The sequence below is a fragment of the Lepus europaeus genome, chromosome 5 (genome assembly GCF_033115175.1).
Source record: "Lepus europaeus isolate LE1 chromosome 5, mLepTim1.pri, whole genome shotgun sequence".
NCBI classification, from domain to species: Eukaryota; Metazoa; Chordata; class Mammalia; order Lagomorpha; family Leporidae; genus Lepus; species Lepus europaeus.
In genome coordinates this window covers 118,606,313-118,678,401 of record NC_084831.1, presented here as the reverse complement: position 1 = coordinate 118,678,401, position 72,089 = coordinate 118,606,313, and the positions used below count along the sequence as shown (strand labels likewise).

General features: G+C 45.6%; 2 protein-coding genes and 2 pseudogenes across 2 annotated transcripts; 3 read left to right on the top strand and 1 right to left on the bottom strand.

Annotated features, from left to right (window-relative positions):
* Nucleotides 1-24,116: 24,116 nt before the first annotated feature.
* Nucleotides 24,117-25,235, top strand: LOC133760970 (eukaryotic translation initiation factor 3 subunit H-like; annotated as a pseudogene).
* Nucleotides 25,236-35,775: 10,540 nt separating this feature from the next.
* LOC133760969 (late cornified envelope protein 3B-like) lies at nt 35,776-36,060 on the top strand. Its single transcript, XM_062193600.1, has one exon. The coding sequence runs from the start codon at nt 35,776-35,778 to the stop codon at nt 36,058-36,060; it is 285 nt and encodes a 94-aa protein (XP_062049584.1).
* Nucleotides 36,061-38,084: 2,024 nt separating this feature from the next.
* Nucleotides 38,085-68,455, top strand: LOC133759200 (large ribosomal subunit protein eL15-like; annotated as a pseudogene).
* A 626-nt stretch (nt 68,456-69,081) lies between these two features.
* On the bottom strand, nt 69,082-69,429 carry CRCT1 (cysteine rich C-terminal 1). The gene has a single exon (XM_062190145.1). The coding sequence runs from the start codon at nt 69,427-69,429 to the stop codon at nt 69,082-69,084; it is 348 nt and encodes a 115-aa protein (XP_062046129.1).
* Nucleotides 69,430-72,089: the final 2,660 nt, after the last annotated feature.

Genomic DNA, 72,089 nt, shown 5'->3' with positions numbered 1-72,089 from the left:
TCCATTAATACAATGTCCCAATCTCATAGCATTCAAAATTCAAGTGACAATCTCATGGACTTGGGAATGAAGTCATGAGCTACAGGGAGCAGCCACCATGACAAACAACCTCAACTCCATCTTGCCCCTTGGTCTGTGACCAGCACTGGCCCTCATCCTGAAAAATACTGATACACACTGGCTCCTGCCCTTGAGTTCCCAGGCAAATTAGAGGGAAAAGCAGAGACACCTGAGAACCTAGGGAGTCATGCTGACCTCAACACAAGATAAACATGGATGGGCCATGACCGAAGGCAAATTCAAGGTCCACACTGGTAGTTCTCAATAGACAGTCTTGAAACGATGCCAAGAAGAGGTAGTTGCCCTAGCAATTAAGATGCCAGGGAAGAAGGCTGTGTTCCAAATCAGAGTGGCAGGCTTGAGGCCCAGCTCCACTCCGGATTCCAGCTTCCTGCTAACGCACGCCCTGGGAGGCAGCAGGGGCCACGCCCCGGAGGCATTTGAGGAGTGAAACAGCAGAGAGCAGCACACTCTCACTGTCTCTGTGCGCATTCTTGTGTCTGCATGTCTCTCTGTCTCTTTCTGCATCTCAAATACAATCTTTTAAAAATTAAAAAATAAAGAAATGATTGCAAGACCCTACAATAGAGCAATTGATTCAGAAGTTCCATGAACTTTCTGAGGCCCCTTGTATCTCCTAAGGTACAGTTTCATTGCCTGCAAAAAAAAATGATTATAGTTCTGCTCATTGATAAGCATAAAAAGAGATATTGGCAGGCCTAGCATCGTGGCACAGCAGGTTAAGCCACCGCCTGCAACACCAGCATCCTATATGGTTACCAGTTCAAGACCCAGATTAACCTCCAATCCAGCTCCCTGCTAATGTGCCTGGAAAAGCAGCAGAAGATGACCCAAGTGTATGTGCCCCAACCATCCATATGGGAGGCCCAGATGGAGGTCTAGGATCCTGGCTTTGGCCTGACCTAGACCTAGCTATTGTGGCTATTAGGGTATGGAAGATACACACACACACACACAACACACACACACACGCCATTTCCTTTGTAACTAAATAAATATTTAAAAAATATAATGTGTCAGGGGCCGGCGCCGTGGCTCACTTGGCTAATCCTCTGCCTGCGGCACCGGCATCCCATATGGGCACCGGGTACTAGTCCTGGTTGCTCCTCTTCCAGTCCAGCTCTCCGCTGTGGCCCGGGAGGGCAGTGGAGGATGGCCCAAGTGCTTGGGCCCCTGCACCCGCATGGGAGACCAGGAAGAAGCACCTGGCTCCTGGCTTCAGATCGGCGTAGTTCCGGCCATAGCAGCCATTTGGAGAGTGAACCAATGGAAGGAAGACCTTTCTCTCTGTCTCTCTCTCTCACTGTCTGTAACTCTACCTGTCAAATAAATTAAAAAAATAATAATGTGTCCTAAGAACACAGTCATGACTGTGAGTGGATTATTGTTGATCAAAGCTCATAACCACTCTACGGTAACTGGGGACAATGTCTATGTGCCAGCCGGATGAAAAAGCAGTCACTGAGCTGGGGGTCCCTGTGCATGAAAACCTGCAGCAGAAGCTGAAGGAAGTTGAACTCCGGTCCCTGGAGCTTCCCGGCTGCGTGCGCTGCAGCTTTATCTCCCCTTTCGCTTCTGTCCTTCCTTCTGCTCGGCTCACCTCCCTCAGCACAATTCCCTGAGAAGTGCTTCTATCTCTCGGAGGCTGATCTGGGACCACCCCCCACCCCTGTGGAGTGTAGGGTGGCGACAGTAGGAACCCTGAGCATTGCACCGCTGTGGTTTCCCCCAAGTCAGCCTCTGCCACCAGGGAGGGCCGTGAAGCAGCCAGGGCCAGGGTGAGCCACCATTGGTGACTGTGTTCTGAGGAGCTCGGCCTGGACACCAGTGCTGCCCTCCCTCAGCCATGCCGCAGAGCACCTGTGCATAGCTGATTTAGGGTGCATGGAGGTGGCCTCGTGGATGTAAACACACACATTCTTATGTTATGAAACACCTCTATGACGCCACTGATGTACCCTAGCACAGCTGGCGAAGCCTTAGTTCTGCCTCCAGACACCCACAATCCAGTAACTTATTTTTCTGGAAGAGAAAGAAGCAGCAGACAATAGTACTTAGGAGGCCCGACCTTGGAGCCAGACTTCTTTTTTTTTTTTTTTTTTAATTTATTTGACAGGTAGAATTATAGACAGTGAGAGAGAGAGACAGAGAGGTTTTCCTTCTGTTGGTTCACCCCCAAATGGCCAGTACAGCCGGCACTGCACCAATCTGAAGCCAGGAGCCAAGTGCCTCCTCCTGGTCTCCCATGTGGGGGCAAGTGCCCAAGCACTTGGGCCATCCTCCACTACATTCCCAGGCCACAGCAGAGAGCTGGACTGGAAGAGGAGCAACCGGGACTAGAACCCGGCGCCTCTATGGGATGCCAGTGCCATAGGCAGAGGATTAGCCAAGTGAGCCACAGCACTGGCGCCCGGGGCCAAACTTCTTAAGTTGGATTTCCTACTATTTAGAGCTGTGTGATCTTGAGCTGACTCCTCAACTTCTCTGATCCTCAGTCTCTCCCTCCCTGAAGGGAGATATAACAGTACTGTATCAAATGACTGCTAGGAAGACAAAGTGGATATTTACAAGTACTTAGAACATTGCCAGGTCCATAGTACCTTCACGGCAATCAGGCTGTACATACACAAATGGCGTTGTTAGAGTCCAGCTTGAATTTTTCTCTAACATACAGAGCCCCTGTATTTCTAGCTCAAGACTGCACATCAGAGATCCTTTTGCCTACAGGGTAACCAGGGAGGGAAATAGAATTCATCCAATAAGGCTTTGGGAAGGCTCCTTCATAAGCACTAGAGCTTTTTTATTTCCAGTTTGGATGTCTTTTATTTTTTTCTCTTGTCTAATTGCTCTAGATAGGACTTCCAGTACTATGGTGAGTAGAAGTGGTGAGGGTGGGTGTCCTTGTCTTGTTCCAGATTTGAGTGGAAAAGCTCCCAGCTCTTCACTGAGTACGATGTTGACCGTGGGCTGTCACATGTGACCTTCATTGTGTTGATAAGACATTCCTTCTCCAGCTAATTCATGGAGTCTTTTCATCACAGAAGGATGTTGGGGCTGGCATGGTGGCACAGCAGGCTACGCTGCTGTCTGAGATGCTGGCATCCCATATGAGCACCAGTTCATGTCCCGGCTACCCTGTATCCCATTTAGCTCCCTGCTAATGTGCCTGGGAAAGGAGCAGAGGATGGCACAAGTACTTGGTCACTGGCAATTCATGTGGGGGATGTGGATGGAGCTCCTGGCTCCTGGCTTCAGCCTGGCCCTGCCCGGGCTGCTGTGGCCTTTTGGGGAGGGAACCAACAGATGGAAGATCTCTTTCCGTCTCTCCCTCTCTCTCTATGTAACTCTACCTTTCAAGCAACTAAATAGATCTTTTTTAAAAAAAATTAAAACAATGAAAGGATATTAAATTTATATGAGTGCTTTTCTGCATCTATGGCATGAGTTTTTCCTTCTTTGTGTTAATGCAGTGTGTCCGATTGACTGACTTGTGTACACTGGATTTTTGTTTGTCAAGTGTACCTCAGCACAGCTTGGGGCAGGGTGGGGGAGACCTAACCTGTTTGCTTTCCCACGTCTTCCTCCAGAGAAGAGAGATGGATGCCTGAATCAGGCTATCACCTGGTGTCATGAGGCAGCCAGCACTGAGGATGGAGCGAAGGCAGAAAGTCAAAAGGAGCCACACACACACACACACACACTTATTATAAAACTAAATAAACCTGTCAGAACGTGTCGGCTGTGAAAGGTGGCCATAGGAACTACACCCATCACAGCGGAGTCTAAGCACCGACATTTTGGAGGACGGAGGTTCAGAAAATGAGGTGCTACCTTAGGGAAGAAACCAGGAATGTGCACCTGGAGTACCCTTTTCCGACATCCACACTAACTTCGATCTCCCATGTGCTCTTCCACAACAGGAGCTACCGTAACTTAATAGCAGCATAATAGTCTTTTTCCCAGTATACTATCGTAGTAGCCTTATTTTTAATGTCTATAATTTATGGTTGATTAATGTTTTTATTTATTTGAAAGGCAGAACGAGAGAGAGAGAGAGATCTCCCACCTACTGGTTCACTTCTCAAATGTGCAGGGGCCCAAGCACTTGAGTCATCTCCTGCTGCTTTCAGGCACATCAGCAAGAAGCTGGATCAGAAGTGGAGCAGCCAGGACTCAAACTGGCGACGATACAGGATGCTGGTATCACAGGCAGTGGCTTTATCCACTGTGCCACAACACTGGCCCTTTAGGGGCTTGCTATCTGGGCAGAGAATTCCCTCACAAAGTTAGCTAATTCCTGGAGGTAGTAAACAGCTTGATCAGTAAGCCCGCCTCTCACATACAAGCCAACCAATCCTAAGCCCATGCCCTCACCACCTCCTTCATCCAACTGTCACACACCAAGTCAATACTTGCCCTGTGCTATGTCCACCCAGGGCTCGATCCAAGAAAGCCGGGGATAGCCCCAATGCCTCAAACTCACCGTAATTATTCAAAGTAGCCAATTCCAAATTGGTTTTCTGGAATTTCTTAAGGTGCCCTTTGTGAGTTTATAATGATCATTTATGTGAAAATTGTATGGACATTTGAAAATGAATTTGGTGCATATATTAGAACTGTCCTATTGATTAAAATATTTAGTTCCTCTATATACTATTTTCATGTGCTTCTCTGTATTGTTCCTATGTATCCTTTAATTTCTGCTTTATAAAAGTTTGTCGGGCCGGCGCCGTGGCTTAACAGGCTAATCCTCCGCCTCGCGGTGCCGGCGCATCAGGTTCTAGTCCCGGTTGGGGCGCCGGATTCTGTCCCGGTTGCCCCTCTTCCAAGCCAGCTCTCTGCTATGGCCTGGGAAGGCAGTGGAGGATGGCCCAAGTCCTTGGGCCCTGCACCCGCATGGGAGACCAGGAGAAGCATCTGGCTCCTGGTTTTGGATCAGCAAGATGCGCCAGCCACAGCAGCCATTGGAGGGTGAACCAACGGCAAAAAGGAAGACCTTTCTCTCTGTCTCTCTCTCTCTCTCACTATCCACTCTGCCTGTCAAAAAAAAAAAAAAAGTTTGTCATACTACTTTGTGCATATAATTATCTTTTTTATATCATTTCCCTTAACAAAATCACTTGTCTTTGTCATTTAAAATCTTTTAAATTTGATTCATACCTGGTCCAATAGTGAGACAGCAATCCTTGTTTTCTGATCAGCATTTACCTGGTTTTTGCTCCTTTGTTTACTTGCTGAACTCCTTGGTTTTGAGTGTGTCCCTTGAACACTAAATAGAACTGAATTTTCTTTATGAACCAATCTGAATTTTAAAGTTATTTTTCAGGTGAATTTGTCTGCACTTCCTCTTCAGGCATGGTGCCATGTTGGTCCTCGGTCAACAAATTATCTGTGCAAATGCTTTTTGCCTCCGTCAGCCCCCTATCATTCATACCTCACCTCCCCCCTTTGCTGAACTTCCCAGACATCTGCAGAGGGCCGGGCTCCCTCTGGTAACTCCCTCAGGGAGAGCTCAGGAAGACGAAGTTTGAAAGTGTTTGTCAGTGGCCTCTCTAGGTGTTGGACAGCAGGCCTGCGCCGGATTCCTCAGTTCACGCCTCTGTTGCTAAGGGTCTGGCAGGCCACGCTGCACTGTCTTCTACGCTGTGTGCTGCTACGGAGAAGCCTGTTTGCCTTCCTCTCAGCGGCTTGATCTTCTCTCTGGATAATATTTTATTTTGAAAGTGCAGTAGTTTGGCTGGGATGTGTCTCACTACATTCACATGGTGTGCTCCTTCAGCGTGCGGATTCACACGCTTATACTTCGGAAGAAAGTGCTCTGGGACTGGAGCTGTGGCACAGGGAGTAACGCCGCCTGCAGTGCTGGCTTCCCACGTGGACTTGGTGCAACTCCCGGCTGCTCCACTTTCCATCCAGCTCCCTGCTAATGCACCTGAGAAAGCAGCGGAAGATGGCCCAAGTGCTTGGACCCCTGCACCTCTCTTCTGTGAGAGACCAGAAGAAGCTCCTGGCTTCGTATCAACCCAGCCTTGGCCATTGCGGACATTTGGGGAGTGAACCAGCAGATGGAAGACCTCTCTCTCTGTTTCTGCCTCTCTGTAACTCTGCCTTTCAAATAAAATAAATAAATCTTTCAAAAAAAATGTTCTGAACTGAGTTTAAAATATTTACTTTTCTTCATGTTTTTGTTTTCTTCTTTGGGAACTCCACATATAGAATTACACATTTTTTTTACTTCTCTATCAATCACTTCTTCATAAACATGCTTATGATTTTTAGATTTTTTAATTTTTTCATTTTAATTCTCAATGTTTTCTGTTACTTTTTTGTTTTCAAGATTTATTTGTTTGAAAGGCAGAATGATAAAGAGGGAGAAAGAGAAGGAGATCTTCTAGTCTCTGATTCACTCTCCAAGTGGCTAAAATAGCCAGGTCTGGGCCAGGCAGAAGCACGAGCCAGGAACTTCATCTGGGTCTCCAGTGAGTGTGACAGGGGCCCACGGACTTGGGTCGTCATCTGCTACCTCCTCGGGCATTAGCAGACAGCTGGATCTGAATCATGATGTGGCTGGGACTTGAGCCAGGCAATCTGATATGGGATGTAGTGTCCCAGGAGGCCTGCCCCAACATTTCTTCTTTTAATCTCAAGTGCTAGCAATTTCTCTTTCACTCCTATTTGCTGGCCATATAGTTCCCAATTATCATTATTATTACTATTAGTGGTCTCACTTTGTTGTTCCAGGAAAATCTGAACATTTCACATTTAAGCAGTTGGTTATTCTTTTCATCTGTTCTATGGCAACATTTGCCTCCTGGGCGTTTTTGTAAGCAGGGGACTTTCAATGCACCTTTTCACAGCACTGAAAATACCATCTGATTTCTGCGCTTATTCCTTTTTTGTTACACTTATCTGAAACGCGTACTTTTCTGGTTCGCTTCTTAAGCAGGTTTCCGTGGGGGGATTGAGGCAAGAAGCAGCTACTCAGGGACTTCTCCAGGTGTCCTTGCTCAAGGGCGCCCCCTTCTGTTGCAATAGTGAAGAATTTCTTAGCCTTGTATCTCCCCAGACCCCTGGATTTCAAGTCCAGCAGAGGCCTGAAGCCAGGCTTGAGTTCCCACCCACCCACCCCCTCCCTGAGCTCCGCATCTTCACAGGTCACTGTGCTCGTGGCCCCTACCTCTTTATCCCAGAGGGCTGCCCTCCCTGGCCTAAGATGCTGCATCCTGAGAGAGCTGCCGCTGGAGGCTGCTCTGAGCGGGCACGCCCCGTCCAGTCTAAGTCCTGTCGTAGTTTGCCAGCCTGGTATGGAGCCCCACCGTGGGAGTGGGCACTCACAGGTGATCTCTGAGTGCTACCATTGCCCCTACTGTTCGCGATGGCCCCATCTCAGCTTCCTGGCTAGTGTGCAGCATGAAGCGCCTTCGGCCACTCGTGCACAGAACTCAGGCTGTGCAGGCTTTCCCTGTAGCCTGGTTCACCAGCGGAGTAGTTTGTGTGTGTCTCCTGCTCACTTTTGCTTTGTAGGGCTTACTGGGGGAGGATTGGTTGAAATTTGATACCAAGTGTCTTTTGTATTTTGATAGGAATGAAAGCTGTTGCTTATATAAAATAAGTGAATGATGCAAGACAAAATCGGCTTTATGTATAAGACAGCACTATGTAAGAATACAAACAGAAAGTGAACAGCACCCCTAGAGTTGACAGCGGCCATGAATTGCTGGTGACTTGTATTTTCTATCCACACAGCTATGCCACCAACAGTTCCCACAAAAAGCACATGTCTTTTTTTACAACAAAGTAAAATGAAAGTTGGTATTTACACACACACACACACACTCACACACATACACACACATATACTCACACACATACACATACACACATACACATACATACATACACTTACATACACACACTCACACACATACACACACACAAGGCTATTTTGATGGAGAAGAGGGTACATTAGAGGGAAGAGGGCGAACTGACGTTTTGGGGAGTGGGAGCTGTGGGATGGGACTCCCCTCACTCAGGGGAGGGAGGAGGAAGGAGGGAAGAGGGAGGAGGGAGGAGAGAAGAAGAAGGAGGGAGGAGAGCGGGCTCCCAGGCTGCCAGGAGCTTGATGCCTCCTTCTGCTCCATCTCACTCCAAAATCCAGTCCTCCACTCGAAGCTCTGTTTTGCCCAGGGCCAGGCTTCCCTTCTGGTTGTTCCTCCCTTTTCCTGCAAGGCCCTGGCCTCCGCCTGCACAGATCCCCTTGGCTCTGTCCCCTGGCCCCTCTCTCGGTGTAAACAGTAAGAAAGATACTTCCTACAGAAGTAGGCAGCTCCGCCATACTTTGTTTCAACCTCAACAGAAGCGATCTGGCTGAGGCCTCTCTCTGAGCCCATGTCTTCAATGACATCACAGAACTCCCAGACAGCCCTGGGCTGCACCCCTCCAGGTGTTCAATATGTGAAGGGGAAACAATCCTCGTATTTAAGCACTACAGTCTCACCTGTCTCTTACTAGCAGCTAAACTGATTTCTAATGCATACACTTAAAACAGCCCTGGTACAGACACAGACATGCCAGAGCTTATACCACACGTGGAAGGGGCAGATAAATAAAGGAATTTCTCATCATGAAAGATGGCCACGAGGCCGGTGCCGTGCCTCAATAGGCTAATCCTCCGCCTGCGGCGCTGGCACCCCGGGTTCTAGTCCCGGTTGGGGCACCAGATTCTGTCCTGGTTGCTTCTCTTCTAGTCCAGCTCTCTGCTGTGGCCTGGGAAGGCAGTGGAGGATGGCCCCGGTCCTTGGGCCCTGCACCCGCATGGGAGACCAGGAGGAAGCACCTGGCTCCTGGCTTCGGATCGGCACAGCACAGTGCGCTGGCTGCAACGCACTGGCCATAGAGGCCACTTAGGGGGTGAACCAACGGAAAAAGGAAGACCTTTCTCTCTCTCTCCCTGTCTCACTGTCTAACTGCCTGTCCAAAAAAAAAAGGTGGCCAAGAAGCCTTATGCAGCACTCCAGAAAGGCAGGCTACTCTTGCCTTGTAAGTGTTCAAACCACACACACACAAAAGTAAGTAAGTATCAAGGTAATGCATATGTTAATTAGCTCAGGTTAGTCATTCCACAATGCATAGATATATCAAAACAGCATGGTGTGGCCGGCGCCGTGGCTCAACAGGCTAATCCTCTGCCTAGCGGCACCGACATACCAGGTTCTAGTCCTGGTCGGGGCGCCAGATTCTGTACCGATTGCCCCTCTTCCAGGCCAACTCTCTGCTGTGGCCAGGGAGTGCAGTGGAGGATGGTCCAAGTGCTTGGGCCCTGCACCCCATGGGAGACCAGGATAGGCGCCTGGCTCCTGCCTTCGGATCAGCGCGGTGCGCCGGCCACAGCGTGCAGGCCGCAGTGGCCATTGGAGGGTGAACCAACGGCAAAGGAAGACCTTTCTCTCTGTCTCTCTCTCTCTCACTGTCCACTCTGCCTGTCAAAAAAAAAAAAAAAAAAACAGCATGGTGTGCCCCATAAATGTGCTTAATTATTACATGTCAAATAAAAGTAAGCCATCATTTTTTGGCAGATGTCCTAAACAACACTCTGGCCTCAGAATCAGCCCTCAAGGCATTCAGATCTGGCTGAAGAGCCCATGAGAGTATAGCAGGCATGGAAAGCCAAGATATCATGGAAAAAAAAAAAGACCTAAATGAATGATCTCTGTGAGTGAGATCCCAGTGGAAAGAACGGGGCCATCAAAGAAGGAGGTACCCTTCTCCGAAGGGAGGAGAGAACTTCCACTTTGACTATGACCCTATCGGAATAAGATCGAAGTCAGCGAACTCTAAAGGCTTCCATAGCCCTGGCAACTCATGACTAGAGCCTAGGGAGATTACTGACGCCATGAACAGGAGTGTCAAATTGTTAAATCAGCAACAGGAGTCACTGTGTACTTACACCCCATGTGGGATCTGTCCCTAATGTGTCGTCTAAAGCCAAGTGATGCTATAACTAGTACTGAAACAGTATTTTTATACTTTGCGTTTCTGTGTGGGCACAAACTGATGAGGTCTTTACTAATTATATACTGAATTGATCTTCTGTATATAAAGAGAATTGGAAATGAAAAAAAAAAACAACCTGGTGTTAAAATGGAAATGGCATAGAAAATTAATTAATTTGAAAAAAAAATTATGTAGGATCTCTGTCTTTAATGTGCTGTACATTGCTATTTAATGCTATAATTAGTAATCCAATGGTAGTTTTTTCACTTTGTGTTGCTATATGGGCAAAATGTTGAAATCTTTACCTAATATATACTAAACTGATCTTCTGTATACAAAGAGAATTGAAAATGAATCTTTACATGAATGGAAGGGGAAAGGGAGCGGGAAGGGGGAGGATTGCGGGCGGGAGGGAAGTTATGGGAGGGGGGAAGCCATTGTAACCCATGGGCTATACTTTGGAAATTTATATTCATTAAATAAAAGTTAAAAAAAAAAATAAAAAAAAATAAAATAAAAAAATTAAAAAAAAATAAAAATAAAAGTAAGCCATCATTTTTAAAAGGAGAAGTGGGGGAATGTGTGGTGGCACAGCAGGCTAAGCTACCGCTTGGGGTGCCTGGGTCCCAAATCAGAGTGCCTAGGATTGAGTCCCATCTCGGCTTCTCATCCAGTTTCCTGCAAATGTGCACTCTGGGAGGAGCAGATGATGGGCCAGTACTTGGGTCTCCACCACCTACAAGGGAGATCCACATGAGGTTCCTGGCTCCTAGCTTTTCATAGCCCAGCCCTAGATGTTGTAGGTATTTGGGGAGTGAACCAACACTGAACTAACAGAGGATTCTCTGTCTCTGCTCTATCAAGCTCTCTCAAATAAATAAATAAACAGATAAATATTTAAAAAAGAAAAAGGAGGAGTAAACTGAATACCGTTTTTTAAAAGGTCAAAGAAATTGGCCAGCATTGTAGCATAGTGGGTAAAACCACTGACTGGTTTGCCAGCATCCCATGTGGGTGCTGGTTCATGTCCAAGCTGCTCTACTTCCTATCCAATTCCTTCCATGTCAATGGCCTGGGAAAGTAGCAGAAGACAGCATTTGGGCCCCTGCCACCCAGGTGGGAGACCTAGAAAAAGCTTCTGGCTCCTGGCTTCATCCTGGTCCAACCCTGGCCATTGAGAACATCTGCGGAGTGAACCAGCAGATGGAAGATCTCCCTCTCTCTCTCCCTCCCCTCCTCCTCTGTTAATCTTTTTTAAAAATATTTTATTTATTTATTTGAGAGGTAGAGTTACAGACAGTGAGAGGGAGAGACAGAGAGAAAGGTCTTCCTTCCGTTGGTTCACTCCCCAGATGGCTGCAACGACCGGAGTTACGCCAATCCAAAGCCAGGATCCAGATGCTTCTTCCCAGTCTCCCATGCAAGTGCAGGGGCCCGAGTACTTGGGCCATCTAATACTGCTTTCCCAGGCCATAGCAGAGAGCTGGATCAGAAGAGGAGCAGCCAGGACTAGAACCGGCACCCATATGGGATGCCGGCACTTCAGGCCAGGGCTTTAACCTGCTGCACCACCAGCGCTGCCCCCCCCCCTTATTTTAGAGGGTGGAATCTTAATCCAATTATCATGTTTGGAGATGGGGGCCTGTAGGAGTTGACTGGATTTGATTGGTTCTGTAGGGTGGAACCCTTATAAGTAAATCCTGGTGGCTTTATAGGAAACCACACGGACATAAACAAGTGCTGGTTCTTATCATATAATGCTCTGTGCCACCTGGAACTCTGCTAGCAAGGGCACCCTCACCAGCTGCCTGAGCAATGGGGCGGTCCAACCTCAGACGGTGGGCCAGAACAGACCTTTCCTCTTTATAAAGGTAGCTTTCTTGGGTATTTTATTAGAGTAACTGAAGCAGTGAGAGACTGAAATTGACACTGACTTAGTATGAGTCCCATCATCAGGAGGGTCACTCCTCACATCTGTGTTTCTTCATGGATAGCAATGTGTTTTACATACATTTACCACGACGTAGTGAATAGGTGTAAAAGGGCCAAACTATTCCTACGCCAGGTTTACCTCATGAGACATCTTCAGCTCACTCTCGGGCTCAGACAACTTGCCAAAAAGCTCCAGCAGTGCCAGTGATTTTGAAGTGCCCACTGCAGGGCCCAGTCCCCTATGCATCTCTGTGTGACCCCAACGCTGGGAGCAGCTACTGCCTGAGCCACTGCAGGCTCCTAGAGCTCCTGCCACAGCACGGGCTATGGCTGCTATTGCCTATACACCTATACACCTGTTGTCTATACACCAAAATACAAAGACCGAGGGCTTCTCTGGCCTCATGCTCCTTCTCCCTCTCTCTTGTCCTCCCGGCATCACCATCGTGTTGGGACTCAGGATAACCAGGCAGCAATTTCTAGTTCTCCGTGTGTTCTCCAAAGACCTGTCCAGAAATTTTCCTTTACCCCAAGAAAGGTTATAACCATCATTTCATGTTCCCAGTGTATCCTCTTATTCTGTTGGATCACATATTTTTAAAGATTTAGTTAGTTAGTTAGTCAGTTATTTGAAAGAGTTAGAGAGAGAGAGAGATCTTGATCTGCTGGTTCACTCCAAAATGGATGCAACATGGATGGGCCAAGCTGAAGCCAGGAGCCAGGAACTCCATCTGGGTCTCCCATAAGGGTATCAGGGGCACTGTCGCCATCTTCCACTGCCTTCTCAAGTGCATTAGCAGGAAGCTGGATTGGAAGTGGAGCAGCCAGGACTGGAGCCAGCATGTGATATTGCTGGAGTTGCTAGCCCTGGCTTAATCGATTGCCCTACAATGCTGGCCCCAGCACAATGATATTGAGAGATGGTGGAGCCTTTAAGAGATAGGACCCAGTGGGAGGTAATTAGGTTTTGGAAAACATGACCTCAAGGGGAATTAATGTGGTTCTTTCTGGACCTGCTTAATTCCCAGAATGAGTTGTTATAAATAGAACAGGTCTGGCCTCTTAATCACGCTGGCTTCCTGTCTCACCTTGTGATCTCTTCCTGCCAACGCTCTCCACTGTGCCACCATCTGCCATGAGGCCCTTGCCAGAAAAAACAGATAGGACCCTCATCTTGAATTCCTGCCTCTACTACTGTGAACTGAACAAACCCTTACCCTTATGAAGTACCTGGGATCAGATGTCTTGTTACAGAAAAGACGTTAATACGGGTACTTAGCTGCCAGAAGCCCAGACATGAGGCGAGAGCTCAGGAATGTGCCATGGGAGCTCCCACCATTGGCCAAAACCCCTGGCTTCTGTGGCTTTCTTTCTTCCAGTCTCAATTTCTTACTGATTTTCTTTCCCCAGACATGATCTCTGTTCCTTGAGAGCTTTGAGTTTAATGCAGCAAAAATTAGTTAAACCTCCCATGGGGTCAATGTGCTGTCCATTGTTGCTTAGGGATTCAAAGGCAGTAACACAAGCTTCCTGCCCCCAAGTAGTTCATTGTTCAGTAGACTTTTTGAAAACCATCTTGGAATTTCAAAAAAGTAGGAGAGACAGAGACAGCAACAGGGAGAAAAGGAGGGAGGGAAGAAGGAGGGAGGATGGAAGGAAGACGCATACATGGATTTGAGGGTCAGGTCACTGTTTCCCAGTGAGATTCTCAGGACACTGGGTCATCCAGAAATTGTTTTGATGACGTCACCTGTGGTTTCTTCATTCTACTCTGAAGAAGCTGTTGTAACAGAGCATCAGGGGACAGCATGTGTGCAGATATGGTGAGTATGTGGAGATGGTTGCACTCAGAGCAAGAAGATGAACAGTGTCTAGTACATGGCCGTATCACACAACGTCTAGGGACACCCTTAGTCATACAATAGACCTGGAACGCTGTGCTGTTGATTAAGTAGCCTCTACCTCCACAGATTTACCCATCAGTGGTTTAAATCTTAGATAGTTTTACACTCACCTAACACTCCCAGTTGATCGGAGTCCCTATGACAACAGAAGAATATGATCTTTTATTCATTAGCTTTGTTTGATCTTATGGGGAAAATTGGTTTCTGATGAGGGAGGGAAGGAGGAAAGGAAAGGAGGAAGTAAGGAAGAGAGGCGAGGAGGGAAGGAAAGGAGGAGGAAGAAGGAAGAGAGGCGAGGAGGGGAGGATAGAGAGGATAATCTAAGTGCATTTTAGAAGCTCCTTTCCAAGTCTGTCTTGACCAAAATGTTAGCAGGCCCCATTTCTCCAGAATATTGAAGGTAAAACCACCTCAGAATTGTGTTGTGACCTCAAGCTCAACATTCTCTGAGAAAAGCTTCCCCCTAATATCCTGACGTCAGCTTGGCAATCCCATCCCTTTAATGAGCAGGCTTGCCCAGTCAGTGGCATCATCTTGACTAATCCGTGTTCTTTCTCCATCTTGCACAGGCAATGAGTCACTAATCTTGCATACACTACATATGAAGTCTCTCTCTATCCAGTCCTGCTCCCAGCAACTGAACTCCATTCCTCCTGCCCTCTTTCAAATGACTTAAAGGAGAGGGTGTAACCGGATTTTTCCCAAGAAAGGACAGAGAACCTGAGACATACAGTCTCAACATGTTTAGCCCAATAATAAATCCTTTGGAAATTCCCAGCCCTCCATGTTGTTTAGTTCTTTGAAGTGTGTGTGTGTGTGTGTGTGTGGTGAGGGAGATAGAGAGAGAGAGAGAGAGAGAAAGGGAGAGATTTTGAAATTTTTCTTGAGCCAGGCTTCCATACTTAGTGCACAGCCATGCTGTATTTGAAAGAAGTAAGATGTGGGAAGAAGCAGCCCTGCATATGGTGAGTGGGAACGCAAAGGACAGCACAGAGGGAAGGGATATCCAGAAAAAAGGTTTATATTTTCACATAGTCATATCCAGGCTCTGGGCAGGCACAAGGCAGCAGGGATTGAACTTTTCCAAGGGGAAAGGAGCCATTTTGGAAAATCATAGCAGGTGAGCTTTCTGGGTAGAACCAAGATCCTTCTCCATATATGTTAGAATCAGCTCAACCTCAAAATGCTGAGGATAAAGAGTTGTACAAGGAGCCTCTGGTTAATGAAAGTACTTGCTTCTTGGACTATTGATTTATACAGTGTAGACTATAGATGGTAGAGATAGAGATGACAAAGAGCAAGAGAGATGATAGAGAAAGAGATAGCAAGATAGATATTATTGAGTCCAGTCCTATCAAATCCAACTAACCTTAAGCCTTACTCTCAAGTCCTCCCGAGTGCTAATCAAACCTTGCTGGGAGTGACTTCCTAACCCTCCACCTTTGTGGTTGACCTTTCTCCTCCAATGAAAGGACAGACAAGAAGGACCCTCTCATCTGGTTTGCTGAGGAGCTCCCCTGATACTGTTCATCTCTCAGCCCTCTCAAAGGAGACATGTCACCACAGGGTTCTCCCAACATGATGATGGTGTAGACTCTGTTTTGACTTTATCATTGTCAGCCACTTGTGGGAATCCCTTTGTCTATAGACAATGCCCCTGGGCAGAGGCCTGGCATGACAGCTCAAGCCTGGCTTTCCTTTCCCAGTGTCCAGTTGTCGCATCAGACAGCAGGCACATAGGCCAGCCTCACACTGCCCCCTGTCTCTGCCCTGCCCATTCCTTCCCTTCATCATGATAGGTTCAGAGAACAGATATGAGGCCATGCCTGGTCAGGGGTTAGAATGCTCATTCCCTGTTTTGCAGATGCCTAACGTTGATGAGCGTACCCTGCTTCCCTCCTGATGGGGAGGAGGAAGAAACGGGCCACAGACATTTCCCCCAAGATGATGACTGATGACTTGATAATTCTCCCCATATTCTAGTCTCCTGAGTACATAGACTGGAGTGCACCTGGTTGACAAGGCTCACCCAGTGCTGTGTCAGTTGCTGTCCCGTCAGGAGAGAGAGCAGAGAGAGGACAGCTTATGAGTCGATTTGACTCTACATCAGCCTCCATTTTCCTCTCCAGATCTTGGCTGGAGGGGTCAGTGCAAGGGGAAAGGATCTACAGTCAAACAAAGGCTGAGACGCCGGCCTGAGGCCTCTGTATTAACCGTATTTCGTTTCTGTTTTATTTTGACCAGACCCACCGACCTCCCACTGGGATATCCTGCCAGCAGAACCAGCAGCAGGACCAGCCCCCTCCCAAGTGCCCCTAACCCAGGTGCCCCTCAAGGAACCCAGCGCAGCACCTGCCTCCAGGCTCCTCCGGCTGTGCTCAAAGCCTCGGAGGCTGCAGTGGCCCCAGCTCTGAAAGCAGCTGCCGCCCGAGCCATCCCAGGCACCACAGGTCTCCCCAAATCTGGCTGCAGAGTGCTGACCCCTGCCACAGAGGCAGTGGTCAGCAGTCCGGGGACTCTGGCTGCAGCCATGGTTCTAGGGGCTGCTGTTGACCCGAGCCATGAGATAAGTAAAAATATTTGAAGAGAGCCGTGATGTAACTGGAACCAGCCCCGACCCGGTGCATCCTGTTCTGGTCCCTCTCTTCCCTGCTGAGATGTTCTCTAGAGTTCCAAGGATGCCCCAAGAAGTTTACCCTCCTCGTGTCCAGGATCTCACTGCTTCTCCCTTCTTGGTCTCTGTGAAAAGTAAAGTTGCCCTTCCTTGTTTTCCTTTTTAAAGATTAATTTATTTATTTGAAAGGCAGAGTTACAGAGATGCAGAGGCAGAGACAGAGAGATAGAGAGAGTATTCCATCCATTGGTTCACTCCCCAGATAGCCACAATGGCTGGAGCTGGGTTGAACTGAAGCTAGGTCCCGGAGCCAGTTGCAAGAGGGCCAAGGACTTGGCCCATCTTCTACTGCTTTCCCAGGCCATAGCAGAGAACAGGATTGGAAGTGGAGCAGCTGGGATTCGAACCGGCACCCATATGGGATGTCGGCACTGCAGACAGTGGCTGTACACACTATGCCACAGCGCCAGCCCCAGCAGCACCATGTCTTATTTATTGATGATTAGTATATCCGTCACCTAATGGATCACATGTCTCTCACAATGCCCGGAGTGTAATATCAGTTGTGGCTTTAGAGAATAAAAGAAAGGAAAGAAGGAATTAAAAAAAAATTACTGAAGGTAAGGAGAGAAGAAAGCAAGCAAGTCTGCAACAAACTCAAGCAACAGGTATTTGGACAGTCTTAGGCAACCCCAATCCTTACTCTTTCTTGGGGCTGTCTCTATGGCATAGCAGGTAAGGCCGCTGCCTGTGGTGCCAGCATCCCATGTGGGTGCCGGTTCAAGTCCCAGCAGCTCCACTTCTGATCCAGGTCCCTGCTAGGGCCTGAGAAAGCAGTAGATGGCCCAAGTCCTTGGACCCCTGCACACACATGGGAGACCCGGAAGAAGCTCCTGGCTCCTGGCTCCTGGCTTTGGATCAATACAGCTCCGGCCATTGCAGCCGGTTGGGGAGTGACCAGTGGATGGAAGACGTCTCTCTCCCTCTCCCTCTCCCTCTCCCTCTCCCTCTCCCTCTCCCTCTCCCTCTCCCTCTCCCTCTCCCTCTCCCTCTCCTTCTCTCTCTATGTAACTCTGACTTTCTTTCTTTCTTTTTTTTATTTTTTATTTGACAGGCAGAGTGGATAGTGAGAGAGAGAGACAGAGAGAAAGGTCTTCCTTTTTGCCGTTGGTTCACCCTCCAATGGCCGCTGCGGCCAGTGCATCGCGCTGATCCGAAGCCAAGAGCCAGGTGCTCCTCCTGGTCTCCCATGCGGGTGCAGGGCCCAAGGACTTGGGCCATCCTCCACTGCCTTCCCGGGCCACAGCAGAGAGCTGGCCTGGAAGAGGGGCAACCGGGATAGAATCCAGTGCCCCAACCGGGACCAGAACCCGGTGTGCCGGCACTGCAAGGCGGAGGATTAGCCTGCCGAGCCACGGCGCCGGCCCCTGACTTTCAAATAAATAAATAAACCTTTAAAAAAAAGAAAAATTTACTCTTTTTTTCCTTTTTTTTTTTTCTTCACCATAGGCCCCTGCAGCCTACACTGGAGCAATGCAGGAGCTGATGACAAGGTCTGATGTGAACTCTGTAGGGACCAGAACTCCCTGTGACAACAACACCCTTCCCAGTGTCCCAACAGATGTTCCCTGAGCACCCAGAATTAGTCACCAAGGTGCCCACCTTCCCCAGCCCTAACAAAGGTTCTTGCACACCAGATGTGCCAGAGACTGTTCAGGAACTGGAAGTGTGATTTTTAGCAGCAAATGGCAGGAGCTGAAACTGGAGAAGTCAGCCAGCTACTGACTGGAGACTGATGCTACCTGACAAAGAATCTTCTGTTTGTTCTCTCGGCAACAGGTATGTAAACCCACAGGGCAAGCCATTCTCTGACCTCCAAGTTTTTATATATAAGATTTATTTTATCTATTTGAGGGCAGAGTTACAGCCAGAGAGAGGAAGAGACAGAAAGAGAGGTCTTCCATCTGCTGGTTCACTTCCCAAATGGCTGCAATTAGCTATGGCTGTACCAAACAGAAGCCAGGAGACTCCATTTGGATCTCCCACATGGGTGCAGGGGCCCAGGCACTTGCGCCATCTTCCACTGCTTTCCTAGGCCATCAGCAGGGAGCTGGATGGGATATGGAGCAGCCGGGACTCAAATCGGTGCCCATATGGGATGCCAGAGCCATAGGTGCAGACTTAACCTGCTATACCTCAGCACTGGCCCCTCCAACCTCCAGTTCTTTCTCTTCCACCTCCTGGGATCTGATCTACTCAAGTCTGGTTGAACACCTGAATCACTTGGGGAGATATTAAAAGTCCTGATACCCACACTGCACATCAATCAGAGTCTTTGGAGATAAACATCAGACTTAAGTATTTTTTAAATCTTCCTGATGATTGCAATGTGTAGCCAACATTGAGAAAACCTGCTGTGTTGGGTTCTCAGTTGTTTCCAGGAATTTAACCCTTACCTAGTGCCCAACACCCATCTTCTCCCCACCGTCCCCCCTCCCTTAGCTCCCACTTCCTAGACAGCTTTGTATGTCACTGGGAAATAATAAAGTTTTCTTCAGCTCCACATCCTCACCCACATTTCTCTTGGCAACACTCCCTCCCCCGGCCTACTGGTGACCCGACCCAGGCCTGCCACTGATCTGTACTTTGTATTGGAGCCCAGCTCGAAGGTAAAAATAGAAAGGAAATTAAATTACAGATTCCCACAATGGCTCACAGAAGCTAAAGGTTTGGATACACAGAATTTTCCAATGTTGATATTGGAAGGCTTTCTCATTTTTTACCATAAACATTGATTTCATACCATGATAATTATTCCAGGAAGGAGTGTTTTCCCAACTTCTGTTTGGAAAATATTATGCACTTTGTGAAATTGTACATTGAGTATGTTTTATTGGCTGATAGCAGAAGGGAAGAGGAATCAAGAGATATCCTTGGTGCAAAAATCTGACAAGGGCTTCCTGACGAGTTGGTGAAGCCTCAGAACTCCATGGGTTAAAAACAGAAACTCTTTTCCATTTAGTTCCTATCTTCTACTATATTATGTCGGCTTTCCTTTAATAATAGCGTGTTCCAGAACTTTCTAAGCATTTTCAGGGATTTGGGGATTGTCCAGTATTGTCCGGTTGTATGTAAGTCAGTATAAGAATCTTAACTCTGGCCGGCACCACGGCTCAATAGGCTAATCTTCCACCTGCGGCGCCTGCACCCCGGGGTTCTAGTCCTGGTCGGGGTGCCGGATTCTGTCCCAGTTGCTCCTCTTTCAGTCTAGCTCTCTGCTGTGGCCCGGGAGGGCAGTGGAGGATGGCCCAAGTGCTTGGGCCCTGCACCCGCATGGGAGACCAGGAGAAGCACCTGGCTCCTGGCTTCGGATCAGTACAGTGCGCCGGCAGATTGGGGAGGTGAACCAGCGGAAAAGGAAGACCTTTCTCTCTGTCTGTCTCTCTCTCTCTCACTGTCCACTCTGCTTGTCAAAAAAAAAAAAAAAAAAGATTCTTAACTCCTCGTTCTCCGCCCAGCATAGGCCCAGCCTCTCATGAAAGTCTGGGTGGGGGCACAGTCAGCTCCTGCATTCAGGCATTCACACCCGCCTCGTCCTCCACCCTGCGGGCCCCCTTCCTCCTCCTCTGGGGGCTGGGATAAGGGAAAGGGAAGGAATGCAAACATCTCAACCTTGCCCAGGACCCCGGGTGGCTGGAAACTGCATGCCCTCTGCGCTGAGGGCCTAGGACCGCGATCTCAGCCAAACGACTGAGTTCAAGGATTCTTATAAGGGGTGTCATCTCAGCGCAGTAGGCTGACATGACAATGTTGACCTGTTTAGACACGCCCCTAAGCTCTCAGTTGCGTTGGTACAAGTCTCAGGAAATTTTGCCTTCCCAGAAACACGCCCAGTGGGATCATAGCAGTACAGCTCAGGACTGGCTCCCTCCCAAACTGTGTGCTTTTGGCTCAGGGAACCTTGCAAACTGGCGTCACGTAGTAGGGGACTGGCTGCCTCTCCCCTCCCCAGTCTCCTTCCTAGTTCCTCTTTCCTGTTCTTTTTCTACCGTCCAGGAGAGCCTGGAGGAGTGGTTCACTGGCTCCATCAGTGAAGCCAAGACATAAAAGGTCAGTCTCTTTGTCTTTTGGGCACCTCTCAATTCTACATTGTCCCTATGAAATCCTCATCCTGTTTCTTGTAGCAGAGGGTGGCACGAATAACCTGACCCCTTCCCATGTGAAATATAAGGGAAAAGCCACAGCACTCTTTTTGTTAAGGCAGAGCTGGGGGGTGGGGGGAGAGGGAGAGAGAGAGAGAGAGAGAGACAGAGAGAGACAGAAACATCTTCGCTGGTTCACTCCCCAAATGGCCACAACAGCCGGAACTGGGCTGATCCAAAGCCAGGAGCTTCTTCCGGGTCTCCCATGTGTATACAGGGCCCCAAGCACTTGGGTCATCTTCTACTGCTTTCTCAGGCACATTAGCAGGGACTGGATCAGAAGTAGAGCAGCAGGGACTTGAACTGGTGTCCATATAGGACGCCTGAGCTGCAGGCAGTGGCTTTACCTGCTATGCCACAGTGCCAGTCCCAAAGCCAGAGCATTCTATCCTACCTTGAAAACTCCTCACCTTGTAGGCTGACTGACATGTGCTCCATGGTTGGAGGGAGAGCAATGGCCTCAGGGCTCCTTTTAGTCTCCTTTTACCAGGTGGAGGCTTCACTGTGACTGGTGTTTGCATGTTGGGGGTCGTTTTCCTCAAATCTCAATTAAACAAAACAAAAAACAACTTAATCTTACTTCCTCCCATTGGATATATAGGTAAGCATCTCGTTGTTTACAGTAAGAGTTGTATATCCCAAAATATTAACCTTTATTTTAGTTTATGACTCAGATGATAAACTAGAGACATAAACATTCTAACTTTATTTATTTGAAAACTGGAGTGACAGAGAGAGAAGGAGAGAGAGAGATCTTTCAGCCTCTGGTCCACTCTCCAAGCGGCTGCAAGAAGGCTCAGGTAAAGCCAGGAGCCTGAAGCTCTAACCCAGTCTCTCACGTGGGTGGCAGGGGCCTGAGCTCTGGGGCCATTTTCTGCTGCCTTACCAAGCACATTAGCAGGGAACTGAATTGGAACCACAGCATCTAGGACTCAAACCAGCACTCTATGATATGAGATGCTGGTATTGCAAGCAGCAGCTTAACCCACCACACCACAACACTGATACCAGGACCAATATTTTTAAGTAAGAAGACAAGGTCAGGAGGAGTGGAGCAAGGATTTCTAAAAATCTGCTCCTCCATAGAAACACCTAGAAAATTTGGCAAAATTGTCTAAATCAACTTTTGCAGGAGTCTGGAAATTCACCAAAGACTTAAAAAAATTAAAAGTGTTCATTCAAGAAAAGTGATTGTATATTGGCATAGCAGTGATCTTTGCTAACACTTTAACTTACTCTATTCCTATCCCCCTGTCTGCAGGGTCATAGCAGTCTTGAAAATCTAAAGTCCTAGTGGCATATACTGGGCCACAGCAGTTAAATTGTCTCTTGGGAAGCCTAATCACGTATCAGAGGGCCTGGTTTGAGTCCCAGCTCCTTCCCTTCCCATTCAGCTTCCTGCACACCCTGGCTCAGGTTCTTGGTCCCTGCCACCCACAAAGGAGACCTGGACAGAGTTCCAGTCTCATGGCTTTGGTCTGGTCCAGCCCTGGCTATTGTAGGCATTTGGAGAGTAAACCAGAAGATTAAAGGTATCTCTCTCTGCCTTTCAAATAAATAAATAAATAGGTTTTTTTTAAAGAGCTAAAGTAAAGTATGGAGAATAACGATAAAGAAAGAGAAAGCATTTTAAGATAACCAAATAGAAAATTTCAATTTGGAAAAAAAAAAAACAATAACTTAAATTTAAAATTCACTAGGAAGACTCAGAGAAAATTTAAACTGAAGAAGAAACAATGAGTGAACTTGAAGGTAGGTCAATTGTGATTCTCCATTCTGGGGAACACAAAGAAAAAAAACTGAGAAAAACTGAGCCTGAGAGACCTAGGAGATACACACACAGGGAGACACGCCTACGAGAATACCAGAGGGGGAGAGGGAAATACAAGGGTACAATGAATATGAAGAAATACAGTCAAAAGCCTCTAGATTTTGATGGAAAATATCACTCAACACATCTAAAGAAACCAACAAATTCTAGCTAAGATACAGTCTAAGAGCTTCACACCTACACACATCATAAGCAAACTGTCAAAGACAAGCACTCAATCGTTAAACAGCGGGAGAAAAAAGCCACTGCATACAGAGAATCCTTAATAAAGACTGAGATAGCAGCTGGCTCATCACCATGGAGAACAGAAGTCAGTAGGAGGATGCATTCAAAGATTGTGAACTGGGCCAGCACTGTGGCACAGAGGGCTAAAGCCCTGGCCTGCAGCACTGGCATCCCATATGGGCACCGGTTCCTGTCCCACCTGCTCCTCTTCCAATCCAGCTTCCTGTTAATGCACCTAGGAAAGCAGTACAGGATGGCCCAAGTGCTTGGGCCCCTGCACCCATGTGGGAGATCCAAAAGAAGCTCCTGGCTCCTGGCTCCTGGCTTTGGACCAGCTCAGCTCCAGCCGTCGCAGTCATTTGTGGAGTGAACCAACAGACAGAAGACCTTTCTGTGTCTCTCTATCTCTATCTCTCTCTGTAACTCTTTCAAATAGATAAAATAAACCTTTTTTAAAAAAGGTTGTGAACCAAGAGTTCCATATCAAGCCAAACCTCAAAGGTGAAAGAAAATGAAGACATCCCCAGATACACTAAGTTTGCTGCTAGGAGCTATGCTACAAAACGTATTAAAAGGAATCCTTCATGGCCGGCGCTGCGGCTCACTAGGCTAATCCTCCGCCTGCGGCACCAGCACTCCCGGTTCTAGTCCCGGCTGGGGCGCCGGATTCTGTCCCGGTTGCTCCTCTTCCAGTCCAGCTCTCTGCTGTGGCCCAGGAGTGTGGTGGAGGATGGCCCAAGTGCTTGGGCCCTGCACCCGCATGAGAGACCAGGAGGAAGCACCTGGCTCCTGGCTTCGGATCCGCACAGTGCACCAGCCGCAACGCACCAGCCGTAGCAGCCACTTGGGGGGTGAACCAATGGAAAAAGGAAGACCTTTCTCTCTGTCTCTCTCTCACTGTCTAACTCTGCCTGTCAAAAAAAAAAAAAAAAAAAAAGGAATCCTACAGACTAAATTGAAACAGAAACTAAAGGTTTGGAAACACAAAGTTATTCAAGTCCATAAGAAAAATAAACAGTACTTCTTTTTACCTACAAAGGTAAAAAGAAGAGCAAAGCAAACCTAAAGCAGAAGAAAGGAAAAAATAGAGCTTATAGTCATAATAACCCTAAACTGGAAATAACCCAAATGTCCACCAACTGATGAATGTATATACAAGTAGCCACAAGCAAGCGTGTCATTCAGCCATAAAAAGCAACTGAAACATACTGCAACATGTATGAATCTTGAAAACAGTATGCTGAGTGAAAGAACCCACCACAGAAGTTCATACACTGTGTTTCTAATAAGTGATGAATGTATTTAAAGAATAACATCCCTGTCTGGCTGGAAAGATGGCATCCCGCAAGGAAGGCACCTGCTCTAGCGGCACTTCCTCCAGCTCCACCACCGGTGGGGTGGGGAAGGGCAAAGGCAAAGGCGGTTCTGGAGATTCGGCCGTGGAGCAGGTGCAGATAGATGGCTTGGTGGTACTAAAGATAATAAGACATTATCAAGAAGGTCAAGGAACTGAGGTTGTTCAAGGAGTGATTTTAGGACTGGTTTAGAAGATCGGCTTACTTTCCTCTCCCACAGCACACAGAGGATGATGTCGACTTTGATGAAGTCCAGTATCGGATGGAAATGATGCGGAGCCTTCGCCATGTAGACATTGATCACCTCCATGTGGGCTGGTACCAGTCCACATACTATGGTTCCTTCCGCACCAGATCTCCTGGATTCTCAGTTCAGTTGCCAGCATGCCATTGAAGAATCTGTTGTTCTCATTTACGATCCCATAAAAACTACCCAAGGGTCCCTGTTACTAAAGGCATACAGACTGACTCCTAAGCTGATGGAGGTTTGTAAAGAGAAAGATTTTTTTTCCCCTGAAGCATTGAAAAAGGCAAATATCACCTTTGAGCACATGTTTGAAGAAGTGCCGATTGTAATTAAAAATTCACATCTGATTAGTGTTCTAATGTGGGAGCTTGAGAAGAAATCTGCTGTAGCAGACAAACATGAACTGCTCAGACTTGCCAGCAGCAATCACTTGGGGAAAAATCGACAGATGCTGATGGACAGAGTGGGTGAAATGAGCCAGGATATAGTTAAATATAACAAATACATGAGGAATACAAGAAAACAGCAGCCGCAGGAACATCCGTCCCAGCAGTGTCGGCAGCAGCAGAAGACGCAGCGCCAGAGTCGAGGAGAACCCCCACGCCCGGAGGACCTGCCCAAGCTCTCCAAACCACCCAGCCACCTGCCAGGATGGGCTCACTGCTCTTTGCAGGCCGAATTAATACTTACTGCCAGAACATCAAGGAGGTCACTGCCCCGCACTTGGGCAAACTCTTCATGGCCCAGGCTCTTCAAGACTACAACAACTAAGAAAAGGAAGTTTCCAGAAAAGGAGTTAACATGGACTCTTCAGCAACTCTTAGAAGAAGCATATTTGCATATTCAGAAGCACAGAGAATTCCTTTAATGTTATTGCTGTCTTTGGCCATACTATCTTTGTAACCAAAAAGAAAATAAAACAGAAGTTTTGACTTCTTGTTCCAAAAAAAGAATAGCATATGGCATTTCCGTAAGTCAGCAGGATATCACAGTCCAACTAGAATAAAGCTTAGTTGTTGTTTTCTCCCCAGCATGCTTGTTTTGATGCAGATATTTTATGCAAGCGAATATGAGAAAATAAAATAATTTTTAAAATGTGTATCACATACCTAACATGCTTCTGTCAATTTTTTTTAAATTTTTGATTGACATGGGATGGTGTGTATGGGTGAGGAGTGATGTCTTAAACTCATTCAGGCTACTAAAACAGAGTACCATAGATAAGGCAGCTTAAAACATGAGTTTATTCCTCACAGTTGTGGAGGCTGGAAATCCAAGTTCAGGTGCCACCTTGGTCAAGGTCTAGTGAGGACCTGCCTGCTTCTAGGCCCTACTAACTCCATCCTCACATGGCAGGAGGACTGGCGCATTCTCTGGGCTCTTGTCTTTTTTTTTAAAGATTTATTTATTTATTTAAAAGTCAGAGTTACACAGAGTAGAGGGAGAGGCAGAGAGCGAGTCAGAGGTCTTCCATCCGCTGGTTCACTCCCCATTTGGCCACAACAGCTGGAGCTGCACCAATCTGAAGCCAGGAGCCAGGAGCTTCCTCTGGGTCTCCCACATGGGTGCAGGGGCCCAAGGACTTGGGCCATCCTCCACTGCTTTTCCAGGCCATAGCAGAGAGCTGGGTCGGAAGTGGAGCAGCCAGGACTTGAACCGGCGCCCATATGGGATGCTGGCACTGCAGGAAGCGGCTTTACCCTCTATGCCACAGTGCCAGCCCCTGGGCTCTTTTCTATGGGCACTAATACCATTCATGAGGGTCCCTGGGAACCTAATTACCTCTGAAAGACCCCTCCTCCTGATACCATCACAGTGCGGGTTAGGATTTCATATCTGAATGTTGGGGAGAAGCAAACATTAAGATTATATCAGGGACCGAGGCTAAATGTTAAACCTATGAATGAAAAAAGTGGGTGGTTTCTCCAACTAAGCTCTCAGGCCAGAAACCTCATGGATGTTGCATGAGGCCCAGGTTCCCTGGCACTGACCATGCATGGAGCTGTCCTCCCCGGATCTGACAGTCTCCTGTTCCAGCAACAGTGACAAAGCAGATGAATTAAGAACAGTGCTGTTCCCCTCTTGCTTCCATCTGCAGCCCTACCACACACTGTGGCAGAAGGATACCCAGGATCCTTCCTCCTGAGTTCCTTTTTCTGAACAGAAGCCATTGGTGGACATCGAACAATGGAGAAATGGCCTCTGAGTCTGAAAAGAAGCTGGAGGGTGGGGCCTTACTCATTCTCTTTCTCATTCAGCATTCTGAGTCCCCAGTTCCACTGACCTAGGGCAATTTATTCTCACTTATCCCCAGAGGAAGAACTAATGAAACCTATTTCAAAGAGAATCATTTGAAAATAGAATGAAAAAAAGAGAAAGAAAGAAAAAATAGAGATAAATCTCCTTATAAAATAATTTTTTCTCTTCAATTTGGTAACCAGCTATACATAATTTAACATCAGGGAGAATGAAGCACATTTCAAATGTCATATAAATCATGTCTATAACCTGCAATAACCAGTTATAAATAGGTCGTGAGCATTTTTCCATATCAGAAAATATAAATGAGTAATACAATTTTCTTAAAAATATTTTAACTTAGAATTATTCGGCCGGCGCTGCGGCTCACTAGGCTAATCCTCTGTTTGCGGTGCCGGCATCCCGGGTTCTAGTCCTGGTTGGGCCGCCAGATTCTGTCTCAGCTGCTCCTCTTCCAGTCCAGCTCTCTGCTTGGCCCAGGAAGGCAGTGGAGGATGGCCCAAGTGCTTGGGCCCTGCACCCACATGGGTGACCAGGAGGAAGCACCTGGCTCCTGGCTTTGGATATGTGCAGCGCCAGCCGTAGTGGCCATTTTGGGGCTGAACCAACGGAAGGAAGACCTTTCTCTCTGTCTCTCTCTCTCACTGTCCAACTCTGCTGTCAAAAAAAAAACCTTAGAATTATTAAGTCTTGATTGTTCACTTGGCAGTTATTTTTGTTTGGAAATGGAGCAAGTGTTGCATAACGATGGTAAATTCAAGTGAGAGAAGTCGTCAGCTCAGATGAATAGGCCATACCAAAGCCACGTGTGTTACAAGGTCTACTCATGAAAATCAACTCAGAGGTATCCCCCTCTTCCCTAGGAACCCCATCATTGGATTCCTGGATGTCGTGAGATCCTCTTAGGGACTGTCGGGGCTAGTGGCCCTGGCCCACCATGAGATGCAGCAGGGTGAGGCTGTCCCTTATCTAATCCTGTTTCCTGTGCTTATTGTCCTGAAGGCTGAAGGCACAAGATTTTTCATCCCACATTCCTGCAGGCAGGATGTGACTTCTGATGAAGGTGTATGATGTTCTTTGCTCTATCAGCAGAGCTTGTACCCTGATCATTGCTACTTTGTAAACTTGCTCTGTTCCTGTGCTATGCATGATTGCACACAATGAATGTTATCTGTATGGGGCCTGGGGTATATATCCTTGTGTTTCTGCATGCTCGGGGCTGGAGACTGAAGGGTTTCCTTAGGGAGACTGCCTCCAGTCCCTCATCGCCGGGCCCCCTACTTTGGCCTGGAACGCGACGAGGCAATAAACATGGTGATGAATTGACTGAGTGCTGCGTGTTTCCGTGTGGTTTGTCGGGTGGCCTCCGACAAGGGACCTCGTTTCACACAGACAGGGATGTAGCTCTATTTCTAACCTTTCACCCACTCCTCTCATCCCAGGGGCTCAAGAGGACAGCACCTGTGACACCAAGATGGGCCAGGTGCTTTGGGTTATGTGCAGGGTGATGGATGGCTAATATCACAGCCTAAAGACATCATGCACAGTTGTATTAGAGCACCTGGTACTGGATACTTGACTCCATATTGACAAATGTGTGCATTAATTATTTCCATATCTCCATACAGACTGTGAGCTATTCAAGAGGAAAGTACCATATTCACTGACAGGCAGCTGCTTCCCAGCAAAACCCATGGGGCAGAGCTGAGTAGATGCTGCAAAGAAAGTGGAAAGGCTGACTTAAGAAGAAGGGAAACCGGCATCAGGACATCCTAGTTCCCTTCTGTCAGATGACCTGGTGAGTGCCCGGGAAAAGGACAAATGCATGGGCCTGGGTGTGTCCATGCTGTCCCCTCCCTGGTCTGCTCAGGCCGTGCATCACAAACCCCGCACAGATAAAAGGCCTCCTGCCCTGGGCTCCTCATCCACGGCCTCCTCCTGCCTCCTGTGCCATCTGCTGAGTGTCCAGCAGGCCTTGGCTCGGCCTGGGATGTTGGAACAGAAAGCTGAGGTCACACCAGAGGAGAGAGAGAGACAGAGAGGTCCGGGATGAAAACCCAGAGACAACGCCACAGAGAGGGCAGCAGTGGGGAAGCAAAGGCCGGGAAGGAGCCGTGTGGGACCTGAAGGAATCGTGTGGCCTTGTCAGGCCACGGGAGCTGATGGCTCCCCCTGCACCCTGCCCCCAGCCCCTTTCTATTCAGGTCTGCTCTGCAGCAACCACAGGTCTCACTATCGCACTGGGCAAAGCCTCTGAGCTCTGGCTGCTGTCACTCCAGCAGCCAGCAGGGCCCTGACAACCACAGGGAACAAGGGTTCGAGTCAGCCTCCTCTCAGGGAGATGATCTTCCTCCTCCATTGCCCCTCGCCTCCTAGCTGAGAAGCCCCATGGGAAATTGGTGATGATGGTAGGATGGGAAATTCCCAAATAGAATATTCTGTTTAATCTGGAAAGCAAGTATGCACCATAAACCATTTTTATTGTGTTCAAACCATGTTCATTGACAAATATCTGGGGTCCAGATCTCAGTGTGTCCTGTTCCTAGTGACCCTAACTTGGGTCTAATTTCCAGTGATCCTCCCTAAGCAGAATCCCCAGGTATAGTCCCAGCCACCTTACTCACGTGGTGCCCAATCCAGATTTTTTTCTGTCAAATGTTATTGGGTTCTTTTTTCCCTTTTTTAACATTGTTTTTATTTATTTGTCAGAGCTACAGAGAGAGGGGGCAGAGTCAGAGAGACAGAGAGAAAAATCTTCCATCTGCTGGTTCACTCCCTAAAAGGCCACAATGATCAGGGCTGATCCAGGCCAAAGCCAGGTACCAAGAACTCCATCAGGGTCTCCCATGTGGGTGGCAGGGGCCCAAATACTTAGGTCATCATTTTCTGCTTTCCCAGGCACATAGCAGGGAGCTGAATTGGAAGCTGAGCAGCCAGGACTGGAACCATCACTCACATAGGATGCACACTTTGCAGGTGGTGGCTTAACCCCTGGCACCACAATGCCTGCACCCGTCATTGGGTTCTTATGATGTTTCCACTTACTCTCCCTCCCAACCACCCTTTTGTTATCCATCCTATAATTAATGCACCTGTCTCCATTACAGACCCTTTGGAAATGATACCTCTCCTCAGGACCAAAGAATGATACTCCCTCAGCAATGAGTATCATTCATTAAGGTGACACTAAATTGACCTAGCATAGACTCATCATGTCCCTAGTATGTCCACCCTGCTCCTCACATTCAGGACAAGCAGGAGCCGGTGAGGAGACAAGATACAAGAGCAGAGTGGCAGCCAAGAATGGGAGGTAAAGATGTTGAAGCCTAAGAATGTAGCTGGGATCATACTGACCTTCTACTGCATTCCAGAGAGTTCTCTTCTTTGCTGTGAGTAGCACACAGATATTCCCAGCACAAAATACCCACCTTCTCTACCCCACCTCTCCATCTTCTAAGGTCCTCCTATTGCTAGAAGACTTCCTCCTTGACTTCCAAAATCCCATCATGCCCCCCATCCTGGTTTCCACTTCCCAGTCCCTTTTCAGTAACTGTGTGCGATCATTACGAAGAGTCCACTAAATTCCCCTGAACTTGATTCTTTATCGCTCTTGTTTGAAGATTTGTTTATTTATTTGAAAGTCAGAGAGAGAGAGAGAGAGAGAGATCTGCCATCCATTTGTCCACTTCCTAGATGACCTCAACAGCCAGGGCTGGGCTAGGCCATATCCAGGAGGCAGGAGCTCTTCCAATCTCTTTTCTGTGTTTTAATGATGTCTCTGACAGAAATTATAACCTTCTGATCACTTCCAGGGATTAAAGTCTTCAGTCCAGCACATTTAAAGTCTTCCCTGCCCCATCACTTAGACTTCACCTGTCCTGGAACCTACTGTGGGGAGGACTGGGGATCCGATCTTCCACTCCCTTGCAGGTTCTCTTTATTTCTCTCACCAGCCTTTCTTTGGGTCTCTCCCTTTCTCCTGGTGTATAACCAGGAATACTCTCCCACATGGGTGCAGGGGCCCAAACACTTGGGCCATCTTCTACTGCTGTTCCCAGGCCATTAGCAGGGAGCTAGATCGGAAGTGGAGCAGCTGGGATGCCGGCACTGCAGGCAGCTTGCTATGCCACAACACCAGCCCCCTTCATTATTAATATTTGTGACCTGGAATCGTAACATTTATTAATTTGATTCATACCAGGCAGAGAATCCAAATGATGCCCCTTTGTTGGGAAGATTTTCCTGGAATCTTCTAACCTTAGCACTAAACCGTCTAACTCAACATGATAAGAATAGAAATCAGTTGTTTTTGTTTTCCAACCATTGTCTTCTCCTATGTGTATTGAAACTCCCCTGAAAATATCTCTTCAGAATAATTGCACATTTGTTCACTCAACTTTGTGGATAATGAAGTCTAGATCAATGGAATTAATTGTGGGCAAACCAGGAGAGTCAAATACTGCTCTCTCCCAACCACTGCCCAGGCTGCCCTAGGGCCTGGAGCCAGAAAGGACCTAGTTGGCTCTTTCACTCATCCACCTCCTCCCCTTCCTCCTGAATACTCTTTCCATTGTACTGGAAGATGGGAAAGGGAATAAATAAATCTTTTTAAAAGATGAACAGATAAAGAAAATGTGCTATAAATACACAATGGAATATTAATCAGCTGTAAAAAAAAAATGAAATTCTATCATTCACATCAAAGTGGTTGCAAATGGAGGATGTCACATTGAGTGAAATAAGCCAGACACAGAAAGACAAACACTGAATGTTCTCCCTTATGTGTGGGAGCTAAATGTTTTTTAAAAATCAAAAATGTAAAAAGAAAGATTCCTATGTATGTTAGTATTGCTGCAAATAGACTCACTTTAAAATGGTAATAAGTGGCACTTACTATTGCAAGCTTTTACACATTAGCCAATATCTCAATAGAAGAAGAAACTGCTAGCCCAACCTCCTTTTACACACTATATCCATGCTGACATTTCCTGGGCACCGACTAGAGAATCGTGTCTGCCTCACAACACGACAGCTTCATCTGCAGATGAGATTGGAATGCACCGAGTGAATGGGCACTTTCTGCCACCTCTTCCCACAGTCCTTGAGAACGACTCCGTTACTCAATGTGATTGCTATGCGCTTGGAAAGACAGAACTGAGAAGGAACTGTGACCTGGAAGTAAGGAGGGCTTTGTGTTTGTCTGTTCATCCTAATTACAGATGAACTGCACGCCAAAGGGCCAAAGCCAAGTTCCTGTACTGCCTGTTCTTACAGCATCAGCTAAAATGACGAAGTCATGAAACTCCCAGGATTCATCCAACCAGACCAGTCTCTATTTCCTCTCTGCCTTAAGTTTGCAGGGAGCCGAGTCTCATCGGGAGCAGACTTCCGGGGCTGACGGTCCTCAGGGTGTTGCCCTGGTGCTCAGAGGGGAATGAGCAGACCCTGCCCTTCCAGCTGCTCTCCATCATCACAGGATGGCAGCTCCGCATGTGGGGCTGCAGCACCTGACCTCACGAGGAAGAGGAGCGCCTGAGAGTCATGAGGCACTCAGCAAGGTGGAGGCAACATTGATGAGCTGCATCTCCAGGACTGGTGGGGCACCTTCCAAGGCAGGCAGGCAAGGCTGGGGCTGGCGAGGAGCCTGACAGGAATCCACCTGTGTTTCAGAGAGGCGAAACTAACCCATTTTCTGAAAGTCGTTGGCAAGGATATTTTGATCGCTTGAAACTTGCACAAAATATGTTATTTGTGATCCCTTTTCAATTATTTCTCCCTCCTCCCCTCTCTCCCTATTGTCTGTGATTCATGGTTGCAATTCCTGGGGAGAAAATGATTCCCATGCTTACTACTATTTTGAGGACAAAGCTTGCTTCTGGATAACCACAATATATGGAGAATTAAATGTTCAGCTTTGCAGCAAAATCTAGTTCCCAATGCCGTTTGTATACCCCTATGGTGCTTGGAACTCCCTTCGGGGGCCATCATCACTGATACAACCAGCTCATCTATTTTTATTCAGTTTTCCAGACAACAAGCCTACTACTAAATGATACCATGACACTCTCCATGCTGCTATGTCCCTACTGCCGACCATGGTGCCTGGCCCACAAATGCTGAGAAAACAAGGAGCAGGCCCAGATTTCTGATAAAATAAAAGTCTGCCTTGACTCTAGTAGTTAGGCTATGATTCTCTCCCGTTGGATGCAACAGTTTCACAGAGCTCCACATTAGACAAGCCAGCTCTAGGCACATGAAGGAGCAAGTCAAAAGCCAAAACAATTTAAGATTGTCCTGAGCATCAACAAAACAAGAACATGTCCAAATCACAAAATGACCAAATCATCCCTTTTTTCTCAAGTAATATGAGTGGCTGCTACCTCTTTACCAACTGCAGCTTAACCTTGTCCAGTTGTTCCTGTTACTTAGTTAAAAAAATTAAGATACCCAATCATAGAAATTCTTATGCAATTCAGGGAAGAACTTGACTTTCTTGACACTCTCTCATATTACTTAAAGTAAGCACAAATCATTTAGCAATTGCTTCTTAAAGATGCTCTTTTAACATGGTGTGCTGTCTCCATTGCAGCAGGACACTCAAGGTAGCTTTGTTCCACTTCATGTGTGTTTCTAGTGTTCATTGGGTGGGGAAAACCAATGATGTCCCAAAGAAGTTTATCAAGTGAAGAATTATGGACTGAGCCTGAAGGAGAAGGGCTTTCAATAAGGCAGGAGTTGCAGGTGGTGGTATCCAGGAAGGGCAAAGCACTCAGGAAGAATATCAGACCTATGAGGAAAACAGAACACGGTATCTCCAACCAGAGTCATGGACCAGGTACCAGGGTGGATCCTTGAGAAAGCCCAGAATTCTCCAGCAACGTGTTTTCAACAGGCTGCCCCTCTGCCCATCTGGCACACTCTTGGCCTCCATCACCAGCAAAACTTGAGAAAGAGCCTCTTTGTGTCCTTCCTCAGCTTCCTCCATGGATAACTCCTTCCAATGCAGTAGTAATTGGTAGGGTCCCAAACAACACGACATAAACAGGCACCCCAGCATGGTCCTGGACTAAACCTAGAAACATCCCTAAGCAAGAGACCCCTGAAGGCAGAGGAACATGAGGGAGGAAGGTAAATGCCACCAGTCCTTCCCCTTTCTCCATCCCAAGCCACATTCTCAGATATCAAGTGCAACTCATTCTCCCTCAGGTGTCTCAAAATAAACCATGAAATCGCCATGTTTTAAACTGAGAGTTGTTAAAGTGTGTGGCCTTATAGGGAATTTTTTAAAAGATTTATTTATTTATTCAAGAGGCAGAGTTATAGACAGAGAGAGGGAGAGAGAAGAGAGAGAGAGAGAGAGATCTTCCATTTGCTGGGTCACTCCCCAAATGGCTGCAACGTCTGGAGCTGGGCCGATCCGAAGCCAAGAGCCAGGAGCTTCTTCTGGGTTTCCGAAGTGGGTGCAGGAGCCCAAATTCTTGGATCATCTTCTACTGCTTTCCCAGGCCATACCAGGGAGCTGGATTGGAAGAGGAGCAGGCAGGACACGAACCAATGCCAATATGGGATGCCAGCGCTGAAGGCAGAGGCTTAACCTACTATAGCACAAGCCTCCTTATAGAGAATTTTGTGTATAAAGCCATAAACTATAGAGAACATTCACATCCATATACCAGAATACAGTTATTATCAAATAGGATTCAGATTTTATAAAAGTTACCCTGCACAAGCCTTAGAAATTATTAGGATTCTTCCATTCAATATCATGCACATAATGTTACCACCATCACCAACTTCATCAGTGGCAACACATTGACCAAGTTATCTTCATGACTTTCAGAAATTGTCTTAAATATTTGATGCTCAATGATAATTTTCTTATAATCAATATCATACATCCCACAGGAAACTAACTAAAATGAACAAACTATTTTTTCAGACTACTTATACATCTTGTGAGCTCAACTGTTGTAGACCTTTTTGATATTTTGTCAACTCATCCATATAATCCCATCTTGCTTTGGTTCTCTTAGGGGCCCAATCTTTCCCCAGACAGTGCACGGCTCCCCTCCTCCATCCATTAGCTAATACATCTCACTCTCAGGGCCCAGTGATCTCACATCACCCAACATCCCCAGGGGTCAGGAGGTGACTGCCTCTGAACAAATGCAGAGCAGTAGAGAACTGATATCCAAAGGACGTTGTGTACCACAGGACAAATCATATGGTGTCATATTTCCTCTATCAGTCCAATTACTTTTGAAACGTTCAAGGCCCAGAGTTGTGTCACATACATCTCCACATTCTCACTGCCCAGCAACAATGAAGAGGACAGAACCTGAGATAAGCCATTTGAGATGAAGGAAAAGAAAAATAAGTGAAAGGAAAAGAAACGGCAGATCGCCAGGATACCCCGGAGCGATCATCAAAGTTCCCGGTTCCCTCCAGTCAAGCACAAGCACGAGGAAGATGCTGGAGACGTGGGATGGGAGTGCCTGCTGCTGTCTCCTTCCTGGTTGCATCAGAAACCCCACGGAGGATAAAAGGGCTCCTCATCCACAGCCTCCTCAGGAGCAGCCTCCTCCTGCCTCCCCTGCACCTGGTGAGTGCCCAGCAAGGAACAGATGCCCAGAGGTTGCTTTTGGGGAAGACAACCCCAGACTTTAGTGGGGAAGAGAGAAGCAGTTATACCTGACATGGGGACATAATGAAGAGGATTTGGAGGGCATCTGGGAACAAGGGACATCTGTGGGACACATGAGAATCTGTGACACAACAGAGCCCCAGTTCTCAGTGTTCCCTCGAGGGGACATCAGCCCAGAGACAGTCTTGGGGAGTCATTGCCCAGCTGGGTGTATTTGCTTCAATACTTCTGTGAAGACAGAGGGCCTCGGGGACCAGTTAAAAGACATCAGTGTTCTTTTGGAAGGAAGGCAAAGTGGAAGGAAATGTCTTGTCAGGTCAGTGTAACTTGAGACCAATTTCCACTGCCTTCTTGAAGATCGTAGTTCAGGAAGCAGCTGGTCTTAGGAGCAAAGATTTACAAAACCAATCACAGAGCAGATACCGGCCTAAAGCTCTTGCACTGACCTTTTTCTTCTCTCTGTCCAGGATCACTGACGTCCTACCAAGATGTCCTGCCAGCAGAACCAGCAACAGAGCCAGCCCCCTCCCAAGTGCCCCTCACCCAGGTGTCCTCCAAAGAGCCCAAAGCAGTGTCTGCCTCCAGCCTCCTCTGGCTGTGCTCCAGGCCTCGGGGGCTGCAGTGGCCCCAGCTCCGAGGGCGGCTGCTGCCTGAGCCACCACAGGCACCGCAGGTCACACCGATGCCAGCGCCAGAGCTCCGAGTCCTGTGACAGTGACAGTGGTCAGCAGTGTGGGCGCTCAGGCTGTGGCGCTGTGTCTGGGGGCTGCTGATACCTTGGGGAGTGCAGCTGAAGCAAGAAACTTGGAAGAAAACAAAGCCAAGGTCCACGCCCATCCTGCTGGGTTCTCCCCCAGCGCCCTGGTCTCCCTGCCTTTGGCCAGCACTGAGATGCTCCCAGAGGAAGTTCTGAGCTCTGCTCAGTGGCTCTTCCTGGCTGCGCTCCAGGAGCCCACAGAATGCCACAGTATCTGCCGAGGCTTGCAATATCTCTGCTGTCTACTGCCATCACCTGTGCCTAACCCTATGAAAAAATAAAGTTTCATTTTGTCCACACCACCGGGCTCTCTCTGACTTGGCTCTGTGAATTCACTTCCTCCTGCCCCTCCAGCCAGTGCTACCTCGCCTAGGATCAGAGCTGACTCCAGACCAGAGATCAGTTCTGATCTCTCTGAAGGGGCCTGAAGGAGAAAGAAGAGGGTTCTGCCGGTTTGTCCCCATGCCAGTACAATGCTTGGCTTCCCCTATAACATGGGCTATTTGGTGCCTAGGGCCTGTCGGGGGCAAAGACTGCCCTTAGGATATGAAAAAGATTCCAAGATTGCCAAGCAGGAGACAGGGAAGGGGGGAAGCAAAGAGCCCAAAAACTAGTAGAAAAGTTTCTGATAGACCAGGGCAGGAAAGGAAGGCCTCAGTGGTGCCTAATAACTCAAAAATCCACTCAAAATGGATTAAAGACCTAAATCTACAACCTGATACCATGAAATTATTAGAGAACATTGGAGAAACCCTACAAGACATTGGCATAGGCAAAGACTTCTTGGAAAAGACCCCAGAGGTACAAGTAATCAAAGTCAAAATTCACAAATGGGATTACATCAAGTTGAGAAGCTTCTATACTGAAAAAAAAAAAAAAAAAAAACCACTCAGGAAAGTGAAGAGGCAACTGACAGAATGGGAGAAATTATTTGCAAGCTATGAAACTGATAGAGGGTTAATAACCAGAATATATAAAGAAATCAAGAAACTCAACAACAAAATAAACAACTCCGTGAAGAAATGGGCCAAGAACTTGAACAGACATTTTTTAAAAGAAGAAATCCAAATGGCCAACAGACATGGCTCAGGATCACTAGCCATCAGGGAGATGCAAATCAAAATGACAATGAGGTTTCACTTTACCCCAGTTAGAATGCCTTTCATGCAGAAATCAACAAACAACAAATGCTGGCAAGGATGTGGGGGAAAAGGTACCCTAATTCATGTTGGTGGGAATGTAAACTGGTAAAGCCACTATGGAAGACATTAAATGGAGATACCTCAAAAATCTGAATGTAGACTTACCATATGACCCAGACATCCCACTCCTAGGAATTTACCTGAGGGAAATGAAATCAGCATTTGAAAGAGTTATCTGCACCCCCATGTTTATTGCAGCTCAATTCACAATAGCTAAGACATGAATTAAACCAAATGCTCATCAACTGAAGACTGGATAAAGAAATTATGGGATATGTACACAGTGGCAAAAAGAAAAAATGAGATCTGGTCATTTACAGAAAAATGGATGAATCTGGAAAACATATTTAGTGAAATAAGCCAATCCAAAAGGGACAAATACTACATATTCTCCCTTATTTGTGATAACTAATAGAGCGCCTAAAAGGCAATCTGTAGAAGTAAAACTGACACTTTGAGAAAGAATGACTTGAACAGCCCTTGTCTTGACTGTTGAGGAACAGGGTGTTTTTTATACTATTTGTTGAACTCTTTACTTAACATAGAATTAAACATATGTGTATAAAGTCAGCTGAAAATAGATCTCAGTAAAAAAAAAATTAGAGGCAGAATAAGATAGGGAGGAGAAAGAGGGGGTGGGAGGGTGGACATGGTGGGAAGAATCATGTTCCTAAAGTTGTAATTATGAAGTGTATGAAGTATATAACTGTAAAACTGTGTAGTTCTGAATACATTCCTATGAACTTACTTCTAAGGGTACAGTTTAAAAACTTGTCATGGGACCTCAAGTCCCCTTAAGCTGGGTGGTAAAAATACCATCTTAAGTGTTAAAGAGATTATGTGGATAGGATTAAGATCTGGTAATAATAATAGAATTAAAAAGGAATGAATGCTCCAACATGAAAAAGCATTCCACATAGCAGACTCATAGAATGACAATCACTTTAAATAGCACTCTGACCTCAGAATCAGCCCTTAAGGCATTCAGGTCTGGCTGAAAAGCCCATGAGAGCATTTCAGGCATGGAAAGCCAAGAACTGCAGCAAGAAATGTCCTACATGAAGGACCTTGGTGGGTGAGACCCCAGTGGAATAAAGTGGTCATCAAAGAAGAAGGTACTTTTCTCTGAAGGGAGGAGAGCTCTTCCACTTTGCTTATGGCCTGTCTAAATACTGATGGAGTTTGGGGATTCAAAAGGCTTCCATAGCCTAGGAAGCTCATGTCAAGAGCCTCAGGTGATCACTGACGTCATGCATAAGAGTGTTTAGTGTTAAATTAACGAGAGTGCACTATCTTCCCATGCAGGACCTCTGTCCTCAAAAAGTTGTATTATAATTATGTCTAAGTGCTCACAAAAGGTATCATTATTGGGTGATCCTTTAAAGTTAATTAAGTTTCAAAAAAAAGAAGTGAAATTAACTTCAAGATTCAATGACTTTGAACAGCCCTTGTCTTAATTGTTGAGGAGCAGGTTTTTTGTTTTGTGTGTGTGTGTGTGTGTGTGTTTCCAGTGCAAATTGTTGAACTCTTTACTTAATATATAGTTGGTCTTCTGTGTATAAAGTTAATTGAAAATGAATCTTAGTGGAGAATGGGACTGGGAGGAGGAGGAAGGATGAGAGAGTGGGTGGGAGGGTGGGTGTGGTAGGAACAATCACTATATTCCTAAAGTTGCACTTATGAAATGCATGATGTCTGTTTTCCTTAAACAAAAGGTTTCTTTGGGGATAAAAATGTAAAAAATAGATTGGATTTGGAGGAAGATGAGAGGAGAGAGCAGTGGAAGCTGGACCCTCACCTTCCTCTGAGTTTTAAGTAGTAAATGTTGAGGAGATAGGGGCTGGTGGTCTCCCTGCTTGCATTTCTTAGCTTTTGTGGCAGCATCATGAGGGTGACTCAAAGCCAAGTTCTGTCCTGAGTGCATCTTTTATAGTGTGAGAAGTTGAGCGAGGCAAGGGTAAGAGTCTTCTTGCCCAAATAAAGGATGCTTGCCTCCTACACAATGCCCAAGTCCCTTCCCTTTCCGTCTGCTGGCAGCATCAGTTAAGCCAGAATGGGTGCATGCAAATCACATCCTGGAGATATGGAGGAAGAAGCATTCCCATGTGATGCAGTCTCTTCTGAGGGTCTACTGCTAGCAGAACCGCCTGCTCTCTGGGATCCACAGGGCATCCAGTCCCATCTGACCCAACAAAGCTCCCAGGCTGGTACACAAGGCCAAGCAAGGTTTGTCATATATAGGACCTGTATGCACTTCTGTAGTTGCTAATGGCCAGTTCCTAAGGGCATGACCTATGGTGAACCTGTCTGTCATGGTGTGAACCAATTACTGTTGGCATGGAACCTTCAATCTTTTGCCAAGGAATAATTATGCAGGGCACCACTGTGGGGCTCTGAGAGTCCTGAACTCTTACTGGGTTGGTGGAGATTTCACATGCAAATTCTTTGAGGTTATCTTCATTGATGCAACCTATAAAGCTAGCAGAAGAAATTCTGACACCCAGAGGATCACCAAACCAGCCCACAAGCACAGGGAGATGCACAGGTGCACAGGCTGACAGCAACAAGCTACCTTGGAAAAGGCCACTGATTGCACCACATTACTGGTGATTCTGGCTGTGCAGAGTGGAGAAGGCACGGTACCCTCCAGCTGCATCACTGTGGGTAATACAAGCAATGCTTGTAAAATTCATACTTCATGTTTGCTTAAAGGTGTTAATTATCTGTCAAAACTAGTCTTGATTTAAGTTCATGAATGTTTTGTCAAATTATGCTAGCTAAGTGCAAAAATGTTTGAGGACTAAATGATGGTGCATCTTGTTTCCAGTAAGTTGAACATCTTTGTCTTTATCTTATTAGGGAGTTATATGTCAGTGTTTCAAACAAGCTGTGTGCTGTAATAGGTATAAAATGAATTTTATTTATTAGTAATAAAATAAATATAATAAAATAATAATAAATGATAAAATAATAAATTAATAATAAATACATTTAAGAGAAGAAAAATGAATAGTGCCCAAGTCCTTTGCACTCCAGCCAAAGCCCAGCACCTCTAGCCACACCTGCTCTGCTCTCATTTCCAGCCCCTCCCTCATCTGTCTGTGCTCCACCTATGCAGGAATATCCAGGTGTCTGGAAGCCATTCCACACTCGGCCTGGCTTGTGCTACAAGTGCCTGGTCAGGAATGCCTCATTGGCCTGGGGAAGAATTACTATCCGGTTGCTAGACCCAGAGGTGAACTCCTCCACAAAGACTGTTCTCTGAGGTTCTCACGCGTTCTTGTCCATCCCCATTACCCAGTCTGATCCTGCACCTGTGTTGTACCCTCAGGCTGCACCCTGACCCTCCAGCCACCCACACGCAGTTCTGTAATATCAGCCCTGCCCTGACCGTCCCACACTGACTTGCAGTCAGGCTATCTTGCTTGTCTAACAGGGGCAGAGCAATGTGCATGGGCGTGAGGACCAGTAGCTGACTGGCTGGGTCCTGGGGGTGGTCTACTAGATATCTACGCTTTGAGACCACAGAAAACATTGGCAGATACCGCCACACACGCCCTTCCCCCGGTTTGGACCCACATCGGCCCCAAAGCCCAGTGCGGGGGCTGTTCAATGGCTCAGAGCACAAAAGAAAAGCACACTTAGGTTCCAGAGAGGAATGAAGTAGGACGAGGCGGAGCACCCGCAGCAGCCCCCACCCCAGCTCCAAACCACCTCAGCTGATCTCTAAGGCGGCGCCAGTCGCAGGCAGGGAAAGTGACCCAGGTCCACCTAGCGGCTGTCCGAGGGAGGTACTCTTCGCTCCCTCCCCTGAGGCAGCTTCTTGGTCCACGGAATTGCTCCAGGGCGAAAGGGCTCAACGTTTTAAAAGGAAACGGAGAAGCATAGTACAATCGTTTACTGCATATGTTCAACACTGTTAATGTTATTTAATATTTAATATATATAATTATTATTATATATCTATTATATATAATATATTTAATATAATGGAAAATTGAAAAAGCCTTTAATAAAGAATAAAAGATTATTTCCCACATTTTGGAAAATTGCTCAAAACAAAAACAGTTCACAAAAGAACTATAAATGACCAATAAACATGAAAATAGATTCTACCTCTTTTTTTTTTTTTTTTTGACAGGCAGAGTGGACAGTGAGAGAGAGAGACAGAGAGAAAGGTCTTCCTTTGCCGTTGGTTCACCCTCCAATGGCCACTGCGGCCGGCACGTTGCGCTGACCCGAAGGCAGGAGCCAGGTGCCTATCCTGGTCTCCCATGGGGTGCAGGGGCCAAGCACCTGGGCCATCCTCCACTGTACTCCCCGGCCACAGCAGAGAGCTGGCCTGGAAGAGGGGCAACCGGGACAGAATCTGGTGCCCCCACCAGGACTAGAACCCCGTGTGCTGGCGACGCAGGAGGAGGATTAGCCTATTGAGCCACGGCGCTGGCCGATTCTACCTCTTTAAAAAAAAATTCCTCCTCAGGCCCACATTATGCACAGAGGGTTAAGCCATCACTTGGGACACTTATCCCATATTGGAGTGCCTGGTTGAGTCCCAGTGGCTCACTTCTGATCCAGCTCCCTGCTAATGCACCTGGGAAAGCAGAAAATGTTGGCACAAGTGCTTGGGTCCCTGCCACTCATATGGGAGATAATAATGGAGTTCTGTACTCCAGGCTTTGGCTTGACCATTCCTGACTGTTGAGAGCATTTGGAGACTGAACTAGTGGATCATTCTCTCTCTCTCTCTCTCTCTCTCTCATATCAAATCAAAATAAAATAAATAAAACTTTTTAAAAGATAGGCATTTCTGAAAAATGTGTGTCATTCTTTAGAGATCAATGAGGTAGAACTTACCTCAATGCCTAAAAGTTGGAAAGAGTTAACTGAAATATTGCACATCTTCAAAGTGGGTGAAATATTACCCCATCATTACAGCCACTTTTAAAGACAGATAACTTCTCCTGCAATCTGAAAAAGCAGCATAGACAGACTGCACAATGTGGTCTCCACTGTGTACACACACACATTGCCTTGTTTTTCATTGGTTTTAAAAATCATCAAAGGAGTGGCATATAGTCTTGCAGTGAAGACACCATGTCCCCATTGATCAATGAAACAGAATAGAGTCCAGAAATTAATCCACATATGTACAGCCAGCTGATTTTTGACAAAAGTGCCCAGAACATACACTGGAGAAAGGGTAATCTCTTGAATAAATGGTGCTGGAAAAATTTGAATATATACATAGAAAAATAAAATGAGATCCATATCTCACACCATATACAAAAATCAACTCAAGATAGATTGAAGACCTAAATTTAATACCGGAGACCATGAAGCTGCTGGAAGAAAATGTAGGGGAAACAGTCTAAGACACTGGTGTAGGGGACTACTTCTTGGATAAGACCCTCAAAGTACAGGCAACAAAAGCAAAACTAGACAAATGAGATTATATCAAACCCAGAAGCTTCTGCACGGCAAAGGAAACAATCAAGAGAGTGAAGAGACATCCAACAGAATGGGAAAAATATTTGCAAATTACCTACCTGACAAAAGATTAATATCCAGAATATAGCAGCAACTCAAAAAACTCTACAACAATAAAAAATAAACTCTCCAGTTAAGAAATGGGCAAAGGACTTCAACAGACAATTCTCAGAAGAGGAAAATCAAATGGCCAACAAATATATGAACAAAATGCTCAACATCACTAGCCATCAGGGAAATGCAAATCAAAACCACAACAAGATATCACTTCACAGGCAGAACTGTTATTATCCAAAAGACAGAGAGTAAAAAATGCTGGCAAGGATGTGGAGAAAGGGAAACTTTTATACACTATTGGTGAGAAAATAAGTTAGTGCAGCCACCGTGGAAAGCAGTATGGCTATTTCTTTAAATTTTTCTCATTTTTTTGCATCTTTTTTTTAATTACAGTAGTGGGACTTGTACTTTATGGTCTGTTTTATAACATGCTTTTTATGTTAAAAATATACATCTAAAACATGAAAAAAAATAGAAAAAGATTTCCCAACCCCAGTAGTAACCCCACTACTGGGTCTATACCCAAAACACATGAATTCATTGTATTAAAAAGATACCTGCACCACCATGTTTATAGCAGGACTGTTCACAGTAACCAATGTCAAAACAACCAAGGTGTCTGTCATCAGATGAGTTGATAAAGAAAATAGGATAGATGATAGATAGATAGCCAGAGAGACACAATGGAATGTTGTTCAGCTATAAAAAGAATGAAATTCTGTCCTTTGCATCAAAATGGATGCAACTGGAGGACATCCTGTTGAGTGGAGTAAGCTGGACACAGACAGACAAATGCCTCCCATTCTCCCTTATATCTGGGAGCTAAAATAAAAAATGAAAAAAACAAAACCCACAAACCAAAAAAAATTAACAAATATAGTAAAAAAAGCAAATATAGTTTTGCCAAATCATTTTATACTTTGTCAAACGAATGTTAAGAAAATATGCTACTATAGTTTTAATCATCTGTTATTATCTTTTTAAAAGATTTTGTTTATTTTGTTTTATTATAATTATAATACAACTCTTTGAGGACAGAGGTCCAGCAAGGGAAGTTAGTGCACAGTGACTCTTGTTGTTAATTTAACAATTAACATTCGCGCATGATGTCAGTGATCATCCAAGGCTCCTGACATGAGCTGTCTAGGCTATGGAAGCCTTTTTTTATTAAAAATTTTCTCTATTTATTTGAGATGGAGAGACAGAGAGAAAGGTCATCCATCCTGTTGGTTCACTTCCCAAATGGCCGCAACGGTTGGAGTCTGGCCGAACCAAAGCCAGGAGCCAGGTGCTTCTTCCTGGTCTCCCATGTGGGTGCAGGGGCCCAAGGACTTGGGCCATCTTCTACTGCTTTCCCAGGCCACAGAAGAGAGCTGGACTAGAAGAGGGGCAGCCAGGACCAGAATCGGCACCCATATGGGATGCCGGCGCCACAGGCAGAGGATTAACCTACTTGGCCTTGCTACCAGCCCTGGTTATTATCTTAAAATGTACTGTATATGACTGAGGTTGACATTTTTCATTAGATTATTGTTTACAGCCCTTGCTTATAGACCTGCTGAATTATGGTCTTTTGGCTTTTTTGCTTGTTGAATTCTTTATTTAGTGGAGCACCAAGCCTTTGACTATAAAATAAATTAAAAAGATGTTATCTCAAAAATTAAAAGAAAGAAAAGAAGAGGGGAGTATCATTATGTTCTCTTTAAATAACATCACACTTAAAATACTTTTTAAACAATACATCTAAGTGCATGTACTCTAAGTGCAGCTCTGGTTCTTGACTCCAGCTTCCTGCAGTGTACATCTTGGGAGGCCGTGGTGACAGGTCAAGAAAGTGGGTTCCGGCCACCCACACTGCAGACCTGTATAGAGTTCGGGGTTCCCAGCTTGTCCCCCACCCGGTGCCTGGTTGTGGGCATTTGGGGAGTGAACCAGCTAATGAGTGGATGCTCTCTCTCTCTTTCTTCCTTGTATCTTTGCTAAGCGCAGGAGGGATGCTGGGAAAGCCAAGACCTCACTTTTCGGACTCTATTTTGCAGCTTTCTATAAAACCACCTTCTCTGGCCTCTAGGTGTCTCAGGGAGCAAAAGGGAGCAGGAAGAGGCAGGAGGGTCTGAGCTTCACCTTAGAGTAACAGGAGTGCATCTAACCTTCAGACTAGGAGAGCCCAGGGGACTGGGAAAAACCCTTGGACAGTTAAAAAAAAAAAAAAAAAAGCCAAAGCACTTAAACCTGTCTCTTACTGTGCACTCACTCAGGTAGGAATTTTCTTAGAGAGTTTGTAGTCCCTTTTCTATCTAGTTGTCAATGCAATATAAAATTAGATGGATTAAATTTCATAAATTAGATTTTTGGTCATTTTAAATTTGCTGAAAATTTCACAGATTTTTGTTAAATGAACCCGAATTACATTTGAGACTTCAGGAACCTCCAATTGCTTCCCGAGTTGTCCTCATTCATTTCAGAGCTGCTCTCCTCTAGCAAATTGGCCCTACATTGATTTACAGGGGATTCCAAGTCTGGTGCCGTTGTGTACCTCGACTCCACATCATCACAGCAGGGATTGGCAGAAAACGACAGCATTTAGGACAGTTTGTTTTCCCGACAGCATACACCCACATTTTTAGCCACGCATTTTTTCCTGGACATTAAGAACTACCTAGAGTCAAAAAGTAGCTGTCATACTTATTTTACATAATTCTAAAGTAGGAGGACTCATCACTATAGCAAGTGACCTGTTTAATGTGGATGTCTAACCGGAGGGCGAACTTGTGCTCCTCCTTGAAATTCCCCCAAGGCATCTGTAGAGGGCAGTAGGGGGCAGGGGAAGGAACACAGAATTTGGATTCCTGGGGCCTGAGTTTAAGTAAGGCAGTGCTACTTCCTGTATGATGGCGGTAATAATAACCATTCACCTGCCTACATAAAAATGTTGAAAATAAGATAAAGAGATAACAAACAAGAAAATATGTGCTAGGTCTAAAAACTAATAAGAATCAGTGCCTGTGGAACAGAGAGGAAGCGAAAGAGAATAAAGATGGAAGCCAGAAATTTTCTTGAAAGTTCTTTTTTTTAAATTTTTTTTTGACAGGCAGAGTGGACAGAGAGAGAGAGAGAGAAAGGTCTTCCTTTGCCGTTGGTTCACCCTCCAATGGCCACCGCGGCCGGCACGCTGTGGCAGGCGCACCGTGCTGATCCGATGGCAGGAGCCAGGTGCTTCTCCTGGTCTCCCATGGGGTGCAGGGCCCAAGCACTTGGGCCATCCTCCACTGCACTCCCTGGCCACAGCAGAAAGCTGGCCTGGAAGAGGGGCAACCGGGACAGAATCCGGCGCCCCGACCGGGACTAGAACTTGGTGTGCTGGCGCCACAGGTGGAGGATTAGCCTAGTGAGCCGCGGCGCCGGCCCTTGAAAGTTCTTTGCTTGATAGGTTTGACTTCTGGTAATGTAAATGTTTTATTTATTTATATATGCATATATTTATGATGTTAAGAAGTATTAAATAAAATATAAATATTGAAAATAAACTTAAACAACCTGAAACAAATGGAACTGTGTCAAGTTGATGACAAAACTACAGTGAGAAAAAAGTTAATGCAAGTGAATTTAAAACACATGTTTAGTTTCTTTTTTTTAAGATTTATTTATTTTGTTTGGAAGTCAGAGTTACACAGAGAGAGGAGAGGCAGAGAGAGAGAGAGGTCTTCCATCCAATGGTTCACTCCCCAATTGGCTGCAACGGCCAGAGCTGCGCTGATCTGAAGCCAGGAGTCAGGAGCTTCTTCCAGGTCTCCCACATGGATGCAGGGGCCCAAGGACTTGGGCCATCTTCTACTGCTTTCCCAGGCCATAGCAGAGAGCTGAGTAGGAAGTGGGGCAGCTGGTCTTGAACTGGTGCCCATATGGGATGCCAGCACTTCAGGCCAGGGCATTAACCCACTGCGCCACAGCACCAGCCCCTGTTTATAGTTTCAATCTGTATTCCAAAGATGAAATGTGCCTCAAAGAAAACTCATGTGGTATTGAAGGTTCTTACTGATAATAATAGTGATGGCCTTACTAGTTGGAAAATAGCATGGCTAAATTATAGGATAAAATAAAAAGACCAAAAATCTCATCATAGGAGAAGGAAGATATAAGTATAGAATCAAAGAAGTTACATATGTGTCATGAAATCTTAAATTTGAGTTGGAAAATTAATTCATGATTTTCTCTTTTAAAAATATATTTTCTCTCTGTCTGCTGACAAGATTTAGCGACAATAAAGATGAAGCAGAATTTTGCATCCATAGAACCCATATTAAGCTCTCTAAACACTACTAGCAGAAAACAGGGATTCTAGAAGGAATGCCTGAACTTAGATCTGAGGCAGGTAGCCTACGAGTTGAACCTGAGACATCTATTGTATCAGAAAGCAAAGAAGCTATGGTAGACTATAGGACTTGTTTCAAAAATATGCAGGAGGTAATTTTAAAGAATCCCCATCAGCTAAAGAAGGAAACTAATAATTGATCAAGATATGTCAAAAAATGGAGAAATCCATGAGTCCAGTATGACATTATTTTTAAAGTTATCTTTGGAAACTGCTAGAGAGCCAACTCATTATTCTGAAAATGGATAAGCTGAAGAGTGTGGTGTTGCGATTGTTTAGGACAATGGCTAAGATGTCCGCATGCTGTTTTGGACTGCAGGACTCTGATACCCAGCTCTGGCTCCTGACTCTAGATTCCTGCTGATGCAGACACTGGAAGGCAGAAGTGATGGCTCCAGTAGATGGTTCTGTCACTCCTATGGGAAACCTGGACTGAGTTCCTGGCTCCTGGCTTTAGGGGGCCCACAATTAGGCCACTGTGGACATTTAGGGAGTGAACCAGCAGATGGAAGCACTGTCTCTCCTCTGTGTGTGTGTGTGTGTGTACTTAGTATTTATTCTGTTTTCACTATGTAAGCTATATTTCAGGTTTTTGAATAACTGATGAAAAATTCATTTTGACAAAAATAATTCTGGTTAATAAACAAAGAACATGTGACAGAAAATCACTGTCTATTAACTCCCAATGAAATAATGGTACTAGCAACAGTCATGAAGATAGGCTTACACCATTAAGTGAAAGGTTTTGGGGAAAGTCTAAAATAGATACATGAGGCCTGCGCCGTGGCTCAACAGGCTAATCCTCCGCCTAGCGGCGCCAGCACACCAGGTTCTAGTCCCAGTTGGGGCGCCGGATTCTGTCCTGGTTGGCCCTCTTCCAGGCCAGCTCTCTGCTATGGCCAGGGAGTGCAGTGGAGGATGGCCCAAGTGCTTGGGCCCTGCACCCCATGGGAGACCAGGATAGGCACCTGGCTCCTGGCTTCGGATAAGCGCGGTTCACTGGCCGCAGCGTGCCGGCCGCGGTGGCCATTGGAGGGTGAACCAACGGCAAAAGGAAGACCTTTCTCTCTATCTCTCTCCCTCTCTCACTGTCCACTCTGCCTGTCAAAAAAAAAAAAGATAGATGGGTGGTGCTGACAACACCCAAATCTACAGGTCAATCTTAATGTCAGTAAAAGTAGAATAACCAAATAGTGTGGGTCTCCTGGATGGTGCAATAAGAAACACATGACATCACAATATCACATCTAATGCATCACACACACACACACACACAGGGCTTTACCACAGGCTTCTAGATCTAATTATCAGTTGAGAAGAACTACTAGGGAATATAGGAGCATCACAAGAAAGTTGAATGGCACCAAAAAAGAAGCCGTCAATCAGTCCAAATTTGAAGTGTGAGAAATTCTTCCAGATGAGTAAGCACTCATCGTAAACGTAAAGGACAAGAAACAGGAAATGGGTGGTTGCAGATTAGAAGACACCAGAGAGATTCAGCCAAACCAAATATGGGCCTGGTTTGCACCTTGATTCAAACAAACCAACTCTAAAACCAGTATTTTTTAGATCATTGTGGAAATGTGAGCATGCGTAAATGGCATTTATGTTATATAAAAAGGAATGTCTTTTCTGTTAGAGATACCTCTTGCAGTATTTATGGGTGGGGAACATGTAATATCTACACTTTGCTTTAAATAGTCCAGAAAAAAAAAAGTGGCAAGCAAGAGGGTAGAGGAAACAATACTGGCAAAATGTTTATTTGTTTTCAGCTGAATACTGTGTAATCGGGGGCTGGCTTCTTGTTCTTTTCCACTTTTGTGCAGATTTGAACATTTCCATAATTTAAAAAGTCCAAACAATTCAAATACTATTTTGGCGTGTGAGACTTCTTTGTGCAGCACCAGGTTCTGTTAAGGGAGGGACAATGCTATGAGGAGGCAAACTGAGCCGATGTGGCTGAGTGGATCCAGAGGGCAGCACTAGGGCCAGACAGAAGTAAGGCTGGACCCAGGGAACAGGCATTGGCTAAGTGGGTCGAGAGCAGGCTCTCTAGCCCATGGTGGGAAGATGGCTTAGTACAAAATGCAGCAATTCCACTTCTGCAGGTTCATCTGAAGTTTATCCTTTGGCGATGTGACATGACGTAGCTTCCCTGCCTAAAGGACAGACTTCACCGGGTCACTCTCTATCTTAGTATCTGTTTTATTTTCTGCATTGCAATTACCACTGTTTATGACCTTTCTATGTGTGGTCTGATTATTTGTTTCCAGTCTCCCTCTCCTTCATCAAAAGCTCCCACTGAGGGCAGGAACTTTGTCCCCCACTCTGAATCTGCAGCAGCTCCCACGGCAGAGTTAACTACCTAATAAATATTTATTGAATGATTAGGGGATGTGCATTACCATTATTTAATTATAGTAAGGAATTGGAGTCAAGACGAGACTATACCCAACAGTAAAGAGTTGGTGAGGGGCTGGCGCTGTGGCACAGCGGGTTAATGCCTTTTGCTTATCTATGCTTATATCTTTCTACAATGAATACAATTATTTGGTAATGAGGAGGAAGTTACTTTAATAGCAAAACTTAACACACAGATTTCCTAAAAATTAAATTTTAAAAAATGAAATAAATCATCAAGTAAGGCAACAAGCTAACATTTTGTCTCCAGATGCGTTCAGCATCAACCATGTCGCCAAGCTGTTCTGAATGAGCAATCAGACTACAATCTCTAGTAACCCATTCAAATGCTAAAGAGGTACATTTGGGAGCATTTAACCCTGTTAATGACATCACAATGGGAGGACCACATGCAGAGGAGATCCCAAGGCAAGAACCTGTGAGATTAACCTATTTAGCAGGTGTTTTTAAACGTATTTTGAATTTAACAGTTGGCATATTCATCATTTCTATATTACTATTGTTAGTAAGTTAGTTATAGAATGCATAGGATGTCAAAAATTAGCCCAGGCATTTTTTGTATGTGTCTGAACTGGGTGGAGTGTGGGGTTAATATGCTACTTTATATTGAAATGCACCACACCTTGATGCAATTTTCTGATGAGTACGAAGTGCGAAGCAGGGATTAAATTATATAGTCTGTGCTGTCAACAATCAATCAACAGTTGTGTTGAGCAACTTCTGTGTGCAAGCCGTAGTGCTGAGTAGGCAGAGAACTGTCAGGACGGATAGGACCCAATCACTGTCCTCGAGAGGCTTAGGGTCTCACAATGGGATAGGAAATCTGTCAAATGCAGCATTGCCATGAAAATGGAGAATCTACCCCTGAATTCTGACTTCCCTTTGAGGTACTCTAACTCTGAGTACCACGGCAGTCCCGAGGGCACACTTGCTCCTAAGAAGAGTAGAAATTTCTTCTCTTACTTTCCCTCAGCACAGCTGAGACAGTATTGCTTATTAGAAAGCCCTCAAATCTTGATGCTATAGTCATCTCAAATGTTAAATGAAATATAGTAACTACCTGTAATGCACGTCTAAGCTTGCACAAAACTAAGAAGCATTGCCAAGTTTCATAATCAAAAGGAAAAAACTAAATCCAAAATAGGAAGTCCTTAAGCTGATACGGAAGCTGCCATGGGTAGAGACTGTCATTTTGGGATCAGGAGAAGGGGACAAGATCGGGAACAGTAAAGGACTTGTCCTTGCTGAGGAAGGTAGATTAGAACAGGGCTACCACAAGGCACAAAGAAACCTGCCTGCCCTAGCTTCAGTTTATAGAGGGGTCCTTAAAATGTGCAGCCATGTTCCTGCACTCCTTAGCTGTTTGCCCCTCTTCCCACAGTAATTAGCATCAAACGTGGCATGTGACAGATTCCTAGGGTATCTTGCAGAAACAAACACAAAATTAATCTATAGGGACTTACCTTTTTTTAAAGATGTATTTTATTTATGTGAAACACATAGTTACAGAGACAGAGAGAGAGAGAGAGAGAGACAGAGAGACAGAGAGAGAGAGAGAGAGAGAGAGAGAGAAGAGAAACACAAAGAGATTTTCTATCTGCGTTTCATTTCCCCAAATGGCTCCAATGGCCAGGGCTGAGCCAGGCTAAAGCCAAGAGCCTGGAACTCCATCTGAGTCTCTCACCTGGGTGGCAGGGGGCCAAGAACTTGGACTATCTTCTGCTGCTTTCCCTGGCTCATTAGTATAGAGCTGGATCAGAAATGGAGCAGCCAGGGCTTGACACAGTGCCCTTTTGGAATGCAGGCATTGCAGGAAGTAGCTTAACCCACTGCACCACAACGTAGGTCCCAGGGACTCATCTTAATATGAACACAAGAGGGTGCCTACAGGTGAAGTTTCACTGAAGATGAACTTGTGTGGATTGTTTATTATATGTTTTGCAGTCTTGAGTTATGAGTTTATCTTCAGGGAAAGCCAATAAGTACTATGAACAGTTGGATTAGACCACTAAGAAATTTCAGATTAAAGAACTATGAGTTAAACATTATTAATAAAAACAAGTAATAGGCTTTGAATAATTATGATATGTCATTGTAGATTCATCAATCACTCTGGTGAGGGATATTAATAATGGGTGAGGCCATGCATATGTGGAAACAAGGGAATGTGGGAAATTTCTGTGCCATCTCAGTTTTGCTGTGAATTGTGCAAATGCAAAGCATTTTTAAAAATTATCTTAAAATGATTAAAGACAAGGGCCAGTGCTGTGGCATATTAGGTTAAGCCACATTTTACAGTGCTCACATCCCATATGGGTGCTGGTTCAAGTCCCGGCTGCTCCACTTTTTTTTTTTTGACAGACAGAGTTAGACAGTGAGAGAGAGAGACAGAGAGAAAGGTCTTCCCTCCATTGGTTCACCTCCCAAATGGCTGTCACGGCAGGTGCGCTGCGCCGATCAGAAGCCAGGAGCCAGGTGCTTCCTCCTGGTTTCCCATGCAGGTGCAGGGCCCAAGCACTTCGGCCATCCTCCACTGCACTCCCCGGCCATAGCAGAGATGTGCCTGGGAAAGTATTAGAAGATGGCTTAAGTCTTTGGGCCCCTGTTCCCATGCAGGAGATCTGGTTGAAATTCCTGGCTCCTGGCTCCTGGCTTTGGCCTGGCCTAGCCCTGGCCGTTGTGGCCATTTGTGGAGTGAATCATCAGATGGAAAATATCTATCTCTGTAATTATGCCTTTCAAAACAATAAAATAAAATGATTAAAGACAGTGAGCAAAGATTTAAACCATGAGGAACATGCAGACATGGATGTGATTGGAGCATGTCCTCCAAAGTTCCCTGTGCTAAAGGCTTGGTCTCCAGTGTGGCAGTATTGGGAAGGGAAGGAACTTTTAAGAAGACGGTTGGTAGAAAATGGCTTAGGTCATTGGGAGACAACCTTTGGAAGGGATTAATGTAGGATCTTGGTTAGTTCCATGAGACAAGATTGCATAACAGAACCTAGCACCTGTTGCAGGCTCCTTGCCATGCCATCTGCTCCTCCCCGTATGTGGTCCTGCCATTGTGATGCCAATGATCTGTGAGCTCACTAAACCTCTTTTCTTTACAAATTACCCAGCTTCAGGGTTTTTTTTTTTTTAAGATTTAGTTTATTTATTTGAAAGGCAGAGTTACAAGAAAGAGAGAGAGAGGGAGAAAGAAAGAAATTTTTCCATTCACTAGTTCACTACCCAAATGGCTGCAATGGCCAGAGTTGGGCCAGGCTGAAGCCAGGAGCCAGGAGCCAGGATTTTTTTCCAGGTTTCCCGCGTGGATGTAGGGTCCCAAGAACTTGAGTCATCTTCCACTGCTTTCCCAGGTACTTTAGCAGGGAGCTGCATCAGAGGTGGAACAGCCAATACACAAACCAGCACCCATATAGGATGTCTGTGTTGCAGGCAGCAACTTAACCTGTTACGTCACAACTCTGGCCCCACTTCAAATTTTCCAGTACAACAGCAAACAGATAGATGCTATGAAAAAAGAACCAAATAGAGCTATAAGAAATTTGAAATATATTTATTGGCATTTGAAAATCAATAAATGACACAGGTTAAGATTTTGGCTAAAAATAACAGAAACAATAGTGTATTAATAAATTAGAAGTTTCTTAAAATTAGTTTTGTTTCTTGCATAAAATTCCAGATCTTGGTGATCCAGTAACGGTTTAATACTCCACTGCTATTAAGACCAATTCTACCTTTCTGTTCCCACACCTACTGGGTGACACCTACTGCCTCAGTATGCAGGTCCAACAATCAATACAACGTCCAAGCAGAGAGAAGAAATTATTGAAGAAAGAGAGGAGCAAATGATATGAATCTGTCTTGTAAAAAAGTGTCTTAGAGATGCTTCCACCGCCATCCTATTGCCCAGTATTGAGATACAAGGCCATGCTTAGCTGCAAGGGACCCTGTGGTATTTACTCTGGGAGCCATAAACCCAAGTAAAAATGAAAATGTTTGGTAATGTAGAATGAATGAGATATAGATATCATAGGAAAGTGTTAGTTGAGTGACATACAATATGTTAAGAAAAGCGAATGATAAATCTTGATCTGAGAAATACAGTCATCCCTCAGGATCCTCAGGGGATTGGTTCCAAGAATTCACAAGTTTGAGGATGCCCAATTCCATCATATTAAATGATGTAGTATTTGCAAATGATTTACATGCATCTTTCCATATGCTTTAAATAATCTCCAGATTAGTTATAATTCCTGAAATAATGCAAATGTAATATAAATATCTGTTTTACTGTATGGTTTAGGTTATAATGGCAAGGAAAAAAGGTCTGTACATGTTCAGTCAAATGCAAATTTGGAATATTTTTAATCATGGTTGAATCTGAGGAGGTAAAATCCATGTGCAAAATCCACATGTGTTCAAATGATGTGGAATGCAGTGAACTCTGGAACACAGAATGCAGAAAGTCCAAATGCATCTAATGTGTCAAAGGGAACTGCAAAAAGTCATGAATCCTGAGAAGCAAAACTCTCAAAGGAAAATTGTAAAATGTGCCAGAAGTTGAAACAGATTACCTCCCCTGAAAAAAGAAAATTAGTCTGGCAGCACCCTCTCAACCACAAATATCACAAAATAGCATAATAATATCTCCAAAGTGATCTGAGGCAATATTTGCCAAGCTGGAATTCTGTATCAAGCTAAAATATCGTTTATGGGTAAGGATTAAATTAAGATATTTTCAGACAATTATGGATAGTGGCTACAAAAGAATTTGCTACAGGAAGAAGAAAACTGAATTGAGAAAAAAAGAATGACCTTAAGTGGGTAATGGTAAAGGGGAAAAAAGATGAAAATGATGATAAGAATAAATAAGCACACCGGTGCTTATTTAAGCCACCGCCTGCAGTGCCGGCATCCCATATGGGCACCAGTTCAAGTCCCAGTTGCTCCACTTCTGATCCAGCTTTCCACTATGGCCTGGGAAAGCAGTAGAAGATGGCCCAAGTCCTTGGGCCCCTGCATCCATGTGAGAGACCCAGAAGAAGCTCTTGGCTCCTGGCTTTGGATCAGCACAGCTTTGGCAGTTGCAACCATCTGGGGAGTGAACCAGTGGATGGAAGACCTCTCTCTCTCTCTCTCTCTCTCTCTGCCTCTCTTTCTCTCTCTGTGTAACTCTGACTTTTAAATAAATAAAATAAACCTTTAAAAAAAAGAATAAGCAGAGATTCCAAGGTGGCTAAATTGGGAAAAGATGTACTGATTTTGACAATTGGAAGATAAGAGGAGAAAAGCTGAGGAAGTACATTCCTAGGGAAGGGTTGAAGAGATGTTTGCAGTGGAAATTCTACAGAAAGAGAGGTGCTGTGGAGCAGCATGGAAAGTGCAGACATGCAGCAATGAACAGGGATAACACCCGCTGGAGAAAACACCAGCTTCTGAGAGTGAGTACATGTCTCTGCAGCAGACACTCCACTAAGCCACAGAAGCATAGTCCAAAGATAAAATCTGTCAGAGGAGAAAATCAACAAGTGTATCCACAAATGCCTAAAAATAAATGTGGAAACACAAGAAATAAGAATAAGAAAGACAATATGACTCCCCAAAAGGAACACAGCAACTCTTCAATATCAGAATGTGAAGATGAAGAAATTAATAAAATGACTGAAAATTAATTTTAAAAGAATGATCATAAAATTACTCAGAAACACAAAGAAACAGAGAAACAAATTCATGAGATAAAGAAATCCATACATGATATGGATGAAAATTTTTTCTGAGAGATTCATATATTGAGGAAAAAGCAAACTGAAATATTTGAAATGAAGAATTCAAAATGTCAAATAAAAAATACAATGGAAAATCTGAATAATGGACTTGGTGAGGCAGAAGAAAGAATATCTGAGATTGTTCTCAGCCTTTTGGCTAAGATCAAGTATGAAGAATATCTGAACTAGAAGATAAATCCTAGGAAATGTCTCAGACCAAAAAAAAAAGAAGGAAGAAAAAGAAAAACTGAAAATAGTGTTCAGCTGGAGCCACGGCTCAATAGGCCAATCCTCCACCTGCGGCGCCGACACACCGGGTTCTAGTCCCGGTTGGGGCACTGGATTTTGTCCCAGTTGCCCCTCTTCCAGGCCAGCTCTCTGCTGTGGCCAGGGAGTGCAGTGGAGGATGGCCCAAGTGCTTGGGCCCTGCACCCCATGGGAGACCAGGAGAAGCACCTGGCTCCTGCCTTCAGATCAGAGCAGTGCACTGGCTGCAGTGCGCCGGCCACAGTAGCCATTGGAGGGTGAACCAACGGAAAAAGGAAGACCTTTCTCTCTATCTCTCTCTCTCTCACTGTCCACTCTGCCTGTCAAAAAAAAAATAGTGTTCAAGATTTATAGGATACTATCAAATGCCCAAACATATGTGTCTTAGCAGTTCCTGAAAGCATGGAAATAGAGAACAGAATAGAAGACATATTCAGCAAAATAATAGCAAAAAACTTCTCTATTTGGAGAAAGAAAGGGACATCCAAACACAAGAAGCACAAATAATTCCTAACAGACATGATCAGAAAAGAACTTCACCATAACACATTATAGTCAAACTTTCAATAGTAAAACATAAAGAAAAGATTCTAAAATAAGAGAAATGCCAAATTACTTTCAGAGGATCTCCAACTAAACTAACAGCTGATTTCTCATCAGAAACCCTACAGACTAGCAGAGAATGGAGACACATAGTTCAAGTCCTAAAAGAAACATTCGACCCAGAATACTGTACCCAGCAAAGCTCTCATTATAAATGAAGGTTAAATAAAGACCTTCCATAGCAAACAGAAATTGAAAGAATTTTTCACCACTTGTCCAACTTTACAAATGATTCTTAAGTATGTGCTACTCACAGAAACAGAGAACAATAGTTATCATTATAGAAGAATATGAAGGCAGAAATCCTCCTAGTAAAGATACTATGGAAATCTAAAGCAAATAATAGGAATACTTATGGAAAAATGGTAGGACCAAATCATTACTAATCAATAATAACATTGAATGCAAATGGCCTAAATTCTCCAATTAAAAAATACAGACCGGTTGAATGGATTAAAAAAAAAACAAGACCCATTTATTTGCTGCCTACAAGAAACATACCTCACAAAAAATATACCAGCAGAATTAAAGTGAAAGGATGAAAAAAGTATTCCATGCTAACAGAAAGCAGAAATGAACAGATGTAGCTATCCCAATATCAGACAAAAAGATTTTAACACAAAACTGTTAAAAGAGACAAAGAAGGGCATTATTTAATGATTAAGGAATCAATTCAACAGGAAGATGTAACTCCAGTAAATGTATATGCACCCAAAATGAGGGTACCTGGCAATTTAAAATAAATATTAATGATCTAAAGGGAGACATAGACACCAATATGATAGTAATGGAGATTGATTTCAACGCCCCACTTTCATTGATGGACAAATCAACAATACAAAAAAATCAACAAAGAAACAATGAAGTTAATCTACTCTATGGACCAAATGGACCTGATTGATATCTACAGAACATTTCATTCCACAGCTGAAGAACATTCTTTTCATCAGTGCATGGAATTTTCTCCAGGATAGACCATATGATAATCCATAAAGCAAGTCTCAGCAAATTCAACAAAATTGAAATAATATCATGTATCTTTTCTGGCCAAGGTGGAATTAAGCTGGAATTTAACAACTTAAGAAACTCCAGAAAATATACAAATAAATGAAGACTGAACAGCACACTCCTGAATGAACAGTGGGTCAAAGAAGAAATCAAAGGGAAATAAAAAAAATTCCTGAAAATGAATGAAGATAATACAAGATGTCAGAACTTATGTGATAGAGCAAAATCAGTGTTAAGAGGGAAGTAGAGCAGTTAGTGCCTATATCAAGAAATTGGAAAGACATAAAATAAATGGTCTATCAATGTATCTCAAGGATCTAAAAAAACAAGAACAACCCAAACCCTAAATTAGTGGGAGGAAAGAAATAATTAAAATTAGAGAAGAAAAAAACAAAATTGAATCAAAAACAATACAAAAGAATGGTGAAACAAACAGCTGTTTTTTTTTAAATAAACAAAAGTGATGTACCATTAGTGAAAACTAACCAAAAGAGAGGGACTTCTCCTCTCTTTTTGATTTCCCTCAAATCAATAAATTCACAGATGAAAAAGGAGATACAATGATGGATATAACAGAAATAAAAAAGAATCATCAGAAATTACTGTAAACAGCTAGATGCCAACAAATTGGAAAATCCAGAAGAAATGGATAGAGCTCTGGACACATACAAGCTACTAAAATTGAGTCATGAAGACTAGAAAACCTAAACAGACCAACAACCAAGATGAAGAAAATCAATCAATAGTAAAGACCCTCCCAACTATGAAAACCCCAGGACCAGATGTCTTCACTGCTGAACTCCACCAGACTTTTAAAGAACTAATTCCAATTCTCAAACTGTTCAAAACCATTAAAAGGGAGGGAATCCTCCCAAATTCCTTCCATGAGGCCAACATCACCTTATGTCTAAAACCAGAGAAAGATACAACAAAAAAAGAGAACTAGAGACCAATATCTCTGATGAACATAGATGCAAAAATCCTCAACAAAATAATAGCTAATTGAATCCAACAACACATCAGAAAGATAATTCACCTGCACCAAGTGGGATTCATCCTTGGTATGCAGGGATGGTTCAACATATGCAAATCAATAAATATGATGCACCACATAAACAAATTAAAGGAAGAAATCATGATTATCTCAATAGATGCAAAGAAAGCATTTGATGAAATACAACATCCTTTCATGATAAAAAATAAAAACATAAGCAAATTGGGTATAGAAGGAACATTCATTAACAAAATCAAGGCAATTTAGGACAAACTCACAGCCAACATCTTATTAAATGGGGAAAAGTTGGAAGCATTTCCATTAAGATCCAGAACCAGACAAGGATGCCCACTTTCACCATTGCTATTCAATATATTTCTGGAAGTTTTAGCTAGAGCCATTAAGTAAGAAAAAGACATCAAAGACATGGAAATTGGAAAGGAGGAAATCAAATTATCACTGTTTGTAAATAACATGATTCTATGTATAAGGGAACCAAAGACTCTACCAAGAGTCTATTGGAACTCATAAGAGCATTTGGTAAAGTTGCAGGATATAACATCAACATATAAAATCAATAGCCTTTGTGTACACAATGACATGGCTGAGAAAGAACTTCTAAGATTAGCCCCATTCATAACAGCTACAAAATGATTTAAATACCTTTGAATAAATTTAACAAAGGAGGTGAAAGATCTCTACAATGAAAGTTATAAAACATTAAATAAAGAAATAGAAGACAATAAAAATGGAAAAATCTTCCATGTTCATGGATTGAAATAATTAATATTATCAAAATGTTTATACTACCAAAATCAATTTATAGATTCAATATGATCCCAATCAAAATACCATCCATTCTCCTCAGATCTAGAAAAAAACTATGCTAAAATTCATATGGAAGCACAAAGGACCCTGAATAGCTAAAGCAATATTAAACAAACAAACAAAAAAACTGGAGTCATCACAATACCAGACTTCAAGACACACTACAGGGCAATTATAATCAAAGTGGCCTGGTACTCGCACAAAAATAGACATATAGGCAAATGGAACAAAATAGAAACTCCAGAAATTTATCCACACATCTACAACCAACTAATCTTTGTTAGATGAGCTGAAATAGATTCCTAGAGAAAGGACAGTTTCTTCAACAAATGGTGCTGGGAAAATTGGATCTCTGTGTACAGAAGCATGAAACAAGACACTTACCTACACCTTATACAAAAATCAACTCAAAATTCATCAAGGATTACATCTATGACCTGAAATAATCAAATTACTGGAGGAAAACTTCAGGGAAACTCTGCAAGACATTGGCATAGGCAAAGACTTCTTGGAAAAGACCCAAGAGGCACAGGCAAATAAAGTAAAAATAGACAAATGGGATTATATCAATCTAAGAAACTTCTGCACTGTAAAGGAGCCACTCAACAAAGTGAAGAGGCAACTGACAGAATGGGAGAAAATACTTGAAACTATGTAACTGATAAAGGATCAATAACCAGAATCTATGAAGAGCTCAAGAAATTCAACAACAAAACAAACAATCCAGTTAAAAAATGTGAAAAAGACTTACACAGGCACTTTTTCAAAGGATGATATTCAATTGGCCAACAGACACATGAAAAAAAAAATGCTCAGAGAAATTCAAATAAAAACTACAGTGAGGTTTCACCTCACCCCAGCTGGAATGACTACCATACATAAATCAAAAAACAATAAATGCTAGCAAGGATGTGGAGAAAAGGGGACCCTACTACATCATTGGTGGGAATGTAAACCAGTAGAACCATTATAGAAGTCAGTATGGAGATTACTCAGGAATCTGAAAATAGATCTATTGAATGACCCAGCCATCCCACTCTTGAGAATTTACCTAAAGGAAATTAAATCAGCACATGAAAGAATTATTTGTACTTCCGTGTTTATTGCAGCTTAATTCACAATAGCTCAGATACGGAATCAACATAGATGTCCATCAACTGATGACTGGACACGTTATGGAATATTACTCTGCCATAAAATAATGAAATACTGTCTTTGGCAACAAAATTGATGCAACTGGAAACCATTATAATTAGTGAAATAAGTCAGTCTCAAAAAAGACACATATCTTATGTTTTCTCTGCTGTGTGTCAGCTAATATACAATACAAACAGATGCATAGGAATGAAATGGTCACTTTGGGACATGATTATCATTTTAGCTCATGTTTATATGCTTGTGAAATTGTGGTCTTCCTACTTCATACTTGTTGAATATTATGATTTGTGGCAAATTAAGCCTGTGAATATAAAGCGGACTAAAATGACGTCTTTGCAATAACTAATGAAGAGATGAGAGGGAGCAGAAGAGTGAAGGAAGTGTAGTTGTCTTCTAGGAACTGTACCTATGGAATGCATAAAATATGCTCTCTTTATATTAATAAAAAATAAAAAATGAAAAATGAAAAAAATTAATAAACAAGTACTGACAGTATAAAATAAAACAAGTGCCAGGCATTTGGTGCCACACTTAAGATGCTGCTTGGGTCACCTGCCTCCCATATCAGACTGCAGGCTGCTATGCTTCCAATTTCAGCTTCCTATCAATGCACAAACCAGGATGCAAAGGTGATGGCTAAGTGCTTGGGTCCCTGTCATGCATGTGAGAGACTCAGAATGAGTTCTGGGCTCTTGACTTCAGCCTGGTTGTTGGGTTTGAGGACTGAACCAGGGGGATGGAAGTTTCTCTCTCTCTCTATTACTCTCCTCCACCTCCCCATGTGTGTGTGTCTGCCTTTAAAATGCATAAAAATAATTTCTAGAAAAATAATATCTTTTAAAAATAATAGAAGTCCTGATGGCTACATTGAGGGTGTTAGAATAAATCTATAATACTGGACAACAATACAATCTCAGGCAATATGGTCAGGGTTGAAGTGCTGGAAGCTGTCAATACCAATCCAGAGACACGTTAAGTGTAAGGAACTTTGTATAAAATTCTGACCCCACCACAGTCAGCTCGTTCCTTCTGTATGTAGGCGTGGATTAAGATTTGCAACTCTGCCTGCTCTGGTACCACATGGTAGACGCCTGTCTGTATTCTTTATTTCCAAATTCTCTGCCTGTTTTCTTCTTGAGAACCTGTAAGACCTCTGCTAAAAGTAAATATTAAAATAATTTTAGCAAGGGTTTAAAAGTTTGGCTGCTGACAGTAGCCATTCCTTAAGATAACTGTGTCTCCATCTGCCTACAGAATAACCTTGGGAAACTGCCTTGGGAAACTGCTCTGTGTAACTGTCTCACGCGGTAACACTTGCAGGAGTCTGGAAAAGAGTTGCAATAAGGTTCTGTGACCATTGTATAAACTTACCCCTTCCCTCACTAAAATCGCAACAAGAGTTTGCCCTTCAAAATAGCCAATCACCAAACGCCCCACATACATATGTTAATCAGGTGGCTATTGTCTTTAAAAACTGCTGTAACCCCTGCTCGGGGCTCTCTTGCTCTCTGGACTGCCTGAGGTGCTGGGGAGCCCGTTTGCGCAAACGTATTAATAAATATCCTCTTGCTTTTGCATCTACTGGGCTGGAGTTTTGGGTCTTTGGGCGACTACCCGAGCGCGTTGGATTCCCAGATTTGGGGTCTTTCAAACCCAGATGACTGTGGTAGACATAGAGAGAAAGGGGCAAAGGGAAGAACTACCAAGAAGGAAAAAGCAATATGGTTGGTAACTGGTTAGATACAAAATCAATGGGTTTCCTTGTAGACGGGGACAGTGGCCATGCCATCTGAAGAAGAGAAATCTGTAAGGGAAAAAATAATTTCAGAGATAGTTGTGTTTAGTGTAAGATGCTTTTGAAATGTCCAAATGGCACTGTTTCATTGAGGATCAGAGATTTTAACTGCGAGAAATGCCATGGCTGGAAACCTCCACCCAAAGGAACTGTCCAAATGGCATCTTTGTCTTCATCACACACCTGCTCCTCAATGAAAGTGTGAAAAACGAATGCGAGTTCTCAGCAAAAGAGAAAGCCAGTCAAGTGTGGGCTGACCTTGGGTGTAACACACAGCTTTGTAAGTGGAACCAGGAGAGAGACTAGTGGGGAGGACAGGGAGGAAAGCCCGTGGAATCGGACAGCACTGAGTGAAGTGCAGTGTCCACAGGGCAGAGTGGAGCTGACCAACAGTGAGCAGAGTGGGAGCTGACCAACAGTGAGCAGAGTGGGAGCTGACCAACAGTGAGCATTGCTTGACAGAGGGCTAGGATCCTGGGCACTGGGTGCAGAGCTGGAGAGAACACGGTGACTCGAGTGAGATGGTCCAAGGGAATGGTTGGCAGGAAAAGCATTATTCATCAGACTTAAGGAATATTTAAATAAAGATAGAACTATAGGTGTCAGTCTTTGGTATTTGAGGAAGATGCTAAAGAAAGAAGGGAGAAGAGACAAAGTTAATGCTCCCCCCCCCTTTTTTTTTTAGCTAAAATAACTAGTATGACTGAAAAGATAGGATAGAAATCCAACAGGCATCCAAAATGCTTTGCTCCACTGGGCCCCCACATAAAGTTGCGGGTGGTTTAGGGAGCCACACGAGGCTCTGCCAGACCTGATCCCTGACCGGCTATATAACCTTACTTGTCTTGGCTTCTTTGAGCTCCGCTCATGCAAAATTGTTTGCTGCCAAATACAGGTTCACCACTCTGATCTTTGCCCTTGCTTCTGTTTACTTTAAATTAAATGCCTTTTTTTCTGTTCTCAGCCTGGTCAATCTACACATTCTTCAAGATGAAGTTCAAGCAACGCCTTTTGCCAACACCTTGCTGGGTGAGCTGTGTCCTCTCTGTGGTGCTGACTCCTTATCATATTACACTGCGTCATGGTATTTAACTCTCTCCCACGAAACCCCTGCAGAAGAATTACTTGGTTTTTGCCAAAGTAACTAGAATACAGTAAGTGCTTACTATATGCTTAATGAATGAAAAAATCATTTGGTGGACGTGGGAGAGAGGGAGGGGGTTAATTCCTGACTTTCAGATGTATCAATCACATTTCAGATGGGTAGGAAAATGGCTTTCGAGGGAAAAATAGAAAAATAGCTCTTGAACACTGCAAGTTAAGTTTCCAAACAAGTGAAGTGATAAGCTACATTATTGGCAATAGAACTAACCTTTTTTTTTTCATTTTTTTTATTTCTGAGATAAAATATTTTTAATTTACATTACAGTCATAGGCTTAATACTCAACTAAATAATGAGTTCAATAAATAAAAAGTAAAAGGACCTCAGTTCAGCAGCAATATAGGTAAGGGCTATAAACAATAATCAAATGAAAACAAGTCAATTTCACTCATATACAGTAAATTTTAAGATAATCAGATTATTAAAACTATAGTAGTATATTATTCGTAACAATTTGACAAAGATTTAAAACAAATTTTGACAAATATATTTGTGGCAAAACTGATACAGACAGGCATTTCTGTTTTGGTTGATTCCATATTTTGGCTATTGTCCACCATGCTGCTATAAGCATGGTGGTTCAAGCATCTCTTTGATACAATGTAGAATTCTCTCTATATATATATTTTTTGGCTTTGGCTCAACCTTTTAAAATAAAGAATTTACTGATGTACAAAAATTCAAAAGTGTGACAATGACAACATAGTAAATCTGTGATTGAAAGTCCCCTAGAGGAGGTTGATATTGTGTGTTAAGCCGCCACCTGCGATGTCAGCACCCCATATGGGTGTCAGTTTGAATCCAGGCTGCTCCACCTCTGATCCAGCTCCCTGCTAATGCACCTGGGAAAGCAGAAGAAGATGGTCAAAGTCCTTGGGCCCCTGCACCCATGTGAGAGATCTGAAGGAATCTTCTGGCTCCTGGTTTAGACCTGGCCCAGCCCTAGCTGTTGCCGTCATGTGGGGAGTGAATCAGCTGATGGAGGATCTCTTTCTCCCCCAACCCTGTAACTCTGCCTTTCAAATAAACATGTCTTTTAAAAAGAAAGACAGGCCCCTCAGGTGTACCCTGAGATGCACATGCACCTTCCCACATCACTCTGGAGTGGAAACAGGAACCAATGCAAATCAGTGCTGCCAGGAAGCACCAACACATACGTTCTCCACTCCAGCAATCAGACTAGAATGCACTGCAAACACTCAGTAACAGAAAGTATGGCATCTTCCCAGGGGCAGCAAGGCAGACTTCTGACTCACGCTGAATCAGCACAAGGAACCCCAGCCAAAAGGAGGCCCGCATACTTCAGTTTAGGGTAGTCACATGGGGATCACCACAGTTCCGGTGGAAGGAGCAACCCCTGGGCTCTGCCCACACCTTTCTTCTCTAGCCAGTGTTGTCCTTGTTTTGGGGGGCCTTGGTCATCAAGTGTATTATAAGCTTCTGTGGCCAAAGACTGAATATGCCCATTTTGCTATTCGTGACTCTTCAAGACACAATGAACTATAGGAATCGCTCTTCCTTCCATCCTAAAAACGACTTCTCCCGTTCGATGGCATCTTCAACCCAATTTGTTAGAAAGAGAGAAGACCTCCTCTGTGAAATGCAGGTTCCATACTGCCACTGCCACTTGACCATTCACCGCACATCATCCAAAAACCTAGAGACAGCATGGTGGGGACAGCTCGCGGGACACGGGCAGGAGAGGAGGCGGACGGAAGATACTGATGAAAGCCATTGCTCTGACCCAGTGGAATGCTGACAAGAGAAGGGCAGATACTTGCTTTCCTGGGGTCAACTAGACTCGCCCGAGGCAAGCTGACATATTTCAGATTTATCAAGGCCGAATCATTGTGATGCGCTGCAGCGTCACCCACAGAAGAGAGGGCATTTCCCTTACTCACCACGAATTCCTGCTGAGCCTGTTCCACCTAGTTAAAGCGAAACCACTGTCCCTCCAGATGGAATATCTTACGATAACTGTTCAATGGCCCGGCATCCCGAGAGGGACCACACACTGGGAAGGAAGACGGAGTGTGACTAACTTCATTGGGTGACATCTTGGCTTCTGCAGCCTTGCACTGTCCTGCTTGCTTCGGCCTGGGTTTCTAGAACAGAAGACTTGAAAGTAGCCTATGAATTGCCGATACCAAGTGGCTAAGTTAAATCTCCAACTTTGTCACCATTGCTCTTCCCACTTGGAACTCAGCTTCCTCCTTACTGCTCCTTTTCCCCCTCAACTCAGCGCTTGCGCTTCTGTTTTGCCATTGCATTCACTTATTTGCTCCACATGTATTTATCGAGTGCCTTCAACAGTGCAGTCTCCTCTTTACATGGAGATGAGTGCAATGAACAAGACAGACCAGAGGCGTGACCCCAGCCACGCCAAAGGATTTGACTCCCATCTCTGCACAGCGGATTACCATTTGTCCTGGTCATTTTTACCCCAATTTTCAAGGATTCTGTATCTGAATTTCCAGTCTCTCATCACTGCCTCCCGGTCTTGTCCTGGCAGCACCTTCAATCCAACCACGCCTTAGGTCAGACTCCCTCATTCTGCACACACCAGTTCTTCCTTCACTTCTCTGTCTTTGTCAATGGGAGATCAGTTCCTACTCATCAGGCACAACCTGCCGCGGTGCCCCAGCTGCTTCTTCTACTTTAGCTTCAACGCAGTGCCTGGCTCTGTGTACTCTTCCCTCGGACAAATGCTTTCCACCTTCGTCGTGTCTTTCTCTGCCTCAGTACCCGCATGTGTGAGTCAGAGCCTCTTCTTAAGCAAGGGGCACTGCATTGCTCACAGGGGGTGCTCTCTCCACGCACTTCCTCTTGCAGAGCTGCCTAATCACCGCTGCCTAACTAATCCCTGGGTTATCAGAGAACACTGTGTTATGCAGACCGGCTTCTGTCCCTCGAAGGCTCCTTGTTCAAAGCCAGTTTCCGGTTTGGTCTCAAAACCATTCTCTTTCTGAGGATATAGCCTCAGGGTTTTTTCTTTTCCTGTATTTTTTTAAAGATTTATTTATTTGGGGGCCGGCGCTGTGGCATATCAAGCAAAGCCGCCAGCACCAGCATCCCACATAGGCTCTGGTTTGTGTCCTAGCTGCTCCACTTCCAATCCAGCTCCCTGCTAGTGCACCTGGGAAAGCTGTGGAGGCTGACCCAAGTCCTTGGGCCCCTGCACCCTTGTGGGAGAGCCAGAAGAAGCTCCTGGCTCTTGGCTTCAGAGAGGCCCAGCTCTGGTATTTGTGGTCATCTGGGGAGTGAACCAGCATATAGAAGATCTCTGCATCTCTTGATCTCTCTCTAATTCTGCCTTGCAAGTAAGTAAATGAATCTTTAAATAAAGTAATTGATTTATTTAGTTGAAGGACCAAATTATAGAGAGAGGGAGAGAAAGAGATCTTCCATCCACTGCTTCACTCCCCAAAATGGCCACAACATCTGGGGCTGGGGCTGGGGCTGGGCCAGGCTGAAGCCAGGAGCCAGGAACTCCTTCTGGGTTTCCCACATGGGTAACAGGGGCAAGTTCTTAGGCCCTCAACCACTGCTTTGCCAGATGCATTCTAAGGGACTTGGATGGGAAGTGGAGCAGCCAGGATTCAAACTGGCACTCCTTTAGGAAGCCAACATTGCAGGCTTTACCTGCTGCACCACAATGTTGCCCTCCTCCCTCTTTCTACAGCACCATCACCCCCCTGGGGTTCTCTTTCTTCTGCTTCTGTCCAAACCTGACAATACATTCCTCCTTCTCAGAAATGCATGGTATAACATGCTGTGTAATCCCGGGATAGATTCCTAACAGTGCTATGTTCTAGCTTGTATCAGCAAAACACGGAGGAGCTTGCCTTGTGTGAAAAGTTGTGAGCTACAAATGGAATAATGCTGGGCTCACAGCACGTGGTCCACCTCGCTAGCACATCGGCATGCCAAGCAGGTGGAATTCCAAGCTACTTGTCTAGTTTCTATGGGGCCAGCTTCCCTGGAAGCACCTCTCAAACACTGTAGCCTGGGGCCTCCAACAAGGCAGAAATCTTCCAGCCCTGTGTTGTCCCGTTCAGTGCGGTTTTCAGTGACAGGCGGGTGTCGGTCAGCCACCGGGTAGACATCCACGTGCCTTGTGACAGAGGTGTGAACTCCCATTCGGATTTGCCCTCGCCGTCAGATTGGCTTTCCAGGCTGTCTGTTCTGAGTCAGGTGCTCCTCCCTTCCGGCTCCACTTCCTGCCAGGGGCTGTTGCCTCAACACACCTCTGGGGGTGGGGGAGGCAGGATGGCGGCTGATACCATCTGTTTGTAAACAGTGTCCACAAGTCACCTCCTGCCGGGAATCATAGACTCTCAAAGGAAGGGCCCCACCCACACAGGCCAGCCTGCCCTTCCCAGCCTTCCTGAGGGGTCATTTGGCCTCAACTTGAAACACCCTGGATGAATCAAGGGAGCCTCTCTGACCTCACCCGTGAGCAAACACCTTCAGCACCTGGCTGCTGGGTGGATGCCCTGGCGAGGCGGAGCTCACCAGTCATCGGGTCACTGATGGAGCAGAAGCCAAGAGGCCAAGCTGCAATTTTCTAAAAGCCTGGGTGTGTCCGCAGAGATCGGTGTGTCCCTTCCCCCGAGGGGGTGGTGATTTCTAAGGTGGCAGAGCTTGAGAGCGGAGGCCCTGGCGTCTCATCCCCTCACACCCCATCGGGAGGCCTTCAACGTTTGCTGGCTGGGTGATTCTGGCCAAGGCGCTGAAACTCTCTGAACCCCGGTATCCTCACATTCAAAACAGGAGACTCATGGAGTCCCCACTTGACAGGATTGGGGGAGCTAAAATAATAGATGTGAACAGCCCGGCAGTGTCCCTGGGACAAAAAAAGAAATCGTGCTGAAAAACCGTGCTTCCAGTTACTACCGTGGCCTCCTCCCTTGTGAACCCAGCGAGCATCATGCAAACACCTCCCTGGGCCCCCTTCCCCAGAGCGCGTGCGCACGATCTACACCTACAGGGACGGGGCTCTGCCCCACTCAGGAGGATCCCGCCAGGGCGGCCACGGCCAACACCTACGAAGACGGAGGGACCCACGCCTCCGAGCACGCCCCACTCGGAAGCGTTCCCGAAACCCCAGTCTTCCTGGTCATGAAGATGAGACCTGGGGAGGCCAGTTCCAGTCTCCTGGGAGGCGCAGCTGGGGGAACTTTCCTCACCCAGTGACCCGCCTGCCGCCCCACAGAGAGCCTCAGCGCTTATTCCAAAGTCCCCAAGAGCCGCGGACCGGAACCTTTGGGTCGCGTGCATAGGAGGGCAAAGCAAGCAGGGGAGGCAGGAGCTTGGGCCCTGGCCTCAACCAGCGCTTGTCCCCTGTAAGATGGCTGTAAGAGCCTGCACTTCAGGGAGTCACGACTGAATCAGATGGCACCTGTCAGTAGAGTCCCTAGGATATTTAGAACCGTCCATATGTGATGGCTGCGATCATAATAACTCCAAGAAAGCCAGATTCCTATCCAGGCGGGAATCATTTATCTATCTGGCCTTTCACAAGCATTTCTAGGTAGTGGATAATTGATAAACACAAGAATGAAGGAATAAATGGGGACACAGTGTTCTCAGGAGGTAGAAGCTTTATTGCGATGTCTTCAAAGGACAATCAAATCAGTAGGCATTGATTGGGCACCTGCTGGGTGCAAGCCCCTGCAGACTATAGCAGAGTCCAGTGTGTCCCGCCCATGGCTCTCAGGGCCCCGGAGAGAAAAATCACACAAGGGGTCCGGGGAGTTCTGTGTGGCTGAGACCCGGGTGGGTTTCCGGACATCAAAGTGCAATTAGCTTTACTGTGGGAGACAGACTCCGAGGCCCAGCACCCGGCGTGGGAGCCAGGGGCACCACGGGGAGGAGGCACGATGGGGAGCAGCTGGCAGTGGGCGGCTCAGCAACAGCCGCCGGAGCAGCAGCCGGAGCTCTGGTTACCGGAGCGCTGCGACCTCTGGCTGCCGCCCCCACAGCAGGAGCAGCAGCCGCTGCGCTGCCGGCGACGCCTCCTCGGAAAGCAGCAGCAGCCGGTGGAGGTCGAGCCGCAGCAGCCGGTGTCGCCGCAGCAGCCGCCGCCGCTGCCGCAGCAGCCGCCGTCCGAGCCGGAGCCGCAGCAGCCGCCGCCGCAGCACGGGGAGGAGGAGGAGCCGGACGCCGGGGTGGGCGCCGGCGCGGGGCAGGGAGTCGGGCCCTGCGAGGACCCCTTGGAAAAGCCTTTGGCGGAAGCGGCGCTCTGCTGGGACATGGCGGAGCTCGTCACGGCGGACCTGGAAGAAAGCCAGCCTTTGAGACGCGAGCACGCTTTTTTCTTTCCAACCGTGGGCCTCAGGGCTTGCAGACCGGGCTCAGCGAGCCAGCCGGCAGGTGCCGGGGCCAGGGAGGACAGAGCGGAAGCCGGGAAGGACAGCCCCGCGCGCAGCAGGTGTCTGCAGCGGCTAACAGTCCTTGAGAAGGATGGGTGGCTGTCCGTTTTCCTGACTGGGATAAGGACCACCCGAGTGCCCGGAGAGGGGAAATACCGGATACTGCGGCCATTTCTCTCCGTATGACCCAGGCCAAAGACCTTCTGTCTCTTTTCTTCCCCTGGGTTTTACCTTGGCCACAGAACGTCAAATGATATTCTAGTAATTGCTAGCACTGTATACATACCCAGAAGTGAGGAACTGTCAAACTCCTACCTCCTGGGACTAATTGAATCCACGACACGGGAGCACATCCCCTCATCCTCCCTTGCCTATGCCTCCCATCCCCCACAACCATAAGAGAAAGGAGGGTCGTACAGAGAATGGGAGTGTCCCCCTCCAGGCATGCGAGCGACGGGAGTTCCAGTAAGGGCTCCTCTATAGACGTACTGCGCAAATCTGCCAACTTCAGCCCCTGTCCCTCGCCCTGTCCCCATGGGCACCGCCAGAGACTGGCGCACTTGATGCCCACCGGGGTTGCCACGGTTCTCCTTGCACAACCACCTGCTGCCTGTGTTTGGCTTCTGCTCCTCCAGCCTTCCCAGCCTCCTCCCTCAGACCTCCTTAGAGACTTACCAGACGCTGGCTTCACTGGAAACCTCTCTTAGTTCTCCAACCGGAACAGGCCACCTGCTCGACAGTGGACTGAGCAGTGTCCAGCCTGAGAACCTTTTATAAGAAGATCAAGCCAGGCTCGTGGGAGGAGCCCGTTTCCCAACAGACCTGCTCAGCTGACAGACACATCCCAGAGACATGCATCACTCAGGTAGCACCGTAGGTGGTGCACGTGGGCATCCAAGTCACTCCGCAGAGGTGCCAGGATTGCTGGGTGTGTTTACTTTCCAAACAGGACACTGTTCATAGCTGGGAGGGCTGTGTGTGTGCGAGGGGAAGGCATGGGGCTCCCATGAGGCAAGTGCTGGGGCCCCTTCTGCCCGTTTGCACCACGTGCACACACACACACACACACATGGCTCCACTTGCCCACACATCCATCGCTGTGTAATCACGCACTTGGTGCTTCCTAGTTCCCTTGTTAGCTTGATTTGCATCTCTCTGGCTCTTGGTCCCTCAGGAAGGCCATGGGTGCTGTGGCAAACCTGCCGGGTTTCATGCAGGTGTTTCCAGATGGAGCCAAGAGAAGACAGTGGCAAGGATGCACGTATGGGAATCCCAGTGGAGATTTCTCTGTCACTAGAAACAGGAAGACAACCCCAGGCAAAATGAAGGAGCCACTAAGACAGAAAAGTTGGGAAATGTGGTCAGCTTATCATATCTTCATAACACATCCCCGGGGCCCAGGGGGAAATGTGTGCAGGACACTGGCCCAACTGCCTGGGACAAGTTGTCCTCGAACCAACACTTCCTGCCCCACCCCCACCATCTCCCTTGGAAGATAGGTTCTCCCTGGGGCCACTGCCCAATAGGAAAGGAAAGAAAATCTTTCCCAAAGGTCTAAAGCATCCCTGACAAATAGTGCCTTCATTTTAAATATTATTTATTTGGAAAACAAAGTTACAGAGAGGGACAGAGAGAGAGGTCTTCTATCCACTGGTTCACTCCCCAAATGGCCACAACGGCCAGAGCTGGGCTGATCTGAAGCCAGATGCCAAGAGCTTCTTCCAGGTCTCCCACGTGGGTGCAGGGGCTCAAGCACTTGGACCATCTTCCACTGCTTTCCCAGGCCTTTAGCAGAGAGCTAGATCAGAAGTGGAGCAGCTGGGACTCAAACCGGTGTCCACATGGGATGCTGGCACCACAGGTTGCGGCTTTACCCGCTACGCCACAGCACCAGTCCCAGGATGACTAACCTTAAAGAATTGGCCATCAACTGGCTTCAGAAAGGCTTGTTGGTCATGTAACTGCTCATAACCATGAACATGAGATGTAAGAAGAGCTCGGGCCAAAGAATTCAAGATTTACTGGTGAGAGAGATTTGGGGGTAAGTGAGCCAGGAACAGTCTGAGGGCACAGAATGAGGAAAGCTAAGTCACAAAGGTCACCAGTTTCATGTTATGTGACTTCAGAGCCTGATGGACAGGTTGTCTCTGGCTAGGGAGCCTTTGGCAGGTACAGCAGTGAGACATTCCAAGAAGTGAAGTCAATATTAGAAAAAAGAAGGAAATCTTGAAACAACAAGGTGGAGGCAGATCTCCTCCAGGAAATAGTAAAGTTCTTTTCCAGAGAGAGAGAGGAGAAGGGGAAACAAGGGGAAGGAAGGATTCCAGAGGAATCCACACAAGGAGATTGGGAAGGAATCCCTACAAGGAGAGGATTCCAGCAAGTACCTGCACCATCTGGGCTGGCTGTGGCCTCAGGCACTAACTTACTTGTCCTGTCACTGTTAACTCCAGGGTCAACTGTGTACTTTGTCTATAAAAGGTTGATTTATGGGGCCGGCGCTGTGGTGTAGCAGGTAAAGCTGCCGCCTGCAGTGCTGGCA

What these genes read in the sequence shown, in the direction of transcription:
- CRCT1 (XM_062190145.1), bottom strand. Translation starts at nt 69,429, where the DNA reads ATGTCCCAGCAGAGCGCCGCTTCCGCCAAAGGCTTTTCCAAGGGGTCC.
- LOC133760969 (XM_062193600.1), top strand. Translation starts at nt 35,776, where the DNA reads ATGTCCTGCCAGCAGAACCAGCAACAGAGCCAGCCCCCTCCCAAGTGC.